At 41.8% G+C, this 72,089-nt stretch overlaps 1 protein-coding gene across 4 annotated transcripts; it reads left to right on the forward strand.

The window, feature by feature from the left end:
* Positions 1 to 4,222: 4,222 nt before the first annotated feature.
* On the forward strand, positions 4,223 to 40,262 carry kera (keratocan). 4 transcript variants are annotated; one of them, XM_059652527.1, is made up of 3 exons: positions 4,223 to 4,295; positions 33,056 to 33,936; positions 39,314 to 40,262. In XM_059652527.1, the coding sequence occupies exons 2-3, from the start codon at positions 33,069 to 33,071 to the stop codon at positions 39,484 to 39,486; spliced, it is 1,041 nt and encodes a 346-aa protein (XP_059508510.1). In that variant the 5' UTR covers positions 4,223 to 4,295; positions 33,056 to 33,068; the 3' UTR covers positions 39,487 to 40,262. The 4 variants fall into 4 exon arrangements, with proteins under 4 accessions (XP_059508510.1, XP_059508509.1, XP_048405302.1 ...); XM_059652526.1 differs by lacking the exon at positions 4,223 to 4,295 and adding an exon at positions 9,140 to 9,223; XM_048549345.2 differs by lacking the exon at positions 4,223 to 4,295 and adding an exon at positions 20,267 to 20,543.
* Positions 40,263 to 72,089: the final 31,827 nt, after the last annotated feature.

Raw genomic sequence — 72,089 nt, forward strand, 5'->3', positions numbered from 1 at the left:
TGATGAAGAAGGCTTCACCTGATGAAGGAGCAGCACTCCTAAAGCTTCTGATTCAAATAAACATGATGTGCTATAACCTGGTGTCATGTGCATTCTGACTTTGTTCTATCACTGCAGGATATTTAATTATTTTACTCTGAATCTGAATTGTGTCAATTGGAAAGTCACTTGGTTTACAGAGCTTGAGCTCTGCTCAAAAAACAGACATGGCTTTGAAACTTTAACATAGGAATGTGGAGCAGAGCTAAGCCATATAGTCCTCTGAACCTGATCTGCCATTCAATAAATCATGACTGATCTGATTGCAACATCAAATCTTCCTTAACAAGAAGCTATTTACTTCTCCCTTAAAAATACTTAAGGATTATGCTTCTACCAGCTTTTCAGGAAGAAACTTCCAAAAACTCAAGACCTTCTGTGTTCAAGGGTTTATTTTCAAAATGTGAGCTCTATTTCCAGATTTTCCCACAAAAAAGAAACATCCCTTTCCACATCCACCATGTCAAAACCCCTCACACATGTTTTCTAGATTTTATTTGTTTCAACCATGTCACCTCTTACTCTCCTAAACTCCAGCTGTCTAGTTTGTCCAACTTTACCACATTATACATAGCAGCCATTCGAGGTATTAGTCTGTTAAACCTTTCCTGAACTGTTCCCAATACATGTATTTATATCATTCCTTAAATAGAGTGACCAATACTGCATTTAGTATTGTCTAACTGAAGCATAACTTCCCTACATACTTTTGTACTCAATTCTTATTTCAATAAATGAGAACATTCTAATATTTTTCCAAATTACTTACTGTACCTGCATTCTAATCTCTTGTGCATGAGATTCTCAGATTCCACTGCGTCTTAGAATTCTGCAACTTCTCTCCATTTCGATAATATGCGGCTTCATTTCAGTCTTCCTGCTAAAATGAACAATTGCTCATTTTCCAATGTTATACTCCATTTATTGTATCTTCGCCCACTCACTTAACCAAACTATATGTTTTTGCAGCCTCCTTATGTCCTCATCACAACTTACTTTTCTTTCTATCCATGTATCATCAGCAAATTCGGCAACTATACCCCTCATCCAAGTCATTTATGTAAGCTGAAAACTGTTGAGGTCCAAACACCATATGGTACATGACTCATTTTATCTTGCCGACCAGAAAAAAGATACATTATAATCTTAAGATCTTATGATATATAAGAGCAGAATTAGGCCCTTTGGCCCATCAAGTAGGCTCTGTCATTTAATCCTGTATCTCAACCTAATTCTCGGTCTTTTCCTCATAACTCTTAATCCCGTTACCAATCAAGAACATATCTATCTTCATCTTAAATATACTCAATGATTTACAGCCTTTGGTGGCAATGATTTCCACAGATTAACCACTGTCTGGCTGAAGGAATTCCTTTTCATCTCAGTTTTAAAGCTCTGTCGAACTGAATACTAACATGTATCTGTGATAATGGGAACTGCAGATGCTGCAGAATCCAAGATAACGAAGTGTGGAGCCTCCCCCCTCTCCCTATTTATTCCAGTTCCCTCTCCCCATCCGCCTCTCTGATGAAGGGCCTAGGCCCGAAACGTCAGCTTTTGTGCTCCTGAGATGCTGCTTGGCCTGCTGTGTTCATCCAGCTCCACACTTTGTTAACTAACATGTACCTGCCTTCCTAACCGCCAACTGAACCTACATGTTGGCCTTAAGAGAATCCAAACTAGAACTCCCAAGTCCCTTTGTTCCCAATTAGAAAATAGCCTATGTCTCTATTCTTCCTAGCAAAGTGCATAACCTCACACTTTGCCACATTTTATTCAATCTGCCACTTCCTTGTCCATTCTCCTAGCCTTCTGCAGCCTCCCTGCTTCCCGAACACTAGCTGTCCCTCCACCCAACTTTGTGTCATCTGCAAACCTAGTGACAATTACCTCAGTTCCATCATCCAAATCGCTAATGTATAAAGTGAACAGCTGTGGTCCTAACATTGACCCCTATGAAACGCCACTAATTACTGGCTACCATCCTGAAAAAGATCCCTTTATTCCCACTCACTGCCTTCTGCCAGTCAGCAAATCCTCTACCCATGTCAGTACCTTGCTCCAACTTATTTAGCAGCTTCCCGTGCAGCACTTTGTCATAGGCCTTCTGGAAGTCCAAATAGATAACATCCACTAGCTTTCCTTTGTCTAACTTGCTCATTACCTCCTCAGAATTCCAAACGATTCATCAGGAATGACCTCCTCTTGACAAAGCTGTGCTGACTCAGCCTTATTTCACATCACATTTCCAAGTATTCCACAATCTCATCCTTGATAATGGACTCTATAATTTTTCCATTGATTCAGATCAGGCCAACTGGCCTATAATTTCACATCTTCTACCTCCCTCCCATTTAAAAAAACGCGATTGAATAAAGAGAGAGCTCAGAAGAGCCAGGAGGAGACATGAGAAGTTGTTGGCAGATAGGATCAGGGTAAATATAAAATAATCAGAGGGTTAGATAGGGTGGATAGGGAGAGCCTTTTTCCTAGGATGGTGACGGCGAGCACGAGGGGGCATAGCTTTAAATTGAGGGGTGAAAGATATAGGACAGATGTCAGAGGTAGTTTCTTTACTCCGAGAGTAGTAAGGGAATGGAATGCTTTGCCTGCAATGGTAGTAGATTCGCCAACTTTAGGTACATTTAAGTCGTCATTGGACAAGCATACGGACGTACATGGAATAGTGCAGCTTAGATGGGCTTGAGATCGGTATGACAGGTCGGCACAACATCGAGGGGCGAAGAGCCTGTACTGTGCTGTAATGTTCTATGTTCTATGTTCTATATTACTTTTGCCATTTTCCAGTTGTTTGGGATCCTCATTCCAGTAATTCCTGACACGTCACCACCAATGCCTCTACAACCTCCTCAGTAAAATCCTTCAGAACCTTGTAGCATAGTCCCTCCATTCAGGATGATTTAATCACTTCCAGACCTTTCAGTTTCCCCAGCACCTTCTCCTTACTAATGGCCACTGCACTCACCTCTGCTCTGTGGTTCTCTTGCAGTCCTCACATGCTGCAGGTCTCTTCCATTATGAAAACTGATACAAAGTACCTATTCAGTTCCTCCACCATTTCTTTGTTAGTTATTACTACATCTCCAGACTCATTTTCCAGTGCTCCAATATTCACTCTTGTCTCTTTCTTATCACTTATGCATCTAAAAATCTCTTGCAATCTTCTTTAATATTACTAGCTAGTTTATCTTCATTTTCATCTTCTTGCCTCTGATTGAATAAAGTACAAAAAAAGAAAAAACAGTCCAGAAGAGGAACAGGCCTTTCAACCCACCTAGCTGGGGCCAACGCATGATGCCTTACCAAGCTAAAAGGTTTATGCCTCAGTGGTCTGTGTCCCTCTATTCCTTGCTTATTCATCTATCTGTCAAGATGCCTCTTCAATGTTGCTATTGTATCTGCTTCTACCACCCTCTCTGGCAGTGCATTCTCGTTACATACCACTCTCTGCACAATGAATCTGCCCCTTACGTCTTCTTTAAGCTTACCCCCTTTTATCAGAAACTGATTTCCCCAAAGAATTAACATTTCTACCCCGGGATATAGCTCCGACTATCCATTCTGTCCTTGTCTTCCATAATTTTGTAAACTTCTTTCAGGTCCCTCCTCAACTTTGCCATTCAAGTGAAAACAAACCAAGTTTGTCCAATACTCCTCATAGCCTTTACCCTACAAACCAGGCAACATCTTGCTAAACCTCTTTGAACCTTTTCCATATCCTCCTGGGAATATGGCAACCAGAATTGTATGCAATATTCCATATGTGGCCTAACTAAAGTTCTATACAGCAGCAACATGACTTACCACTTTTTATACTCTGTGCCCTGACCAATGAAAGCAAGCAAGCTATGGCCTTCTGGACCCCATTATACACTTGTGTTGCCACTTTAAGGGAACTGTAGACCTGTATACTTAGATCCCTTTGTATATTTATGCTTTTAAGGCTTGTGTCATTTACTGTATACATCCACCCTGCATTTGGCTTTCCAAAATGCATCATCTCACATTTGTCTAAATTAAATTCTATCTGCCATTTCTTCACCCAAGTCTCGAGCTACCTATATCCTGCTGCGTCCTAGGGCAATGTTCTTCACTAAGGTTGTTGACCAGCTACTGAGCTGGCTTGTTTTCATTCAGATGTTTCATCACCATGCTAGGTGGCATCATCCGTAGAGCCTCTGATGAAGCAATATTATTCTACTCTACTTGGAATTTGTACTGTTTGGTCTGTTATGGTGAGTAGTGTCATTCTGGTTTTGATCTGTATGGGTTTATATATGGGGTCAAGTTCTATGTGTTTGTTAATTGCACTATGGGTGGTGAATTGTGCTTCTAGGAATTCCCGTGCATGTCTATGGTTGGCTTGGGTTACTATGGTTACCTTATCCCAGTTAAACTGGTGGCCTTCATTGTCAGAGTCTACTGATATTCAGGAAATTTCATCATGCCGTTTTGCTACTAGCTGATGTTTGTGTATTCTGATGGCTAGCTCCCTTCCTGTCTGTCTGATGTAATGTTTGTTGCACTCATTGTAGAGTGGCTGTGGGCTTGTGGGCCACCATGATTCCTAGTGGTCTTAGGAGTCTTGTTGTCAGTTCCAACATGTTCTTAATGTAGGACCAGTGTGTTAGGGCATACTGTGTCCTCCTGTTGTTGCCTGTTTCTATGGATGAAGTTGCAGGGATATCTGTTTATAGTGAGGTTTTCATATAGGTGTCTTCCTCTATCCTGCATTGTTACAGGATGTAATGTTCTTCACCATCTGCAACTCCACCAATCTTTGTGTCATCTGCAAACTTACTAATCAGACCACCAACATTCTCCTCCACAAACAACAGGGGTCCCTGCACTGATCCCTGCAGAACACCACTGATCATAGATCTCCAGTCAGAAAAACACTGTTCCACCGCTTCTGTCCATCTTCTGTGACAAAGCCAGTTTCTTATCCATCTTACTAGCTCATAACCAACACCATGTGACTTCACCATCTGCATCGGTCTGCCATGGGGACATTATTAAAGGCCATGCATATGTCCTTGTAGACAACATGCACCACCCTGCGCTCATGAATTATCTTTGTCACTTCTCAAAAAACCTCAAACAAGTTCACGACACCTGACCTCCTCCACTCAAAACCATTTTGCCAATTGCTAATAAGTCCATATGTTTCCAAAATGTTTTTTTTTCATTTTCCTCTGCTGATTTTTAAAGTTTTCCCAATCTTTTGGCCTGCCAGTAATCTTCACTACATTGTATGCTTTCTCTTTTGCTTTTATGCAATCCCCAATTTCTCTCATCTTCTCCTTAATGTGTTTTTTTCTTCCTTGGGATGAATTTCTGCTGTGCCTCTCACATTACCCCAGAAAGCGCTTCTGCTCTACCATCTTCCCTGCTGGGCTCCCCTTCCAATCAACTCCAGCCAGCTCCTCCCTCATGGCTTTGTAGTCGCCTTTACGCTATCATAATACTGTCACATCTAATTCCGGCTTCTCTCTCTCAAACTGCAGGGTGAATTCTATGGACTCTGCTCCCTGGGGGTTCTTTCACCTTAAGCTCCTTAACCAAGTTTGCTTCATTATGTATCACCAAATCCAGATTTGCCTATCCCCTAGCGGGATCTACCATAAGCTTCTACAAAACAACATCTCAAGTCATAGAGCTGTACAGCATGGAAACAGATCCTTTCGTCCAACTTGTCCATGCCAACAGATATCTTAAATTAATCTAATCCCATTTGCCAGCATTTGGTCCATATCCCTCTAAGCCCTTCCTATTCATATAACCATTCAGAAGCCTTTTAAATACTGCAATTGTACCAGCCTCCACCACCTCGTCTGCCAGCTCATTCCATACACACACCAATCTCTGTGTGAAAATGTTGCCTCTTTAGTCCCTTTTAAATCTTTCCCATCTCAGTTAAACCTATGCCCTCTAGTTTTGGACTCCCTTTACCCCCGGGAAAAGACCTTGGCTATTCACGCTATCCATGCCCTTCATAGTTTTATAAATCTCTATAAGATTACTCCTCAGCCTCTAAAGTGCCAGGGAAAATAGCTCCAGCCTATTCAGCCTCTCCTTATAGCTCAAACTCTCCAATCCTGGCAATATCCCTGTAAATCTTTTCTGAACCATTTCAAGTTTCATAACATCCTTCCTAGAGCAGGAAGACCAGAATTAAAAGCAGTATTCCAAAAGGGGCCTAAGCAATGTACTGTACCGACACAACGTGATCTCCCAACTCCTGTACTCAATGCACTGACCAATAAATGCAAGCATACCATATGCTTTCTTCACTATCCTATTTATTTGTGACTCCACTTCCAAGGAATTATGAACCTGCACTCCAAGGTCTCTTTGTTCAGCAACACTCCTGGGATCTAACCATTAAGTGTATACGTCCTGCCCTGATTTGCCTTTCCAAAATGCAACACTTCATATTTATCCAAATTAAACTCTATCTGCGACTCCTTGGCCCATTGGCCCATCTTATCAAGATTCCATTGTGTTCTGAGGTAGCTTTCTTTGCTGTCCACTACACCTCTAATTTTGGTGTCATCTGCAAACTTACTACCATACTTCCTATGTTCACAAACAAATCATTTATATAAATGATGAAAAGCAGAGGATCCAGCACAGATCCTTGTGGCACACCACTGGTCACAGGCCTCCAGTCTGAAAAACAACGCTCTACCAGCATCAACTCTCTTCTACCTTCAAGCCAGTTCTGTATTCAAATGGCTAGATCTCCTTGTATTCCACATGATCTAACCTTACTAACTCATAGACAAATTCTTTTTCTTGGGATCTGCTGCCACCCTGATTTTCCAATTTCAGCTGTGCATTGATGACCCCCATAGAATAATTATTGTATTTGCGTCTTTCTTGTACTCTACGCTAACTCCTGATTTATTTTCTGCCCCATATCCTGACTATTGCTAGGGGGCCTGTACATAACTCCGATCAGGATCATTTTACCTTTGTGGTTTCTCAACTCTATCCATGTAGATTTTACACCTTCCAACCCCATGACCTTTAGTGCTTACCTTCTGTTTCCTGTTAGTCACCAATCTTCTGTCTATACCAATGTGTTACCTTGCATCATGAGCTTTCCACAATAACCTCTGATGTGACACTTCATCAAATACCTTTTGGAACTCTAAGTACAGTGCATCCACTGGTTCCCCTTCATCCACAGCATATATTACCTCCTCAAAGAACTCCAACAGAATGATCAAACATGATTTCCCTTTTACAAAACCATATTGACTCAATCTGATTACCTTGAACTTATCTCAGGGTCCTGCAATTTCTTCTATCTTAATAATACCTTACAGATTCTATCAGATGTTAACTAGCTTACAGTTCCCTTCTATATCCTTTCCCTTTTCAAATAGAGGAGTTACATACTCTATGTTATAATCTAATGGGACATTCCCCAAATCAAGGGGGTTTTGGAAAATTGGAACCAATGTATCAACTATCTCACTAGCCACTTCTTTTATCACCCTAAGATGAAGTCAGTCAGGACCTGAGCAGTTTTCAGCCTACAACTCAACAATTTACTCAAGTACACTTCTCTAGTGAATATAATTTTCCTGAGATCCTCCCTCCCCTTTCATTTCCTGATTTATCATTGTGTCTGAGATGCTATTTGTATTCTCCAGAATGAAGAGTGATTTAACATTCTTGTTTAAATCATCTGCCATTTCCTTATTTTCCACTGTCTAGCCTCATTTTCATTAAGTCTTTCATTTTTCAATATTTAAAGAAATTCTTACCATATGTTTTTATATTTCTGTATAGCTGTATAATATTCTTTAATGTTTCCTTCATTAAATTTTTAAATAAGTCTTTGTCTATTTTATATTCTGTCCAGTCTTATGAAATGCCACCCATCTTTGCAGAAGTATATGATTTTTCTTTAAGTTTGTTACCATCTTTAACCCTTCAATTAGCCGTGGCCTGTTCCTTGGAAATGCTTTTATTTGTTGGAATGCATCCCTTTAATCACTGCCATTGCAGCTCAAATGACCTATCCTTAAACCTAATTTGCTAATTGAATTTAACCAGTCTTGCTTCCATGCCCTCAGTCACTTTTGGTAAATTTTTGAAAGAGAATTGAACCCGATGCTCTATCCTTCAGACTGAATGTAAAATTTAGTTATATTACCTTCACTGCTGCCCAGGGACACTTCCACCATTAATTAATCCAACTGACATTCTCTTAAAGTTTTCTTTTTGTCTTGCACTCATTATGACAGGCACAAGAATTTTTCTTTAATATATTCTTGCTCTGGAATATGGGTGCCACTGGCAAGGCCAGCATTTGTTCTTCATGCCTAATTGCCCTCGGACTGATTGGCCTGCTCAGCCATGAAGAGGACAGTTAAGAATCAAACACATTGCTATAATCTGGAGTCATGTGTTGGCCAGACCCAGTAAGGAAGGATGATTTCCTTCCCTAAAGGAAATTAGTGAACCAGACGGATTTCGTTGACAATAGTTTCGTGGTTACTATTTACTGAAGCTATTTTTCAATAATGAATTAATCTTGAATTCCACTGCATGGTGGTATTGATCCCATGTCAACAGAAAATCAGCCTGGGTTTCCAGATCACTCATCTAATTTTATAATAGCCTAGTATGATATTCAAATGAGTCAAATGCAGAGTAGATCTCAATATGGGAGGCTTATTTTTTATGTATTTTTTGTTGAGTTTTCTGAACGTATTAATAGGAACAAATAAACCCCAGGATTGGGCACTGACTGAACTGTCCAATTACTGGCGCCATTGGAGCTCTGCTGGCAGGTTGCAAAAACATTTTACTGAAAACAAAAGAAACATTGTTTCAAGGCTAAAGATTTAAATGTTTGCCTGTGTCACTTTTAAGCCACAAGAGATAGAAAAGGCTGACAGCTGCAGAATACATACAGCGATGTTTGGGAATTGATATGTAAATCCTACTTTTAAAAAAGGGTAACTATAGCCATGGTTCAGGGAGAGGTGCTCCCATCTGAGTTAGAAAGTCATGTGGCCATCATTCCACCCCTAAGGGTAACTCAGGCTGGCAATCCACAGGAGCTCTGAGGGAATGCTGCATTTGTAGGAGCTGTTAACTTTTGGATTAGGTGTTGAAACCAAGACACGATTTCTCCTCTCAGGTGGGTGTAAAAGATTTCAAGTTTATTATTTCAAATGCGCACAATGGGCCAAATGACTGCCTCTTCTGTGTTCTTTCATTCTCTGATTCTACAGCATTAAGTTAGGAGAGGGGAGTTGGTGGCACAAAGGTAGAAAAATCCAGAATCTAATACACAGCTGATGTCACAGAGCCATAAGGTCATAGAGCGTGGGAACAGACCCTTTGGTCTAACCAGTCCGCTCCAATCATGTTCCCCAACTAAACCAGTCCCACCTGCCTGCACTTGGCCCATATCCTTCCAAACCTTTACTATTCTTGCACAAAGCCAAATGTCTTTTAAACATTGTAACTGCACCTGCATCAATCACTTCCTCTGGGAGTTTGTTCTGTGTACTAACCACCCTCTGTCTAAAAAAAGTTGCCCGTTGTGCTTGTTAAATCTTTCTCCTCTCACCTTAAAAATATGCTTTTGAATTTTGAACTGCCCCCACTAAAGAAACAGACCCTTGTCGTTCACCTTATCTATACACTTCATGATATTATAAACATCAGTAAAGTCACTCATCAATCTCCCACACTTCAGTCAAAAAAGTCCCAGTCTTTAGAGATAATGGGAACTGCAGATGCTGTAGAATCCAAGATAACAAGGTGTGGAGCTGGATGAACACAGCAGGCCAAGCAGCATCTCAGGAGCACAAAAGCTGACGTTTCGGGCCTAGACCCTTCATCAGAGAGGGGGATGGGGAGAGGGAACTGGAATAAATAGGGAGAGAGGGGGAGGCGGACCGAAGATGGAGAGAAAAGAAGATAGGTAGAGAGAGTATAGGTGAGGAGGTAGGGAGGGGATAGGTCAGTCCAGAGAAGATGGACAGGTCAAGGAGGCGGGATGAGGTGGTAGGTAGGAAATGGAGGTGCAGCTTGAGGTGGGAGGAAGGGATGGGTGAGAGGAAGAACAGATTAGGGAAGCGGAGACAGGCTGGGCTGGTTTTGGGATGCAGTGGGGGGAGGGGTAGAGCTGGGCTGGTTGTATGATGCAGTGGGGGGAGGGTAGAACTGGGCTGGTTTTGGGATGCGGTGGGGGAAGGGGAGATTTTGAGGTTTGTGAAGTCCGCATTGATACCATTGGGGCTGCAGGATTCCCAAGTGGAATATGAGTTGCTGTTCTTGCAGCCTTCGGGTGGCATCATTGTGGCACTGCAGGAGGTCCATGATGGACATGTCGTCAGAGGAATGGGAGGGGGAGTTAAAATGGTTCGCGACTGGGAAGTGCAGTTGTTTATTGCGAACCGAGCAGAGGTGTTCTGCAAAGCGGTCACCAAGCCTCCGCTTGGTTTCCCCAATGTAGAGATAGCCACACCATGTACAATGGATACAATATACCACATTGGCAGATGTGCAGGTGAACATCTGCTTAATATGGAAAATCATCTTGGGGCCTGGGATAGGGGTGAGGGCGGAGGTGTGGGGGCAAATGTAGCACTTCCTGCTGTTGCAGGGGAGGCCGGGTGTGGTGGGGTTGGAGGGGAGTGTAGAGCGGACAAGGGAGTTGCGGAGAGAGTGGTCTCTCCGGAAGGCAGACAAGGGTGGGGATGGAAGAATGTCTTGGGTGGTGGGGTCAGATTGTAGATGGCGGAAGTGTCGGAGGATGATGTGTTGTATCTGGAGATCGGTGGGGTGGTATGTGAGAATGAGGGGGATCCTCTTGGGGCGGTTGCGGCGGGGGCGGGGTGTGAGAGATGTGTTGCGGGAAATACGGGAGAGGCGGTCAAGGGCGTTCTCGACCACTTCGGGGGGAAAGGTGTGGTCCTGGAAGAACATGGACATCTGGGATGTGCGGGAGTGGAATGCCTCATCCTGGGAGCAGATGCGGCAGAGGAATTGGGAATAGGGGATGGAATTTTTGCAGGAGGGGGGGTGGGAGGAGGTGTATTCTAGGTAGCTGTGAGTCGGTGGGCTTGAAATGGACATCAGTTTCTAGCTGGTTACCTGAGATGGAGACTGAGAGGTCCAGGAAGGTGAGGGATGTGTTGGAGATGTTTCCAGGTGAACTTGAGGTTGGGGTGGAAGGTGTTGGTGAAGAGGATGAACTGTTCGAGCTCCTCTGGGGAGCAAGAGGCGACGCCAATACAGTCATCAATGTAACGGAGGAAGAGGTGGGGTTTGGGACCTGTGTAGGTGCGGAAGAGGGACTGTACAACGTAACCTACAAAGAGGCAGGCATACCTTGGGCCCATGGAGGGGGATTGGTCAGGCCTGCGGGACAGGAAGAAGCGGAGGGCTTTGAGGCCATCTGCATGAGGAATACAGGTGTATAGGGACTGGACGTCCATGGTGAAAATGAGGTGTTGGGGGCCAGGAAATTGGAAGTCCTGGAGGAGGTGGAGGGCGTGGGTGGTGTCACGGACGTAGGTAGGGAGTCCTGGACCAAAGGGGAGAAAATGGAGTCCAGATAGGTGGAGATGAGTTCGGTGGGGCAGGAACAGGCTGAGACAATGGGTCGATCAGGGCAGGCAGGTTTGTGGATTTTGGGAAGGAGATAGAAACGGGCCGTGTGGGGTTGGGGAACAATGAGGTTGGAGGCTGTGGGTGGGAGGTCCCCTGAGGTGATGAGGTCATGGATGGTGTTGGAGATGATGGTTTGGTGCTCGGGGGTGGGGTCATGATCAAGGGGGCGGTAGGAGGAGGTGTCGGAGAGTTGGCATTTGGCCTCGGCGATGTAGAGGTCAGTACGCCATACTACCACTGCGCCTCCCTTGTCCTCGGGTTTGATGGTGAGGTTGGGGTTGGAGCGGAGGGCTGTCCCTACTGCGGGGGAGAGGTTGGAGTGGGTGAGAGGGGTGGAGAGGTTGAGGCGGTTGATGTCTTGACGACAGTTGGAGATGAAGAGGTCGAGGGAGGGTAGGACACCACCCAAGCCATTTTTCCATCCCCACCCTTGTCTGCCTTCTGGAGAGGCCACTCTCCCCGTGACTCCCTTGTCCGCTCCACACTCCCCTCCAACCCCACCACACCTGGCACCTTCCCCTGCAACCGCAGGAAGTGATACACTTGCCCCCACACCTCCGCCCTCACTCCTATCCCAGGCCCCAAGATGATTTTCCATATCAAGCAGATGTTCACCTGCACATCTGCCATTGTGGTATATTGTATCCATTGTACCCGGTGTGGCTTCTTCTACATTGGGGAAACCAAGCGGAGGCTTGGTGACCGCTTTGCAGAACACGTCCGCTCGGTTCGCAACAAACAACTGCACCTCCCAGTCGCGAACAATTTTAACTCCCCCTCCCGTTCCTCTGACGACATGTCCATCATGGGCCTCCTGCAGTGTCACAATGATGCCACCCGAAGGTTGCAAGAACAGCAACTCATATTCCGCTTGGGAACCCTGCAGCCCAATGGTATCAATGTGGACTTCACAAGCTTCAAAATCTCCCCTTCCCCCACTGCATCCCAAAACCAGCCCAGTTCTTCCCCTCCCCGCACTGCATCACAAAACCAGCCCCGCTCGACCCCTCCCCCCACTGCTTCCCAAAACCAGCCCAGCCTGTCTCCGCTTCCCTAACCTGTTCTTCCTCTCACTCATCCCTGCCTCCCACCTCAAGCCGCACCTCCATTTCCTACCTACCACCTCATCCTGCCTCCTTGACCTGTCTATCTTCCCTGGACTGACCTATCCCCTCCCTACCTCCCCACCTATACTCTCCTCTCTACCTATCTTCTTTTCTCTCCATCCTCGGTCCGCCTCCCCCTCTCTCCCTATTTATTCCAGAACCCTCACCCCATCCCCCCTCTCTGATGAAGGGTCTAGGCCCGAAATGTCAGCTTTTGTGCTCTTGAGATGCTGCTTGGCCTGCCGTGTTCATCCAGCTCCACATTTTGTTATCCCAGTCTTTAGAGTCTATTTTTCTATCCCAAACCCTCCATTCCTGGCAAAATCCTGGTAAATCTTTTCTGCATCTTCTTCAATTTAATAATATCTTTCCTATAGCAGGATGATCAGAACTGCACAAGTGCTCCTGAAGATGCCTCACTAATGTCCTGTACTACCTCAACATGTCAATTCAAATCTCATTTAGTCATTTGCTGGATTTTAAACTTAACTGATACGTTGTTTCCATGCTGCATGACTCTATGGTTCTATCTGGAACTAGTCTCAGTGACAGTGACTACAAACCATCAAGGATTATTGCAAAAATCCATTTGGTTCACTAATATCCTTTAGGGAAAGGAACTGCCATCCTTAGCTGGTCTGGCCTACATGTGACTCCAGATCCACAGTAATGTGGTTTACTCTCAATTGCCCTCGGAAATGGCTTGAGGTTGGGTAACAGTTATTGACCTAAGCAGGTATGTCCTTTAAAAATAAAGGAAAAAATGAAGCAGCAAAGTCAAATGTCACAATGCAGGCTGACCTAAACCAGTTAATCAGTCTTTGGAAAACCAACTTTCACATCAGCAGTGTTCTGTGACCTACCCACCCAGGACTGGCCTTGAATAACAATGAGTCAGAATACAGGAAGGAGACAGAGTGCTTGATATTGTGATGCAATGAAAACAACCTCTCTCTCAACATCGGCAAAACAAAAGAACTGATCGTTGACTTCAGGAAGAAAGGAGGAAGACACAGCCCCACCATTGGAGATGAGGTGGAGACGGTCGAGAGTGTCAAGTTCCTAGGAGTGATGATCAACAACAATCTGTCCTGGACGTCCCATGCAGATGTAACAGTCAGGCAGCTTAGAAAATTCAGCATGTCTATAAGGACCCTCACCAACCTTTACAGATGCACCAATGAAAGCGTTCTATCTGGGTGCATAAGGGCCTGGTACAGCAACTGCTCTGCCCAGGACCGTACGAAACTACAGAAAGTTGTGTGCACAGCCCAGACCATCATGGAAGCCAACCTCCCATCCACGGATTCCACCTACATTCCTCGCTGCCACGGAAAGGCTGCCAACATCATCAAAGAACTCTCTCACCCCAGTAATACTCTCTTCCAACCTCTTGTATCAGGCAGAAGATACAGAAGCTTGAACACATGCACCAACAGATTCAAGAACAGCTTCTTCCTTGCCATTATTAGACTGCTGGCTCTAACTTAAAATAATGTTGATCTTGCTAATGCTGACCTTGCTTCATGCACCTCCTGTGCAGCCATAACCTTGATCTACCTGTACTGCTTGCAAAACAAAGCTTTTCACTATACTTAGGTACATGTGACCACAATAATTGAAATCAATTCAAATCTCAAATTAAAGATTTATTATACCTTAGTGCTGCTGTGCACAATTGAAGAAAAGAGTTATAAAGGCAAATGGTGTTTGTTTTCACTTTCTATGAAAACCTTTGTTTCTTAGATTCAAAAAAAGTGGCACGAGGTTCAATTGAGTTGGAGATGTGAAGTGATGTGTTGAAGCTTCTAGAATAAATTCAACACAAAGGATTAAGCTGAACACTGGCAAAGTGATCAGCATTAGCATAAAAGCTAAAGACTTGGAACAGACACCACATCCGTGCAACAAACAAACAAGTTCATGTTTCAGATTAAAAGTCTTGATCTAAAAAAGGGACAAAGTTAAAATATCGGTAGTTTACTCCATGCAGACATTGCTAAGCTTTCTGTGTGGTTTTCCAGTTTTCCATATTTCAATTCTAAGGAGATACACAAAACTTAATGCTATTAATCTGGAGTTTAAGTTTAAAACCCCTAATCACCTGTATAGACCCAAAAGTCTCTGCAATCCCCGTCAATAATACCATCTGACTCTCTGTCTTTCTCTCCTCCTTAAAGATGGTCTTTAAAATAGACTTTCTTGACTAAGAGATAATAAGAACTGCTGATGCTGGAGTCTGAGATAACACAGTGTGGAGCTGGAGGACACAGCAGGCCAGGCAGTATCAGGGAAGCAGGAAAGTTGGCATTTTGGGTTGAGACCCTTCTTCAGAAATTCCCCAAACACCAACTTTCTTGACTAAGCTTTTTGACCCTTTCAGAATATCTCATTATCTCCCGAATTCCCTATGCAAATTACTGCCCCATCGCCACTCTGTTTGCCTTTGCCCAAGTCCTTCATGTTGTCATCGTCCAAATCTGTGTCCATCTTTCCCAGAATTCTATGTTTGAAACTGGCCAGTTAGGTTCTGCTCCTGAAACTGTCCCAAAACAGCTCTAATCAAAGTCACAAATGAGATCTATGTTTTTCTAATCATGGCTTTCTTTCTCTCCTGCAAAGTTTGGAAAGCGACAGCAAAGAGAGATTTGGGAGGCCCCAAACATAAAAACTGGGATATACATTCAACAGGTAATAGAGAAGGGAAATGGAATGTTGGCTGTGATTTCAAAGGGAATGGTGTATAAAAGTAGGGAGGTCTTTCTTAAACTATACTAGGCACTAGTCTGACCGCATCTAGAAAATCGTGAACAGTTTTGATCCCTTTATTTAACAAAATTTATACTGGCATTGGAGACATTCTAGAGAAGGTTGAGTCTAGATGTGGAGGGTTTGGAAGTTTGGCTTGAACTCATTGGGGTTTAGAAGAATGAGAGGTGACCCTATTGAAACATGCAAGATTCTTAAAAGATTTGACAGGGTGGATGTGGAGAAGTTATTTTCCCTTCTGGAAGAATCTAGGATCAGAGGGCATAGCCTTAAAGAAAGGAATCACCCAGTTAAGTCAGAGATGAGGAGAAATTTCATCTCTCAAAGGGTAGCGAATATGTGGAATTCTTAATTACAGAGGGCTATAGAGTCATCAAGTCATATAGCACAGAAACAGGCCTTTAGGCCCAACCTGTCCATGCTGATCAGGTTTCCCAAACTAAACTAATCCTGTTTGCCTGTGTTTGTAACTAGATCCATTGTTTGACAGGCATTGTGAACCATTGGTGATTCATCTTCTCACCAAGTCTTCCGTTCTGACCAAAATAAAGTTTTGCTGAGTGCAGTGACATATCTGCTTAAATGTCTGCCACTGTTCATAAATTCATAAGATAAATGTGCAGAATTAGGCCAATCGGCCCATTGAGTCTGCTCCAGCATTCGATCATGGCTAATATGTTTCTAAACCCCACTCACCTGTCTTCTCCCTGCCGACGCATTGACCTTCTCCTGACGTTTCGGGCCTAGAACCTTGAAGAAGGGTCTTGTGTTTTTACAACCCACTTTGTGGTTGTTCCATCTGAGGCCAGTGAGAAATGACCCAAAGTGCATTGATGATCATGAGCTAGGCAATCCCATCAACTTCCTCCAGAAAATTGTTAAGAATATTCAAAGCTGAAATAGGCAGACTTTTATTCCTGAGGGTTATCAGTTCAGGGGTTATGGGAAAAAGGCAGGAAAATGGAGTTGAAGATTATCACATTTGCCATGACCTCATTGAAAGGCACAGCAGTCTTCATGGGCTGAATGGCCTAATTTTGCTCCTATGTCTTATGATCTTGTGTCATAGCTGGAGGAATGTTGAACATTTTTAATAGGGTTTGGTCTTGTCAGAGCTACTTTGCCATTTTTCACCAAATAGGCAAAAGTGGTCAGGTTAACTACATTGTTTCAAAGATAGTAGGAACTGCAGATGCTGGAAAATCTGAGATAACAAGGTGTAGAGCTGGATGAACACAACAGGCCAAGCAGCATCAGAGGAGCAGGAAGGCTGACGTTTCAGGCCTAGACCCTTGAAGAAGGGCCTTCTGTTCATCCAGCCTAACACCTTGTTATCTCAGGCTAACTACATTGATCTTATTTCCTATTCCTTATGGAAAGGGCATTCAAAAGAAGTCTGAAATATCCGGTAAACAATATCCTCCCTTTGAATATCGCTCCCTATTGTGAATGTGGGGTCTATGAACGTATGCTTACATTTGTTGAGTATATTTTATTAAGTGTACATATTATTCTGATCAAAAAAACAATGCTTGCACTCATAGAGTCTTTCACGGAAGCCACAAAACTTCCCAGGGCCGATAAAGTACTTTTCCAACATAGCCACTTTGTAACGTCGGAAAATTTGGCCATTTGTGTACAGCATTTTCCCACAAAGCATCTATATGAGGGTTAAATACTAACTATGACATGGACAACTTCAACAATGGAAGAGATAACAAGGTGTGGGGCTGGATGAGCACAGCAGGCCAATAGATCAATCTGACTCAGCAGGTAGAGCCCAAGTTTAACATTGCATCTGGTAACCATTGATTCAAGGAAGACTATTGGCATTTTAAGAATTCTTGCAAAATGAGTAAAAGACTTTTTATTAATTCATAGGATGTGAGCATTACAGAGAAGACCAGCATTTATTGCCCATCCTGAATTGCCCTAGAAGTGTGCGCTTATAAATTGTTTCAGAGGGAAGTTAAGTGTCATTGCTGTGGGTCTGAAGTCATGTGCCAGGCTAGACCAGGTAAGATGTAGATTAACAATTGATTTAGGAACGGTCATTCAGCCCCTTGAGTTCCCCGCGCTATTCAATAAAATCATGTTTAATCTGATTTGTTACCTCAAATCCACGTATACACTTAGCACTGACAACCTTTCAACATTTTGAGAGGCTTACTTTCAAGCATTTACTATTATGTCACCTTGCTCCATTGCTTCCCATTTTCCCACCCATTGGATTAAAACTAGCTGGCAACAATTCACAAAGTATAAGTTAGAGCAGTTACCTTGTAACTCCAGCTTGCCATTTTGCTTCTCCATCTCCAACGCCAGTCACCAAGACACACTCCATAAGCAGTGATCGTACACACTGCTGCCACCCCCAAGCTCACCAGCACCTCCAGGACCCCGTTAGTAAAGCGAGGTGCCAGTTTCCCAGTGTCCGGCAAGTCCGGGTCAAGGCACAATGGCACGCAGCCAATGGTGGGCCTCCAACACTTCACCAGGTGTGCAGCTGGGCATCAAAGATGGTGCTGATCATGAGGAATTCTTTGAGGTGCTTGCAGCAGTCAATACTTCACCTGAGGTGAGTGGGAGAACAGTAAGAGTGGGATGATGTAAGAAAACATCATGAGGAACCTCACTAGGGCTTGTGGAGAGGAAGCTTCTTTGAAAGGCATCAAAACTGGCTCTTAAACTGATTTCTGGTAAATCAGCTCAAGGAACATAGAACATAGAACAGTAAAGCACAGTACAGACCCTTTGGCCCAAGATGTTGTGCTGAAATTTTACCCTAATCCTCAGGTCTATCTAACCTCCACCCCTACCTTATACTATCATCCATATCCCTATCTAATAGCTGCTTGAATGCCCCTTATGAGGCCGACTCCACTACCCTCTCTGGCATTGCATTCCATACCCCAACCATTCTCTGAGTAAAGAACCTACCTCTGATATCTCCCCTATATCTAGCTCCACTCACTTTAAAACTATGCCCCCTCGTAATAGCTACCTCCACCCTAGGAAAAAGTCCCTGGCTGTCCACTCTTATCTATTCCTCTCATCATTTTACACACCTCTATCAAGTCACCTCTCACCCTTTGTCGTTCTAAACAGCAAAGCCCTAGCTCTCTCATCGTTTCCTTGTAAGACCTTCCCTCCGTTCCAGGCAGCATTCTGGTAAATCTCCTCTGCACCTTTTGCAATGTTCCACATCTTTCCTGTAATAAGGACTCTGCTTTCATCTCGTTTACAGAACAAAGTTCCAAAAAATCATGAATCTCTGAGAGAAAAAAAAAGTTGCCTTGTCCCTATTTTAAATGGCCAATCCCTGATTCTTAAACAGTGATACTTGTTCTAGATTTTCGCATCAGATGAAGCATCATCTCCAGATCTACCCCAGCAAAACTCCTCAGGATTTATATGTGTCAATCAAGTTTACATTTCTAAACTCCAGCGGATGCAATTCCAGATATTAGATAACAAAGTGTAGAGCCGGATGAACACAGCAGGCCAAGCAGCATCAGAGCAGCAGAAAGGTTGATGTTTCAGGCCTAGACCCTTCTCCTGAAGAAGAATGGCTTGCTGTGTTCATCCAGCTCTACACTTTGTTATCTTAGATGCTCCACCATCTGCAGTTCCTACTATCTCATTCCAGATATTAATCTAGTTAGCCTCTTCTGTACTGGCTCGAATCCAGTTACATCATTCCTTAAATGAGATGAGCAACACTGAGCAGATTTCCTTCCCTGAAGAGCATTAGTGAATCAGATGGCTCTTTACAACAAACCAGTATAGCGTTATAATCATGAGTAATGAGGGTGTATAATTTAATTAATTCAAATATAGTGATGTTGTAGTGGTATTTGAACTCTTACTCCTGGAGACAGAGGCCCAGCTTCTGAATCACTTTCCCCGATTGAAGAATTTGATGCATTTTTGTGCTTGGTTTCTGAGGCTTGGTTAGGGCAAAAGCTCTGAGCGAGGGAGAGTGGTGCTGCTTGCTAGTATTAACTGAATTTGTTCATTTCTCTGTGGCTTGTGGCAGGAGTAAATGAGATCTGTGTTGTAAAGGTCTCCAAGGTAGGGCTGCAGGCAGCTGGCAATTTTCTGAGTCTGGGCAAAGGCGATCTTCCACATGTGGCTGAAACACATGTTTGATCTGAATTGATTTCAATGATTCAGAATGCTCATATTCAATGCATATCCTACTAAGTCTAGTTTCAGGCACTGACAGGATGAATTGGCTACCCTAAATTTTATACTTAAATATCCTTGCATCTGGTTTATATCCTGACTCCAAGAACGAACATTCAGAAAACAGCTGGGACTCCTTACCCTGATGTTCAAAAACGTGACTGCAATATGAAATGTCATTACCAAATAAAATTAGCTGACCTGAAGCTTTTTCCACCACCATTCCATGTGGTTCCATTTTAATTTGCATCCTTTTCAAGTGGTGACATTTTGAATAATTCCGTCATGTTCAGTAACATCATTTAATCTGTGGCTCATATTAGACTATTATTTGCATTTTGGGCAGTTGTTACAGATTCTTGTATCTCCCCCCAACCACTCCACCCCCAAAAACTCCTCCTCTGAGCTTGAATTGTGGAGGTGTCCGCTATTTTAGGGTTAAAATAAAAGAACTTCCATCAGTGTCTATATATTAGGCTGCCTTATTAAAGCACAGCATGCAAGCACAGCCAATCTGTAATAAGCAAGCAATGGTGTAAGAGAGATTGCTGAAAAGTGGGAAGTGTGTCTACAAAGTAAATTCTGCTGTGCATGTAAAAGTATAAGGTTAAAGATAGAGCCTGGAGAGCTTTTAGTTGCTGCTTAGTTTCAGGAACTCAAGATTGGATGCAAGCTATTTGAAATAATCCAGCATTCCCTTTAGCAGGAGTAAGTTCTCACAAAGGGAGAAGCGTTTCAAAGGGGTGAAGTGCTGAACTTCTGAGATCCAAGGTAAACTGTTCTTACACTTTTTTAAAAGTATAAATCAGATTTTTCAGATGTTTATGGGTATATTCTCAATGTGAAGCACACACACTGCAGTGTCTTACACTATTTTGCATCTGAAAAGTTAGGCAAGAGTTACTGATTTGATGCAGATTTGTGTATCTTTGCAAAAGAAACATTTCAAAGGACTGTTTAAGTGAATGCTGAAATTTAGTAGTCAGAAGTATGTAAAATTAGGCTTGGATGATTTCACTAAAAAACAATAATTATAGATTTTTCAAATTACTTTCAATTTTACAATTATGTACTTCATCATTGCATTTATTTTCATGTTTCCTTAACTCTGGAACATCTGGGACAAATAATCATCTGATTTACACAGGTGAGAGCAGATTTAATAAGCAAAGTGATGGCCTTTAGTCCTAAAATTAAACTCATGCCATCTCTTAAATACAAAACCGTCATTGTGATAGCCATCTTAAAATTCTTCTGCACTGAATCCTACACTTGCTTTCTAGAAACTCTTGGCTCGAATTTTATGATGTACACCGGTCCTGACGGAGAAGGTATCAATTTGAGAAAAATACCTGGACGTATGAAATTATTTACGTTTGCTTGTTTTTTTTTATAAATGCGTTCCAAATGCTGAGACAAGTTCTCAAGGGAGGAAAGATTTGGTTTTAACAGACAGATCAGCCCAGGTAACTGGAATGCGAAGATAGTGTTTGCGGTTATGCAATTAGAGGCAGCACATGTGGGTTTAGATGCAGTGACTCAGTTCTGATAGCATATGGTTCGACATTGTCATAGTTACCCTCGCTAATTCAGTGTGAACTTCACACTGCTGGACAGCAAGTGAGTTGTCATCACTTTGCATGCTTTCTGTAGATTCCCAGTGTGTTATCCTTCTACAGCATTCAGCTTACATTCTCTGACCTACATCCCAACATTCGCCACTGTCTTTTGCATGTTTATCCAAATGCACATTCATACCATCACATTTAAAACAAAGGGAGCACGCATTTAATGTTCGTGGTTTTAGCCAAGTGACCTCAAAAGTTATGGTATAGATTACAAAAGAACACAATGGTGTGCGTTAATGGGCTTCTTGATGTATCATTTAGAGTTGAGAATTTCATTTTTGAGGGAGGGGATAGTAGGAAGCAATTTACTACCTTCTGTCATTTACTCTCAATCTCGTTTATTTATTTTTTAATTACAAGGAATTGCTACAGTGTATGTCATGGTGATTTCATGAAGCCTTTCTCTATATTGAACTGATTATTGATTCATTCATTTAAACATTTCCTGCTTTAATTAATGCAATAACTATCCAGGCAAAGTAAGGATTGAAACAACATGGGGAGCACAGCTTTCAATTACAGGTTATTTTCATTTAATTGTTGCCTCTTTATTTATCAACTGTTTGTTCCAGTATTACTAATTGTTGAAGGATTATCCACTTCGTCTGCCTGCCCATGTTTTTGACCTGTACAATGACCCTCAGCTACTCAGCTTCCCTTTGATGTTCAGGTTTGTAATGAGGAAAATGTACTCATAAGAAAATTCAATCCAGATGATATTGCCTTAAGACATGAATAGGTCTGCTGACTGGTCTGATATGTACCCTTCAAATTTGGAATTCATCCTCATTCAAGCCCTGTTCACCAAATATCCCTGTGCTCACTGACGAATACTGCCTAAATTTTAAAATCTCATCCTTCTTTTCAAATGCCTCCAAATCTTTGTCCATGCTATCCCTGTAACCTCTTCCAGATACTACAACCCACTGAAATATCTGTGCTCTTCCAAAATGGGTATGATCTTCCTTCATTTTAATTGTTCCACCATTGGTGGCAACAATAAACATTATCACTCCATTACAGTCAACATTATGATCTGATCTCTATTTTATTTGTTTAACCTATTTTCTAAACATCCTGTTCAGAGATCCTATTACACACTTCTGAATCAGGTGTGACTTGAACCCAGGCCTCCTAGTCCAACAGTATGGACGCTACCACAGCACCACATGAGGGCCCCTGAGCTGTGCTATAACACAGAACAAGCTAAATGATGTCAACTACCTGTACCCTCCATTCATGAGTTCCCTCCCAAAATCTTTGTGTCTCTGACTTGCCTCCTTTAAGTCACTCCTTAACATCTAAATCTTTGACCAAGCATTGCAGCCCCTACTCTCATATCATCTTACTTGACTTAGACTTCTGTTTGATAATCACCCCTGTGAACAATCTTGGGTCATTTTAGCACATTAAAGTACTGTTCAAAATTATCTTATTGCACCAACATGATATACCTTGGTACCCGTGAAAAAATATACTTGGTGCTGAATTTCAGATTTCTGTTTCTTTTCTTCACAAAACAAATTGTTCATCATTGATGTGTTTCTTTCTGTGTATTAGCAAAGATGGCCAAAGCCACAGTAACTTGTTTTGATATTGTAGGATCATAGCCATAGAATCATACAGCATGGAAACAGACTCTTTGGTCCAACCAGTCCATGCCGATAATAATCCCAAACTAAACTAGTTCCACATGACTGCGCTTGACCTATACCCCTTCAAACATTTCTTATTCATGTACTTATCCAAATGCCTTTTAAATGTTATAACTGTATCTGCATCCACCACTTCCTTAGAAAGTTCATTCCATGCACGAATCACCGTCTGTGTAAAAGAATTTGCTCCTCTTGTCTTTTCTGAGGTTGGAGAGCAGACAATTTGATTTTCTCTGTTATGGGCAATGACATTTTAGTGCATTGATGGAGGTAGTTAGTATGGATTGAACAATGAGGATACTGAGTGGATAGATTGCCTGGATCTTTACATGATTTCCTTCTGAAGATCAAAAACTACTGAGACAGAAATTTCCATTGGGACATTAGGTGATGCAGGAGAGCCTTTGAATCAATCAAACTGTAATTTGTATGGTAGGTCTTAAATGGCCTCAGTATGACAAATTGCTTTCGGTCATTCCATGGCTGCTCAGGCTCTTATGTTTTGACGAAAGAAGAGAATCCCCACAGTGTGAAAGCAGGCCATTTGTCTCATTGAGTCCACGCCAATCCTGCAAAGAGCATCCCATCTGGCCCCATCCCTGTAGCTCTGCACTGCAACAGATACCATGGGTAATTTAGCATGGCCAATCCAGCTAACCTGCACATCTTTCGACTGTGAGATGAAGCCACAGCACCTGGGAGAAACCCAAACAGACACGGGGAGAATGTGCAAACTCCTCACAGATGGTTGCCCGAGGATGGTATCAAACCTTGATCCCCGGTGCTGTGAGGCAGCATTGCTAACCACTGAGCCGACCCAGAAAACTTGGGGATAATCTTAATTACCCCTTCCTCTACTCCCCCATCCCAGCAATGGTATTAAAATATCACACTCACCTCAGTTAAAAGGGGCTCATCAACACCTAGAATCCCCGCAGTGCGGAAGCAGGCCATTTTGCCCATCAAGTCTGCACTGGCCCTTCAAAAAGCATCCCACCCCAGATCCAACCCCTTACCCTATTCCAGTAACCCTGCACTTCCTGTGGCTAAATCATCAAACCTGTGCATCATTGGACTGTGAGAGGAAACCAGAGCACCTGGGCAAAACTCATGCAGACACAGGGAATATGTGCAAGTCAGCACAAGGGTGGATTCGAATCCAGGTCCCTGGCATTGTGAGGCAGCAGTGCTAACCACTGAGCCGCCGTGCCACACCTTTCTTGGCCCAAATTGGTCGATTACAAATTTTGATTGCAGGCTGCATGGATGCCTGACCCAAATCAAATGGATTCCTCTTTTAAAACTGCAGATTGAGTCTTGAAAATGTCATTGGGATCCAGCCTGCTTTGTTAATTTAAGGTTTGACTAGTGCTCCTTACTGTTGGGCCGAATCTGATGTAACCTCGCATATATCTATGATCATATAAGCAAATATGAACCTTTCCGAGAGTACATTGATGATGCCTGTGTACAGCTTGCCATGTAATATTCTTGATAATCTAGCCCTAATGGCTGCTACTGTGCTTGGTAATCCATTGGAAATCAGTAGATAATCAGTGTTTGAGCTCAGATTACACTGACATTTCTGATGGAGTTGTAACATGTATAGCTGTACCTTCTGGATCCTTTTTCTCAGTAAGAAACTCATTTCCGGGTTTATGTAACAAGAGTTAACAATACCAGAAAGCACATCAAAGCCAGCCAGAGATAGCTGCAGGATCAGGTTCCTTTCCCAATAAAGGGCGGTCCTCCAGGTCCTACCAGGACAACATGGAGTTTCCCTGCCCCAGGTTGCGCCCGCTTCCCCTTCCCTCCTCTGACTTATCCTGTCTATTCCCATTGCTTGCAGTACCTGAGCCACTCTCTCCCATATGATTATGAACAATGAAAGAAAGAAAACACCTGAATTTTTATTTTGCTTTACTCTACCTCAGGTTTACAGTGAATAATCTATGTGGGAAACATAATAACTGTTGCAACACTGGAAATGTAGTAACCGAACTTGTACACAGCAGGATCCCATTGGAATCACTGATATAATCACCAGATAATCTGCATTTAATTCTGTCAGTTAAGGGTTAATTATCAACCAGGATACTGGGCAAAACAATTTCTGCTTTTCTTTGAAACAGTGATGGGATCCTTTATGTCACCCAGAGGGCAGGTGTGGTCTGGTTGAACGTAATGAAAGATGGAACCTCTGACAGTGCAGCACTCCCTCAGTATTCCAACAGGAAACTGAGATGATGTGCTCAGATCCCTGCAGTGGGTCTTGAACCACCAACCTTCTGGCACCTGGACTCATTAAGTTGTCATTAAGAAGTAATTTCATTCGGTGTGCTAAAATCTACTGGCTGAAATTCTCACCAGATGCATTACTTTTCCCAGAAGCAGGGTAGCGGGGGAAGATTTATACCATTCAGCTCATCTGAATGTTTCAATGCAGTGTACAGAAAACCAGGTGTTGCAGATGTTCCTGTTGATGGCTTGCTCTTAGAAAAAGGGTCACAATGTGCCTCCATGTGTAGAAAAGCTTTAGTTTTGAGACATTTTTCTCTCAGAATACTTTCCATTTGATTTGGTAATAATAACTGCTCCTACGGTGCATGTAATTCGCTCGTCTCCTTTAGTTTCCGTCTTTTTCTTGTGACTGAGTCTCTGCTTTTTCTCATTAATGCCTCCAGTATAATTCCCAGCTCTTTGTGCTATTTCCTCATGTTCCTTATGGGAGGCTTCTAAAGATCAAGGCTCATTGAATCAGTGCCAAGTGAATGAACTGGTTTGGAAACTGCCTAATCAAAAGAGAACAATAGAAATAAATGATAGCAGCTCTCCCTGGGATGTAGTGCTTGCTGATCCCTCATGGTACTCCCTTCTGGCTCTCCTACTCTTCCCACCATCACTGGGAAAGAAAGAAAAATAAAGAAGTTGAGTCCTTCCAGCATTTTTCACCGACTCAGGGCAATGTTTAACTCAGCGATTGAATTGGTTAGTGTATTGTACTTTGATAACATTCCAAAGTCCTTTATAGCTGACTTACAACAAAGGCCATTCAACACACTGAGGCCATTCTATCATTTAGGGGAGGTAGTGGTGTAGTAGCATCAATTTTAAACTTGTTAAGCAGGGCCTCAGGCTAAGTCTCTGTGGGCATGTATTTCAAAGCCACAAAGACAGCTGATGGAATTTAAACTCATTTAATAAAATCTGGAATGGGGAAATAAGTGGTGACAATGAAACAATCATCGATGGTCATAAAAACCCATCTGGTTTTATAATATCATTTCGAGAACAAAATCTCCCATTCTTACCTAGTGTGGCCTGCATGTGACTCCAGATGCACAGCAGCATGGTTGACATCTAACTTCTCCTATATCCTATCACTATCTTACAAAATACCAAAAAAAAATGCAATCATTCCTTAAACTTTTAAGAAAAGATTAATGTAACCAAACTTTATAATCTAGATCTTGAAGTCCTGGTAGCAACTTGATGAATGCATTAGTTACTCTTAGCCAATGTATATTTTCCAAGGGCCAGTGTCCAGAAATGTGCACAGTACCCAGAATGTGATCTCTATAAGTACTTTAGTTCCTTTCATGTCCACAGGGTAATCCCAAGTAGTTCATCGTAGATGAAGTGAACTAATATCAGAAGCAAATTTCACACAGCAAGGTCTCATAAAGAGCAAAGTGACAGACGATTAGTTAATAGGTACATGATTTGTCTAAGATAACAAAGTGTGGAGCAGGATGAACACAGCAGGCCAAGCAGTGTCTTAGCTCCTAAGATGCTGCTTGGCCTGCTGTGTTCATCCAGCTCCACACTTTATTATCTCAGATTCTCCAGCATTGGCAGTTCCTATTATCACATGATTGGCCTATGTCAGTGTGAGGAAACAGTGGCACGGTGGCTAGCACTGCAGCCTCACAGCGCCAGGGACCTGGGCTCAATTCCTCCCTTGGGCACCTGTCTGTGTGGAATTTGCACATTCTCCCCATGTCTGTGTGGGTTTCCTCTGGGTGCTCCGGTTTCCTCCCACAGACCAAAGATGTGCAGGATAGGTGGACTGGCCATGCTATAGTGCCCAGGGGTGTTTAGGTCAGGTGGGTTAGAGACGGGAAATGTAGGGGTAGGGGTAGGTGAATGGGTCTGGGTGGGATGCTTCTTCAGAGGGGTGGTGTGGGCTTGTTGGGCCGAATGGCCTGTTTCCACACTGTAGGGATTCTATGATAATACTGATTCACTGTGAACTGGGGGACACATTTGACACATTGCTTGAGAAATAGAAAACAAAATCAAGTATGGCATACAAAAGCTGCTAATTCCATAGGAGAGCCATGTTGGAACTGAAATGCTATTGTTTCTCTATCCACAGATGGAGAAAGACCTCCAAAGTTTCTCAAGCACTTTCTGTTTTTATTGCTTTTTCACTGACTTGGCTTAGATCAATTTCGAGCCCAATCTGCTTCTTTGTGATAGAGTCCAGGATACTTTTCCAACAACAGAGAAAGAATGATGGAATTAATTCCATCGAACTAGGTGACTGGGAAAATTCTTCCTGTTCTTCATATAATACCATGAATCCTGTTTACATCCAGTTAAGCAGATATACAAGGTTTCTTCAGTCTTGAATTGAAGTTTCAGCCTAAATTACAAGTGCATCCCTCCTGGAGTGGCTTGAATTGACAGCTTTCTGACTCAAATGTCAGGGTGCATCGCCAAGTCAATGTTGACAATTTTGCTTTGGTGGTGTACTGGTAATATCACTGGACTGGTAATTTGGAGATATAGGTAAATGGTTTGTGTCAAAATCATGCCACAGCAACACAATGGAATCTAGATTCAATTGCACAAATATGGAATTGCAAGCTATTCACAGTAATAGTAATTATGAAGCTATCATGATTGTCATAGAAACCCATTTTGTTTACTAATGTTCTTCAAAGAAGGGAATCTATGTGCTTACCAGGCCTGACCTCCATGTGATTTCAGTCTCAGAGCAATGTGGGTGGCTCCTCACTGACCTCTGAAATTGCTGTATGAAAGTCATTCATTTCAAAGGGCAACTGGAGAAAACCAACAAATTCTGGGCTTTCCAGCATCACCCATATCTCATGAAGACGAAATTAGTATTGAGTTGTGCAGAAATGTATTGTTCATGAGAGATGAAATAAAGATTTTCGTATTTGTTTTTTCGTTGTCCTTAAGTATTTATTGGTCATTTTCTGATTGCCTTCTGAAGATGGTGGATGTTCTTCTTGAAGCAATTCAGCTTGAACTGAGTTTGCTTGACCATTTCAGAGATGAGCCATGTGAGATGGACCTTGAATCATGAGTAAGGCAGATAGGTAGGAGCTGACAGTTCTCTTACGCAAAGAACATTTTTGAATCTGTTGAGTTTCTTTAACCCCGGTAACTTTTATTGCCATTTATTCTGTTGGCTGCCCCTAATTATCAGACTAATTGGAAAGTTTATGAATTCAGAATGTGTGGATTGTTGGTCTAGGACAATAACCATTTTGCTGGTGAATACTGCTCAAATTAATTGCAAATCCATTTAAATGTACGTAATAACTGTCGGGAAAAACGAAGTGAACAATTGGAGAAATATATGTGGATAACATGGTATATAAGAGATTTGAGTGTGATTATTGGTCACTTATTGCCAGCATTCAATGTATGTGTGACTGCTAAAAACAAGTCAAATTAAATACTCAATATATTTTAAATGTATTCAATAGTGTCAAAATAAGCACTTACTCTTATGTGTTAGAAGATTTTGGTACAAGGCCCAGGCAAGAGACTTTTTTTTAAAATTTGGTTTATTATTGTCACATGTACAAGTTTAGTGAAAAGTTTTGTTCTGCGTGCAGTATGGACAGACCATTATATACAAAGTGCATTTGGGTTATAGAGCAGAGCGAAGAATGTAACATAACGGCTGCAGAGAAGGTGCAGAACGAGTTAGATCAACGTTCAATTTAAAATTTGAGAAGTACATTCAGAAGTCCAATAACAGTGGGGCAGAAGTTGTCCCTGAATCTGTTGATATTTGTGTGTAAGCTTTTGTATCTGCTGCCCAACAGAAGAGGTTGGAAGACATTATAACCAGGGTAAGAGGGGTCTTTGATTATGGTGGCTGCTTTTCTGAAGCAGCGAGAAGTATAAGTACAGTCAATGGATGGAAGGAAGCATCAAATCTAGGCTGAGATTTCAAGTGAGGTACTGAGGGTGCACTGCACCAATGGAGATGTGTTATTTTTGGACACAAATTTAAACATCTGCTCTCTCAGTTAGATGTGAAAAATCCCATTGCAGAATTCAAAGAAGAACTGAAGAACAATTCTCCCAAATGCCCTGCTCAGTATTGATCCCTCAGCCAAGATCACTACATCATTTCAGAGGTAGTAGGAACTGCAGATGCTGGAGAATCTGAGATAACAAGGTGTACAGCTGGATGATCGGATGTCCTCGTTTTTCAAGGACTGCAACTTCCCTCCCTCAGTGGTTGAGAACGCCCTCAACTGTGTCTCCCGCATTTCCTGCAACTCATCCCTCACACCCCCTCCCCGCAATAATAACCAAAATAGAATCCCCCTCGTCCTCACGTACATCTCCACCAACCTCTGTATCCAACGCATCATCCTCCGACACTTCCGTCTTCTGCAATCTGACCCTACCACCAAAGATATTTTTCCCTCCCAACTCTTGTCTGCTTTCTGGAGGGACCACTCTCTGTGATTCCCTTGTCCGCTCCACACTCCCCTCCAACCCCACCACACCTGGCACTTTTCCCTGCAACCCCAGGAAGTGCTACACCTGCCCCCTACACCTCCCCGCCCCCCTCACCCCCATCGCAGGCCCCAAGAAGACTATCCACATCAAGCAGATGTTCACCTGCACATCTGCTAATGTGGTATACTGCATCCGCTGTTCCCGTTGTGGCCTACTCTACATTGGGGAAACCCAACAGAGGCTTGGGGACCGCTTTGCAAAACACCTACGTTCGGTTCACAGCAAACAACTGCACCTCCCAGTCGCGAACCATTTCAATGCCCCCTCCCATTCCTTAGATGACATGTCCATCCTGGGCCTCCTGCAGTGCCACAACGATGCCACCCGAAGGTTGCAGGAACAGCAACTCATTTTCCGCTTGGGAACCCTGCAGCCCAATGGTATCAATTAGGAATTCACAAGCTTCAAATTCTCCCCTCCCCTACCACATCCCAAAACCAGCCCAGCTCATCCCCATCTCCCTAACCTGTCCTTCCTCCCACCTATCACCACCACCCATCTCAAACCCCACCCCCATCTCCTACCTACTAGCCTCATCCCGCCCCCTTGACCTGTCCGGTCTCCCTGGACTGACCTATCTCCTGCCTAACTCCCACTTACAATCACCTTTATTGGCTCCATCCCCACCTCTTTGACCTGTCTGTCTCCTCACCCTCCATCTTATCTTCTATCCACCTCCCCCTCTCTCCATATTTATTTCAGAAACCCCTTCCCCTGTCCCATTTCTGAAGAAGGGTCTAGGCCCAAAACATCGGCCTTCCTGCTCCTCTGATGCTGCTTGGCCTGCTGTGTTCATTTAGCTCTGCGCCTTGTTATCTCACTAAATCATTGTCTGGTCATTATGTCTCGCTGTGGGTTGCTATTTGCAAGGAACAGGGTCCTGTGTATTAACATGTGTAGCTTCCAGCACATATAAGTGGTGTTAGTTCATGTGTTCCTTTGTTGTTCCGTCTGAAATTTAAGGGCATTTAAATGGTCATTGGATAAGCTTATGGATGATAATGGAATAATGTAGGTCAGATGGGCTTCAGATTGGTTTTACAGGTCAGCGCAACATCGAGGGCTGAAGGGCCTGTACTGCGCTGTAATGTTCTATGTTCCATGTTCTATGTTCTATACTGCGAGCATGACTGACGATCCTAAAATGGTTGTCAGAAAAAACATGTATAGAATCATAGAATCCCTACGGTGTGGAAACAAGCCATTCAGACCAATATGTCCTCATCAATTTTTCAAAGCATCTCACCCAGACTCACCCCCTACCCTATCCCTGTGAGCCTGCATTTACCATGGCTAAACCATTTAGCCTGCACATCCCTGGACACTATGGAAAATTTAGAAGGCTAATCCACCTAACCTGAACATCTTTGGACTGTGAGAGTAAACTGGAACACCAGGAGCAAACCCACGCAAACACTGGGAGGATGTGTCTGTATTGCACCTATTTCAACTCAACAAATCAGACAACAGCTTAGGTTCACCCTCAGGGAAATGTCTTGATCAATCAGAGTAAACCTGCCTCATTTAAAATTTAATTAAAGCCAGACAATTAACTGTCAATCATCATTAACTGGTGCAACTCCAGTGCAATGCCACTATGTGCCAACCAATCAGCATCCTCCTGCCAAACGTTTTAAATGTTGGTTTTACCCTTAAATTATATTGTTGTGAACTGTTCTGATGAGTACAAGATGAAAACCCAGAACAAAATGAGCCTCTTTTCCAGCAGCATGCAAAAAGTTGAAACAGGGGAAGCCCTGTATTTAGTTATCTCAGGTACAAAACAGACTCATTTCTGGGCCCGAAACGTCAGTTTTTGTGCTCCTGAGATGCTGCTGGGCCTGCTGTGTTCATCCAGCCTCACATTTTATTATCATAGAATGTAACTTCACTGTAGAAAATACAGTTAAGTGCTGCAAGAAGTAGCAGTCATGTTTAATATAAAGGTAAACTTAGATTCTAAAAGCAGAATTAAAGAACACACAGATATAACTTTAAATGAAACTATCACTAAGTCTTCACTGTCACTGGGTCAAAATCCTGGAACTCACTTCCACAGCACAAAGGTGTACCCAACCCACATGGACTGCTTCATAGATAGTAGGAACTGCAGATGCTGGAGAATCTGAGAAAACAAGGTGTAGAGCTGGATGAACACAGCAGGCCAAGCAGCATCATACAAGCAGAAAAGCTGACGTTTCAGGCCTAGAAAGGGTCTGGGCCCAAAATGTCAGCTTTCAACCTCCTCTGATGCTGCTTGGCCTGCTGTGTTCATCCAGCTGTACACCTTGTTATCCTACATGGACCGCTATTGTTTTAGAAGGCAACTCCTCACCATCCTCTCAAGGCAAAAAAGGATAATTACTGGCCTAATCAGTAACATCCAAATCTCATGAGTGCATCCGAGAAAAACTAGACATGGGAGGTGAGCAGGGGGAATGATTTTCTGGATTAGCTTTGCCAGTAGTAGAGCTTGCCTTTTAGATAATAGAGAAATGTAGAGCTGTGCAGATGTATATATATAAAACCAATGGGCTCTCGCTGGCAAGACAAATTTGAAAAATGGGCTCATGTGAGTGCAGATCCCCTTCACAAACATGTGGAATATAGTTCCAATGCAAAGGACCCAGTAACTCGGAACAAAGAAAATGTTTGGCGCATTCATTTGGACAGAAGTACTAAACAGATTTGACCTCAGTTAGTCAGCCAGTAGTGGATGTAGTGAGTGTTGACTCTCTATCTTCCTTGAAATGGGAACTGGACCAATTATTGGGTGGGGCAGGAATCACATAGTGCGAAAGACAAGTTCTTTTGTAGCAGTCACAATCGGTTCATGTGTTCTTCTAGAATTGTTTCAGTCACCTGAAGTGGGCAGAGTGAAACTTTCTAGACTAATTGTTCACTATGGATTCAATTTATATTTTTGTTGCAAGTTCCACAATATCCCAGAAGATTACATGGTTCCCCAAGTTCTGAGGGAACAATGGAGTAAACATGTGGTTTGTGGGTGTGGGGATGGGCTAACAAGTGATGGAAGTTTTAGTCATTATGCATCAGTCATCATGAGATGTGGGCAGGCTTGATAGGCCCACTGTCCAAATTGGTAACACATCTCACATGAGATGTTCATCTGATTTGATGCCGAACTAAAAGTGTCATGGAGCAATTGGTATTTTTTTTCCACTGTGTTGTTCTTTTCCAGGGCAATTGCAAACATGAAAGGTGTGATCCAACCTGTTCTAGTGGTTTTATTCCTCAGTGGAAGCATTTGGAGCCAGGACCTATCAAACTACATAGAGCGTCTAGAATACTATTATGAATGCCCTAAAGAGTGCCGATGCCCCACTACTTATTCTAATGCCCTGTACTGTGACAGCCAAAACCTCAAAGAGATGCCCAAAGTACCATCAAGGGTCTTGTATGGGTATATTCAGAACAATCTCATTGAAGCACTCCCAGATAAGTCCTTCAAGAACAAGACTCAATTGAGATGGATAAACCTAAATAAGAATAAGATTACAAGTGGTAACATTGATAAAGGCCTGTTTCAGAAAATGGAAAACCTTCTATACCTGTACATGGATGATAATAATCTTGAAGAAGTACCTGCACCCTTGCCAAGCAGCTTAGAACATCTGCGCCTGGCCAGGAATAAGATTTCTCGCATACCAGAGGGAGCTTTCACCAATCTGGACAAACTGACATTGCTTGATCTGCAGGGGAACAACCTGAAAGATTTTGCCATTGATGCAAACACTTTTCGAGGACTGAAGGCTCTACTGCAACTCAATTTGGCCAAGAATGACCTCAAGGAAATGCCCCCACAAATCCCCACTTCAACTCTGCAACTCTTCTTGGACAATAACTCCATTAAAGCAATCCCACGGGACTACTTCAGTGGACTTCCAAAGCTGTCTTTTGTCAGGCTAAATCATAACAACATTTCCGACACCGGAATTCCTGATACTGTTTTTAACATGTCATCCATAATAGACTTGCAGTTATCACACAATCAGCTCACCGCAGTTCCACCCATCCATCTCAGTCTTGAACACTTGTACCTCGACCACAACCAAATCAAAAGTAAGTGACGGGCTATTATGAAAGCGTATTGTTTTGAGAATATATTTTTCAAATTAAATGACAGAAATTGTCAAAATCACGAGGCGGTTTAGATAGAACAGAAGGGACCGAAACTGTTGTCGCTTGTAAAAGGATCAAGAATAAGAGGGAAGAGATTTTAAAATGATTTGGAAAAGAAACAAATGTGATGTGAGAAAAAAAATATAGACAGTTAAACTAAAAATTATTCTTAAAAGTGAAGTCTTAAAGGAACTTCAAAGGGGAAGGCTGTAGGTTGTATACAAGCTAGTGGGAGACTGACAAAGGAGCTACCACAACATCGCTCATTTTCTGATGAAGGGTCTAGGCCCGAAACATCAGCTCTCCTGCTCCCAAAATGCTGCTTGGCCTGCTGTGTTCATCCAGCTCTACACCTTGTTATCACCACAACATCACTGACTGGAGAAAGAGTTTGAAATTGCCCACTGTTGACAAAGGGTGGGTTAGTGTGTTCTCACCATCACGCTGACTTGAAACATTGCCATATAGGTGAATAAAGTTAATGCAGTTAATAAGGTGATAATGGGAAATGCAGATGCTGGAGAATCCAAGATAATGAAATGTGAGGCTGGATGAACACAGCACGCCCAGCAGCATCTCAGGAGCACAAAAGCTGACGTTTCGGGCCTAGACCCTTCATCAGAGAGCTGTTCTAGGCCCGAAACGTCAGCTTTTGTGCTCCTGAGATGCTGCTGGGCCTGCTGTGTTCATCCAGCCTCACATCTCAGTTAATAAGGTCAATAGTTTCATGGGTTTTATTAATGGAGTGTAGAATACAAAAACAAGGAGGCTACTTTGAACTTGTTAAGACACTAGTTCAGTCTCAGCTGGAGTACTGCTTTGAATTCTGACACTGTACTTTCAGGAAGATGTAAAGACATTGGAGGGAGTGCGGACAAGAATCACGGGAATGATTCTAGACAGTTACAAGGTAGAATGGAAAATTGAGACCATTTCCTTGGAGAAAAGTTAGGCTGAGAGGAGTGTTGATAGAAGCATTCAAAATTATTAAGGGTCTCAACATTGTGGTTAGGGATAAAACTGCTCTCAATCCTAAAACAAGAACAACAAGGGGCAGCTTTAAAGTAATTAGCAAATGAAGCAAACATGTTTATGGATAAAAGGTGTTTCAAAGCAACAAGTGTTTAAGGTCTGGAGTTTATTGACTGGGAGAGTGTAGAGGCACATTCAATTAAAGCCTTCAAAAGACTGTTATCTGAAAAGGAAGAATGTGGAGGGTTAAAGGAGAAAGGTACTGAATAAAAAGTCCATTGAGAGAATTGGTGCAGACATGTTGGGCTGAATACACTGTAATATTTCTGTGATTCCATATTAATGGAAAATTGGGACAATAGGAAATCAGAATTTTGGGACAGGAAGCAAAAATGTTCCCGATATATTTTTAAACCAATTTCCTATGATAAAGAACCCTGTTGCTATTAAGTCTCTGAAAATCCAACAAATATTGAAAATTATCAAAGGCTCTTCCCTGCAGGGTAAGAAACATCTGTCAGGGACAATTTTATGAATTCAATCTTTGCCAACTGTTTGCATAAAGTGGAGAATTGCAGCATGGCGTCCATTGAAGTTGATGGGCAATATCCTGAAGTGCATCACTGCAGGCAAGACTGCTGACTAATCTCTTGCATATGGGAGAAAATGATCCTTCAAAGTAATAAATCTGTTGTACTCTATGTCACCAATTTAAGTTTCCTTTCATACTTTACATATTGCAAATGCACTTGGATAAACTCTTTACTGGTATATGTATATTCATGGACACATGAGTTAAGAGCAGGAATAGGTAATCAGCCCTTGATCATGCTTCACCATTCAACAAGATCATGTCTGATCTGACTGTAGTTGCAACTCCACATTCCCGACAAAACACCACGCACCCCCATTACCACCCACACCCCCCCCCCAACAACCCCAACCTCATAAACTTTGACTCAGAGTTCATATATTCATGAGGTATAGAAACAGGCCCATGATGTCGCTACTGACCAACAAATACTGAACCATATAAATTCAATTACATGCAATTTGTCCATAGTTGGTACTTTAAGTGCTCCTTCAGAAGCTTCTGAAATGTTGTGAGAGTACCTGCCTCCACCACTGTCTCAAGCACATTCACATTTCTACCACCTTCTGGATGAAAAAACATTTCTCAGATCTCCTCTAAACCAATTACTTCTATCCTTAATCTTGGCCCTTCTGGTCTTAGACACTGCTGCTATGGGAAGAAAAGATTCTCATGTTCTACAGTGTTCATGCCTCTCATAATTTTATATATCTCATTGTTGTGACTCCTTTATTGTTTGAGATGGTCTCAGAGACTAGCATCTTATTGAAATCCTTCTGCATTTTGAGAGCCTTTTTCTTGTCTCTAGTGCTTCTCTTGGTATTTCAGTGGGAGCTATGTCCTTTGAGTGGCATGCTGATTAAAGGATATATGCCTCACAGAAACGGGTACGCAGCTCACTGCAACATTGTTTGTGAAACTCCACATTATTATGGTGTTCTGCCACAGATCCAGCGTCAAGAATGCCGTGACTCAGCTGCAAAGTTATTTTGGGTTGTTTTTTGATGCATCAAATGTCCTCTTTACGTGGTGTGTTAACTAATGGATTGGATTTTTAAAATAGTTTGGGATCTGGATCAGAGCGAAAGCAGTAGTTGGGGGTAGGTGTGGTGGCATGTGGTGGGCATACATTTGATGTCACAGCCTCCATGCTGGTTTGCCAACTTGATCCTAAAACGCTCCTGTGCCCTATTCTCTTCCAAACCATTTTTAATGACATCATATTTCTGTGATCTCTTTTGTCAATATTTCAATGCCTTTTTTTTAAAAAAACTAACCTATTTTTCTAATAAATTTGTTCAGGCATATTGTTACACATCTCTGAGCAGCTAGAACTTGAACCTTGGACCTCCCTGCTGAGGGATATCCAATTCATTTTAAACAAGAGCAGAAAAACAATGAATCTGCTGCCAGCCCCAAGCAATTAAGGCCATTTTGGTTAAATACCAGATCATTAAGCCCTCGTTTCCACACTGACTGGAACATTCCATTTCACCGTGGGTTATGTTCGACATAACTTGGACTCAGGGCTTTGACTTGGAAATATATTGCTGCTTCTTCAGTGTTGCTGGGTCAAAATCCTACAACTTCTTTCCTGATAGCATTGTAGGTGTAAGTACACCCCTTTGGACTACAGCAGTTCAAGAAGGCAGCTCACCACCACTTTCTCAAGGGAATTGAGGGACAGATAATAAGTGCTGAACTAGTCAGGTCTAGTATTGAACAATAATGATCTTAATGGGATGGATGTTGCATGTTCATTGCCGTGTTGCCTTTATTTAAAGTGGCTTGGTGGAGAATGCGTGTAGGAAGAAAGTTCCAGAATTTGGGGCCAGCCTAATGCCTCCCTGTTTAGAATTGTTTATATTTCTCCAGAGAGAGAGAGAGAGACAGAATCAACAGTACGCCCATTAGTCCATTAAAATTCTGAACATCAATTCATAAAGGTCTACATTGGAAATAGTTATTATCTCGAGAATTTCATGTTTCTTCTTTATTCTTGCTCATCCAATAGGTGTAATCACAGTTCACAATGGCCCTACTCCACTTCCCCTGGTCTCAGGTAGAAGCCCTACTTCTCCAGTTACTGGTCAATCACACCATCCACCTCCTTCTTGACCTTCCCCTTTTCCTCTTCATTAATCCACTCCAAACAAGTTTCTTGTAACATGGTCTGCTGGCCTTCGTTGGATGTGCCTGTACGCTTCAGTCTCGTTTCCTAAGTTTTGTTGGACCTCAGTCACCCTGACTTTCTCCCAGAAGCGGTCATTCAATTTCATCCCGAGGTTTGGCTGATTCACTTCAACATCCTCATCTCTGCCACAATGAGCTTTTGATTTTCCACTTTCGCCAAGCACCAGGTCTCGCACCCATACAACAGTGCTGGCTGCACACACATCTTAAAGACCCATTCATTTCATAGAATTACAGAAACCCTACAGTGTGAAAACAGGCCATTTGGCCCTTTGAGTCCACACCAACAGTCCAAAGAGCAGCCCACCCAGACTCACACCCCCTACCATATTTCCCATGGTCAATCCACCTAACCTGCACGTCATGTGGGTGGAAACCGGAGCACCCAAAGCAAACCCAGGCACAAATGGGGAGAGTATGAAAATTCTACACAGATTGTCGCCTGAAGGTAGAATCAAACCTGGTTCCCTGGTGCTGTGAGGCAGCAAAGCTAACCAGCGAGACACCATGCCGCCCAGGATTTATCCAGTCTCCTTATTATCCCAAAACTAAATTATGAAAAATGTCTGTATTTTTAAGATATATCTTTGGTTCCAGTCTGACTATGACAAAACCACATTATTGATCTCACTCTTGTCCACTACCAGGCCCGAAGCGTCAGCCTTCCTGCTCCTTTGATGCTGCTTGGCCTGCTGTTTTCATCCAACTCTGCACCTTGTTATCTCATTACCAGTGCCTGTTGATTTGTTCAGCATCTATAACCATTAGATTCTTCCTGACTGCTTTCGAGTGAGGTGAAGCTAATAAATGCAGTGTCTTTGGGTTTTCATCTGCAGGGAATTTACCCGACTGTCGGAATATTCATGAGAGATAGTCCAAAGTCCTGTATGATAAAGATCCCATGTGTTGCACATGCTCAAAGTCTGACAGTCTATAACTTTACAACATCCCTGCAGGGAGATGGCAATATTCCTCCAAATACAAAACTTCACCCATCTGTCTTGATCATCTTCCGGTAAACCCTGAAGAAGGTTTGAAAGCAGATTCAGGGCACAGAATATATTTAAGGTATTCAATGTTATGCCGCCTACCATTTCTCAATGAATCACACTCAAAAACATCACTTCCTTCTTCTAATTAAGAAACTAAGCATTCAATACTTGGGCAATAGGAACAGAAAGTGAGCTACAATCATGTTGCTGGGGCTTTTTGTTCCTCTAGGACATGAAGCCCAAAGCCCAATATAACATGCACCTTGAGTGTAACTCGAAAGAAAAACCAGTAAAACTGCCCAGTGCCACTCCTCTTGTATTTCAAAATGGGGGAGTAGTACGACCAGTATGTTGATTTCTTAGTATTATTGATTTTTTTCTAGCTTTTCTCTCTGCGTACCCATTCAGGCATCGAGATATCATCTGTTTGCTCTCTTGACCCCTTGCCTTGCGTCTGCTTAAATATTTAGGTTCTCTAGATGATGGAAAATGAAAAGCTGGATTGAAAGTAAATGGAATGGTTACATCATATTTCCCCTGAAACTAATCTGTTACCTTTTACCCACAGACATTAATGGAGCTCAGGTCTGCCCCATACCCATCAACACAATTAGCCAGGTACCCTCAACAGATCTTCAGCCTCGTCTCCGTTACCTCCGACTCGACGGCAATGGAATCAAACCTCCCATTCCTCTAGAACTCTTGATGTGTTTTAGACTTCTCACTGGGATTGTCATTTAACGAAGACAAGCTTACTCTCCAATTCAGTTCAGAGAGAAAGAGAAAACAAAATGCAAGTCTTGCGGGTCTGGTACTTGCAGTTTGAGATGATTCCTAGTTGCATACCTTCTAAACCAGACAAAAAGGAACAAAAAAAATCCAGTAATGGCAGAAAAGAACCGGCAGTAATTTGTCTTAAATAAATACCGATTGGAACTGTTTGAATTCTGGCCACAAAAGAGCAATCATCTCCCAGCATTATTATCATGCAGCAGATTTTCCAAGAACAAAAACAAAGTTGCTGGAAAAGCTCAGCAGGTTTCGCAGCATCTGTGGAGGAGAAAATAGGATTAATGTTTCAGATCCAGTGATCCTTCCTCAGAACTCAGAGGTTTTCTTCTCCACAGAGACCTGCTGAGCCTTTCCAGCAATTTTGTTTTTGTTCCTGATTTACAGCATCTGCAGTTCTTTTGGTTTTTATTTAGATTTTCCAAGCCCTTACTTGCTGTTAGATCCTTGATTCTCCTGCAAGTTTGGTTTGGAAAATTGCTACTCTTCAGTAAATCTTCATGCAATAGTATTCCAAATATCTCGACCAAACTGAAGTGCTATCTGCTATTACATCAAGGCAACAAAATATGATGTTGCAATTTTACCTTGATCTTCTGTCTGTTGAATTATAGGTTCATTGTTTGAAGATTTCACAATGTATTCATTTAAGGCACCTCTTAGGTCTGACATGTGTGATCTCTAACAAATGTTTCTAGTTATAGTAAAAATTTAATTTGGAATTTTAATCCTTATTGTGCACACTCGATTCATAGCTAAAGAAAATAACTTGCTTGTCACTCCATCATCTTCTTCCTCTGAGCTATAAGACATTTTTATTCTGGAATGTGATCTGCAGAGGACCATCAAGATATAATCCCAAATGCAGAACTTGACTACGAAGACCAGAAATCTGGAAGAAGTGGAAAAATGCTATAAATTCACATCAGTGGAAACAATCTGGAAATCTCACAAAAGGCTGGATATGTTCAGGCACAATTGGAGCTTTCAAGACCATGATTGATTCATGTCAGGTAAAGTTGTCAATGGTCAAGGAGCAAAGATGTAATTTGTTATTCATTTCTGGGATGTGGGCATCACCGGCAATGCCAAGATTTTTTGCCCATCTATATTTTCCCTTAAACTCAGTGGCTTGCTCATCCATTTTAGACAGAAGTTAACAGTCAACCTCTTTTCTGTGGGTCGGAGTCACAGGCCAGGTGTAGACAGCAGATTTATTTTGCTAAAGGACATTGACACAGATATTCTAATTATCCTTGCTGTGGATTCAACCTTTACCCACTTACCACTGATGATTTTTCCATCCATGATTCCAAACCTATCCTGAAAGCCTGCATCAGAGATAACTTGAAGAAATCCACTCACTTAGTGTAGGCATGGTATTCTGGGCCAAAATACCCCCTTTTTTTTGCACACTATTTCAGAGGGTTTGAGATTTGAGGAAATTGCTCAACGCTGTCAGCTGTACATGCATCCCACATGGTGTCAGTGTGCAACTCCAGTCTGCACTGCTCCAACTCCCTGGCCATTGGATTATCCGGGCCAATACTGAATCTGATGAGTTTTTACAAAAAGTTGATACTTTCATGGTCACTAATATTGAGACTAGTTTTCAATTCCAGATTGTTTCAAAAGTTCACAGTCATGTTGACAATGACTGTGTAAGGTAAGTAAAAGTGGGTAGAATGGCAGATGGTTGGATAAAGGGGATTAAGTGTCAGGTAGATGACGTTTGTAGAATGCCAAGTAGGATGTCAGGGTGCCAGATGGTTAGGGTGTCAGGTGGGTGAGGGGATAGGTGAGTAGTTGCCAGATAAAGGGATGGCTGCTTAGTGTAGCTCAGGGATTAGGCTGGGAGTGGAGGAGGCGTTGGCTTCCAGCAGGGTTGGATTAGACCAGGGTGGCCAGGCAGGTACTAGGTGGGGTGGTGAGATCAGGGTAGAGGGTGAAAGTTGCCTCCAGCAGGATAGGGTCAGGAGGTGGGGCTAAGTCCAATATGAGGTACAGGTTTGGGATGGGTCAGAGAGGTTGTCAGATGTCAGTGCCAAGTAGTAAATAGTGAGTCAGAGGTGTAGGTTTAATAGCTACATAGACATTGGAGTAGTCTTTTAATCCTCTAACATTTCCTGGGTAATTATTAAACTTAACTGAGTTGGTACATTCTGAATTCACTAGTCATAATGGACTTGTTCAGAGGATTTGAGGTTTGACAAAATTACTCACCGGAGTCAGCTGTACATACACCCCACATGGTCTCAATGTGCAATTCCAGTTTGTACTGCTCCAACTCCCTGGCCGTTGGATTATCCGGGCCAATACTGAATCTGATGAGTTTTTACCAAAAGTTGTTAGTTTCATGGTCACTATTATTGAGACTAGCTTTCAATTCCAGATTGTTTCAAAAAAAAATCAAATCGAAATTTCACAATCTGTCCTGGTCGGATTTGGAGCCATATGCCTAGCTGATCAGCCTAGTCCACTGAGCTCTAAGTCCAGTGACATTACCACCTTCTATCCACTTCATGTGGATCAGGTTAGATTACACTGAATGATGGAGTTGCTTTGAGGGGTTGAAGAGCCTAATCCTGTTTCGAACTTAGAGAGAGAAAAACAAGCAGATTTGTGTCTTTTGAGACCTGTCCTGAGGGATGGTATTTTTGAAAATGCTAGCTTACATTTTTTCTATTCAGATGCAAATTCATTACCATGTCTTTACATCAATATTTATATGCCTGTGCATTTGTTATAGACCACATAGTCTTCCATTATCATTCCCACTGCAACCACTCAATGACTGTGTAGACAGCCTTCGAAGTGAGGAACTGCAATTTATAGGTTAATCCATACATATTATAATGATGTAAATCATGATTTTTGAAAATCAAATCAATAGGAAATTAATCCCAAGACAGAAGCATGAAATAGATTTGAAAAGCAGAAGCTATATTTTTTATTATTTTCAGTTTTTCAATTAGTTTATGCATTCCAATTCTGAAACTATTCAAACCCAAACACTAAAATACTAGAAGCACAAGGAGATCTTTTGGAAGAGAACAGCGGGTCTTTTGGCCCATTGTCCTTCTGCTGACTCTTTGAAACATCTAGGTCGAACTGCCTTGCTCTTTTCCCACTCCCTGATCGCTTTCCATTTCGCTGCTGTTTCCCGTAGTGTTGCAACCTTGCATCATGCTTAATTTTAGAAGTTATTACTACATCTGCTTCCATTGCCCCACAGACGCTGATTCTGACTTGTAACAACTCACTGCATTAACCTCGGTAGCACTGGTTATTGACCCTCCTGTCAGAGGAAGGAGTTTCGAGATTTGCAATCAGATAGATGTAATATGGTCTCAGTGAAGGATGAATGGCAGACACATTAGGTAGACTCAGATTGTACTGCATAAACAGAGCAGTGTCGCGAGTTCGTGCCACTAACTGGGAGACTTGACAGTCTGATTTCCTGCAAAGTGCATCCATGGAATAAACACAGCCTCTGCACAGAAACCGTGGACAATGTTCCCCTCCTGAAACACCAACTTGGAAGGTGAACCCTCAGTGCCCTCACTAAATGAACCAGATATCTGGGAGGAAACTAATAGCAGATTTTGATCTGGAAATCCTGTAAAATTACTACAAAAGAATGTTCTGAAATGCAATTGTTTTATATACCTGAATAGCATAGGAAAACCTACGCAATATGATAGAAGGTATGTCTGTTTTACTAGATCCTTATACATCAAATGTGCTTATTATACTATAATTTAGAGCCAAGAAGCTTAGAATACATAATAGAATAATGCTGTGTAATATGCATGTTATTATTCCAGCATAGGAACATCTTAAAACAAACATGCATGGACAAGTTTAATTTATTTCCATTTCAGATAAATAAGCTACCTAGAGTGTTTTTAGATTATTGCAAAAGTAATAAAAGTCCAAAGAAAAATAAATTTGTGTCATTTATTACAATGTGCAATGTATGTAAACCTGTGGATGATTTTACTAAAATGACAGACATATGTCTGAAGTTGTATATACATCGAAAGTTTCGTCCTTGGTGTTTTGTCAAAAACAAAACCTATGGATTTAAGTTGCTTGGATCCTGAGGCACAGGACTTTGGTTATGTTTGCACACTGGCATCTCATGGTGAAATCTGAGATTACTCTTTCAGAAGAAATCGCTTGATGCAGTGAAAATGAAGCATATGCATTCAAACCATTCAGACTGTACTGTATTTGTCTATTCTCTGCAACAGCAGCTCAACTAATCCCACCACAACCCTATCCTTCCCAAGTTTATTTCTTCTATTTTTTTGATCAGATGCTTATCTAATCCTTTTTAAAAACAATGACTGAACCTGCTATTATCTTGAGCAATGCATTCATCCGCTGTGATAGAAATTCATTTCCTTATGTCACCATTACTTCTATTTCCATCCATCTTAAATCAGTGATCTCCGGTTCTCAATTCTCCTGCATCCAGGGGGCAATGCGGTGAGGAGCAGGAGTAGACCATTCAACCCCTCAATTCTGCTCTGCAATTTGATGGGATCCTGGCTGATCTGTTTGGAGTGTGTTTGAATGCCACACTTCCTATCTACACTATGCTCAGGCCCCTCAGGATTTATGGTCAATGAATCACTGCTGAGTTGTCATCATTGCTGCAAATTTTAAGAAGGCATACAGTGTTTTAGCTTTTATTAATAGAAGGATCGAGTTCCGGAACCAAGAGGTTATGGTGAAGCTGTACAAAACTCTGGTGCGGCCGCACTTGGAGTATTGTGTACAGTTCTGGTCACCGCATTATAAGAAGGATGTGGAAGCTTTGGAAAGGGTGCAGAGGAGATTTACTAGGATGTTGCCTGGTATGGAGGGACGGTCTTATGAGGAAAGGCTGAGGGACTTGAGGCTGTTTTCATTAGAGAGAAGAAGGTTGAGAGGTGACTTAATAGAAACATATAAAATAATCAGAGGGTTAGAGAGGGTGGATAGGGAGAGCCTTTTTCCTAGGATGGTGATGGCGAGCATGAGGAGGCATAGCTTTAAATTGAGGAGTGAAAGATATAGGACAGATGTCAGAGGTAGTTTCATTACTCAGAGAGTAGTAAGGGAATGGAATGCTTTGCCTGCAACGGTAGTAGATTCGCCAACTTTAGGTATATTTAAGTCGTCATTGGACAAGCATATGGACGTACATGGAATAGTGTAGGTTAGATGGGCTTGAGATTGGTATGACGGGTCGGCACAACATCAAGGACCGAAGGGCCTGTACTGTGCTGTAATGTTCTATGTAAATTAAGAAATACAACAATCAAATTCTCACTCAGCAAGGTTCCATCAACATGATGTTGATCATCCTGTCACTGAGAAGGGCATCAGTGTGTGCTCTATGCCCCTCTTCATGCTTGGCATAAAGCAGCAGTGGCAGAGACACAGGATGTTAAGCAGCTGCTGACTGTAGCTGGCAGCCATAATAGTCAGGGGAATAGCGTGAATATAGGTGTGCCTATAATCAGAATTAATTAAAATACTGCCAAGTCACTGTGGGTTGGTGATTGGAATGTTTATAATGAAGTCAACCCCCTGGATCTCATAGAATATGAGTTCCCTGATTGGGGTTATTAATCTGGTCCAATCAGGGAGCCCTGACAGATATAAACAGGAGTGTCAGATACTGATATGCTAGTAGCTTACTCTAAATGTGGTAATACTAGAGAAATGGACTATTCATCTGTAAATAAAGGGTGACTTGGTGATGCATACTGGCCTTTGTGGAGTTATTTCAGTGATCAGCTGCTTTCACTTAATAGGTTGACAAACAATGGACCAGGACATGACAATCATCTAGGGAAACAAACTGGAACTAAATGTAGCTCATTTTTTCAAACCTACATATGAATCCTGAACTGCTTTCTGGCTTGAATTCATCTCACTACCTTAAACAACAGCTTACAGGCCATGTGTAGATTTGTAACAAATCAGGATTGAGTCTTGATTTAGAGATACTGTTTTCATAATTCCTGTATCAGTACGGTTACACAGTGATCCACATGCATTTAAGCACCATTTTGACCTTTCATAATTCAATTCCATGGATACCAGCAATAGACTGCAATGAAGTAAAGATAGATTCAACTAACAGTAGAAAATGGACCCAGCAAAATCTAATTTGTTCTTTTCTCATTCTCTTCCATCCACGTCACATTCCACCAAAAAATGTGTTGAGTGGCCATTCTAATATATTCCAGTTCATCACAGATCATGCCAGGCATTTTTAGACATTCCATCATCCTCTTTATCTGCGGAGTTTCCTTTCTACTTCCACATACAATATATTCCAGTTTCATGCTCAGCAGAAGGTTATTTTAACCCGTTGTGTATTTGTTGAGTGTTCCTGATAGAACAATCTTGCCTGTGCTATGACTTTATAGGAACTGGCCCCCAGTGAGTGCCTCATGGCACAGGGTCACATGAATACAGCAAGCCAGGAGGCACATTGGCACAGATTACAAATCTATCACATTCATCCAAAAACAATTACATGCATCATCTTGTACATTTTGAATTACCCAAGTTCCCCACAATACACATAACTGTTCCCATGTGCTAACAATTCATTATTCTCATCAGTCTCTACATTTGCATTTCACACTTAAGGCTGAATCTTACCAGAAATCAGCTAAGTGTCAATGTTGGTGGATTTCACGGAGAAATTCTCTCCATCAGCCCAAGCAAGTTTTCTGATGCTATCTTCCCAAACCTACCTCATTTACACTACACCATGCATCCATGGTGCCCCACTTGTCATATTCTCCTAATCGTCACAGGAGGAAATATTGGTCACTGCTGGAATTTTCTGGGATTCGTGACATAGGCACCTTCTTTAGGGCTCAGCTGGTCAAGCACTGGCATTCCACATCTGCTCTGTACAGTTTATTTTATTTGTGCCAGATGTTTTGACCAGTGAGTAATTGGCTGCTGAAGGAGACCTGGCTGACCTGGTGGACAGGGGATGCATGTGCTCACTGCCCTCAGAACATGCTCTGAGAACTTGGTGACTGATGGGGGTACAGAAGAACAAACAGTGAGCTGGGCACTACTCTGTCTTTTGGAATTGTCGCCATCAAGTTTCCATCTGGAAAATATGAGACTGTATATCAATGAGGTGAGATAACACAGTAATAAGAACATTAAGGCACACTGATGCATATAATTAGTCCACCCACTACTTTCTAGCCAGAATCTCATCTCACCATTCAACACTTAGTTGGAAAATGAACTTGTTTGTTCTTGACAGCAGGAAGATCCTCACTGCCAATTTCATGTGAATCTTTATCAATGCTGCTGTCATTCAGCACCTGGAAAGATTTGGTCCCGAGTCTTTAAATTATATTTGTTTCTTAACCATAGGTGTGCATGTTATAGTTAGCTGCTTGTATAGGTGATGTTACAGTGTCTTTCCAACGCCATTTGCTGCTGTGATGATACGTACTGTTAGAATTTCCATCTCGGGTTGCTATGAATCTCTGCGACCTGTAGATTGTGCAGGCAGTGCGTTCACAACTTCCTGACTGAGCTGTCTGCACTTGATGGACAGCTTCAAAACTTGCGTGCACTTGCTTTTGGTTGTGACAGGATATCTGGTTGCTCACTTCCACAGTGCATGATCAAGTTAACAACTGCTCTACGCAGGCCCCAAGTTGGCACTTGGCCAACTCTTAGAACATAGAGCATAGAACAGTACAGCACAGTACAGGCCCTTCGGCCCACAATGTTGTGCCGAACTGTTACCCGAAACCTAAGGTCTATCTAATCTCGACCGCTACCTTATACTATCATCCATATGCCTATCTAATAGCTGCTTAAATGCCCCTATTGAGGTCAACTCTACTATCTTCTCTGGCAATACATTTCATGCCCCTACCACTCTCTGAGTAAAGAACCTACCTCTGACGTCTCCCCTGATCTACCTCCACTTACTTTAAAACTACGTCCCCTCATAATAGCTACCTCCACCCATAGGAAAATGTCTCTGGCCGTCCACTCTATCTATACCTCTGATGATTTTGTACACCTCTATCCAGTCACCTCTCATCCTTCGTCGTTCGAAAGAGAAAAGTCTTGGCTCTCATAACCTTTCCTCATAAGACCTTCCTTCCATTCCAGGCAACATCCTGGTAAATCTCCTCTGCACCTTTTCTAACACTTCCACATCATTCCGGTAATGAGGTGACCAGAACTGGATGCAATACTTCAGATGTGGCCAAACCAGACTTTTGTATAGTGGGAGCATAACTTCACAGCTTTTAAACGCAGTCCCTCTATTAATGAAAGCTAACACACCATACGCCTGCTTAACAACTCTATCCACCTGGGTGGCAGCTTTCAGGGAACTGTGAACATGAACCCCAAGATCCCTCTGCTCCTCCACACTGCCAAGAATCTTTCCGTTAACCCTGTATTCTGCTTTCAAGTTTGTCCTTCCAAAAGGAATCACCTCACACTTTTCAGGGTTAAACTCCATCTGCCACTTCTCAGCCCAGCTCTGAATCCTATCAATGTCCCTTAGTAACCTAGAACAGCCCTCTGCACTGTCCACAGCTCGACTCACTTTCGTATCGTCCGTGAACTTGCTAACCCACCCTTCCACTCCCACATCCAAATCATTTACAAAAATCACAAATAGAAGAGGACCCAGAACAGATCCTTGTTGTATACCACTTGTAACTGAGCACCATGTTGAATATTTTCCATCCACTACCACCCTTTGTCTTCTAAGAGTCAGTCAATTCTGAATCCAGTCTGCCATATTTCCCCCTATCCCATGCCTCCTTACCTTCTGCATGAGCCTACCATGGAGACCCTTATCAAACGTCTTACTTAAATCCACGTCTGCCACATCCATTGCTCTACCTTCTTCCACATATATGGTCAGCTCTTCAAAGAATTCAATTAGGTTTGTGAGGTATGATCCACCCCTCACAAATCTATACTGACTATCACAAATCAAACTGTGCCTATTCAAGTGATCATAAATCCTAGCTCTCAAAGCCCTTTCCAATAATTTGCTCACCACTGAAGTAAGACTAACTGGCCTGTAATTTCCGGGGTTATCCCTGTTCCTTTTTTTGAACAAGGGAATGACGTTTGCCTCTTTCCAATCTTCTGGCACTATACCCGTGGACAGTGAGGATGAAATGATCATCACTGAAGGCCCTGCGATCTAGTCCCTCGCTTCCCATAGAATCCTTGGATAAATCCCATTAGGCCCAGGGGACTTATCTATCTTCAAGTTCCTCAAAATTCCTAGCACATCTTTCTTACGAACATCCACCTTGTCTAGCCTACTAGCTCGTTACGTACTGTCCTCCCCTACAGCTAGGTCTCTCTCAGTTGTGAATACTGAAGAAAAGTATTTATTAAGGACATCTCTTATCTCTTTAGGCTCTGTGTACAAATTCCCTTTACAATCCTCGATTGGCCCTACCCTTACTCTGGTCATTCTCTTATTCCTCATGTACGTGTAAAAAGCTTTGGAATTTTCCTTAACCCTATCTGCGAAGATTTTCTCATGCCCCCTTATAGCTCTCCTAAGCCCTTTCTTCAGCTCTTTCCTGGCTAATTTGTATCCCTCAAGAACATTTTCTGATCCTTGTTTCCTAAACCTTATATAAGCATCCTTCTTCTTCTTAACTAGTCGTTTGACCTCACTTGAGAACCAAGGTTCCCTCACTTGACCGGATATTTCCTGCCTGCTAGGGACAAACATATCAATCACATACAGTATGTATTCCTTAAACAATATACACATTTCTATAGTGCTCTTCCCTGACAGCATCTGCTCCCATTTTATGTTACCCAGTTCTTGCCTAACAGAATTATAATTACAATACCCCAATTGTAAACTTTATCCTGTTGTATGTACCTATCCTTTTCCATGACTATCGTAAAAGTAATAGAGTTATGATCGTTACCGCCAAAATGCTCTCCTACCAACAGGTCTAACACTTGGCCTGATTCATTGCCAAGCACCAAATCCAAAGTGGCCTCCCCTTGTGTTGGTCTACCAGCATACTGTGTCAGGAATCCTTCCTGAACGCACTGAACAAAATCCGTTCCATCGAACCTATTAGAACTAAAACGTTTCCAATCAACATTTGGAAAGTTGAAGTCACCCGTGACTGCAACCCTGTGACTTCTGCACCTTTCCAGTATCTGCCTCCCAATCCGCTCCTCCACTTCTCTACGAGGGGGTCCTTAAAAAACCCCTAAAGAGACTGTTCCTTTCTTGTTCCTGACCTCAACCCAAACTGAATCTGCAGACATATCATTCTCAAACTGCCTTACTAGCCCTGACTAGCATTGCCAATCTGCTGCCTCTTTTACCATCCTCCTTATTTCTTTTAAAGCATCTAAATCCCAGAACTTCCAACAACCATTACTGTCTCTGAGTTATCCAAGTTTCTGTAATGGCCACAACATTGTAGTTCCAAGTAGTGACCCATGCTAAGTTCATCAGCCTTATTTCCAGTAATACTAGCATGCAAGTATACACACTTCAAACCATCCCTGTGTTCACAATTATGCTCCGTCAAACTCATTTTTTTATTAACAACCTCACTCCCTATTGTGTCTGTTGGAAGGCTGAATAGCTCATCCTTTGAGTTACAAATCTGGTTCCCCACCCCCTGCCAATCTAGTTTAAACCATCCCGTATAGCTCCAGCAAACCACCCTCCCAGGATATTTGTGCCCTTCTGGTTCAGGTGCAACCCGTCCTTCCTGTACAGGTCCCACCTTCCCCAGAATGTGCTCCAATTATCCACATAATGGAAGCCCTCCCTGCTACACCACCCCTGTAGCCACGTGTTCAGCTGCATTCTCTCCCCATTTCTTACTTAGTTATCACGTGGTACTGGTAGAAGTCCAGAGATAACTACACTGTTTGTCCTGGACTTCAGCTTCCAACCTAACTCCCTGTACTCATTTTTCACATTCTCAGTCCTTTTTCTACCTATGTCATTGGTACTGAAGTGTACCAGGTCTGCTGGTTGCTCACCCTCCCACTTAAGAAGATCTTGAAGAGACAATCCGAGACATCATGGACCCTGGCACCCGGGAGGCAACATACATCTGTTTAACTCATTTGTGTTCACAGAACCGCCTTTCTGTGCCTCTTGCTAGTGAATCCCTGACTACAATTGCTCTCCTATTCTCCCCCGTTCCTTAACACGGTTTGTGAGGAGCTAGAGTTGGGTGCACTTCTCGCAGGTGAAGCCAGAGGGGACACCAGCAATGGCCCTTACCTCCCACATCCTGCAAGAAGAGCATGAACTGCCTGAACTTCCATTCCCTCTACTCTAGATTTCCAGAAGAATTTTTAAAAAGCCTTACCTTACCAACTCTCCACACAGTCTTTTTTATGGGTTAGAGGAGGAGGCTGGGTGGGAGGCAGTACACGTGAAGTGTTGTGTTTCAGGAATGTTGTAACAGCTGAAGTGTGCTTTCAGGCATTCTGCAATCTCAGCAGGAGTTGATGAAGGCAGCTTGCCTATCTCCTAATGGTCAGAATAGTAGTCTAGTGTCATAAGTTAATCAGTTCCTCTGAGTGTCAAGACAGCTACTCCCAGCTTGTCATGTGTCATCAGTGGCACACTAGCTTGGCTGATGTGGTCATAGATCTTGTTACTCAGTTTGGCCAGTACTGTACATCTCTTGCCTTAATTCCTCAATGGCTTACACGGATATGCTTCACTATCTCTTTGCTCATATTTTTAAGGATGATAACTCCATATCCTTTGTGCGAGCAAGATGCAGTCTCATGCTGTCAGTTAATCTCATCTGCCAACCCTGGTTATAATCTCTTCCACCCATTTCCATCAGGCAGAAGATACAAACGTTTGAAAGCACGTACTAACAGATTTAAGAACAGCTTCTTTCCTGCTGTTAGCAGACTTACAAACAGACCTCTAGAGTTGATATTTCTCTGCACTTTCTCTGTAGCTGTAACACTATATTCTGCATTCTGTTCTATTATCCTGATGTACTTACATAAGGTATGATTTGTCCGGTAGTATGCAAAACAATACCTTTCACTGTATCTTGGTACATGTGACAATAATAAATCAAATCACATCAGACCAAATCAATAGCATCCAAAAGCTACAGGTACATTCTTGAAGCTTTCAGGATATCCTTTCATCATGTCATGACCTATTTGGGAAAATGACACTGATACTCAAGCCCCACTGCTCCTGGAGTCACCACAGTAGGTGACATACTCAAAGTCCCCAATGTGCCTGTCTCATGTATTCAAGTTTACAAAAAAAAAAGACCAGGTTTCTGTACTTAACAAGAAACTACTATGTATTACAAATAAATCAATTCTACACCAACACCACACTACCAGTTGAAATTCTAACCTTCTTCTTAAACCGCTACACACATATATACAGACAAACATGGGTGTTACAGATGGTGGTAAAAATGCAGGGCCACACAATTCGATAGCCCCATCCATTGGACCTGATGAAATGTCCCTTTTGCTTCCAAAGATTTTCTGATTTCTGGTTCCTTATTTCTAGATTTGTACAGTTCTTTGTAGAAGACACTGGGCATTAATTGTGAAAAAAATTTTATGTCGTTGATTTAATCATGAACATAAACCAGCTAGCTTGGCAAGGGAGCCAACAACCTCACCCACAACCTGAGCTACAATCTTTGCCAAAACTGTAAAAACAAATTACTTATAAAGTCTTCCAGTCACTAGCTGGAGGAAAACGCTTACAGAAATTGGTAGGAGAGAATATCAAGCTATCTTCCAGATTTTGGTTACTTCACAGTGGAAAGAGAGAGAGAGAGTTTAATTTTCCTGCAATTTAGAGGCTTCTCCCTTGTATAATAAATACACAAGCTCTTCATCTGCCCAGGAGCCAATCACAGAATCATTGGCATGCTGATGATTTCCTGCAAAGACAACTGGACCGAATTGTACAAACCAACCTGAGACCTATCACCGGACAAAGCTAATGCTGATCATCTCATCCCCTGGACAACCCAATAAATCACTGCACTGTTTTTACACATTTGAGTCCTACAGCTCTCATCTTTCCAGGATCTGGTTGAAGATCTTTTACTGTCAATACGTGACCACTGTACTTGACTTTTGGTACCTTTAATTACAATTTTTTTATTGTTCCACTTGAGTTTTACCTGATGGTCTCTTTCCAGGTTCAAAGTAGATTTTGATCATGGTCACCAACAGCTTCTTCCACGTGTTTCTATATCCATAAACTAATAGATTATAGACTATAGCTTCCATTCTGGAGAAGATCATTAACAAGGGGCGGCACGGTGGCTCAGTGGTTAGCACTGCAGCCTCACAGCACCAGGGACCCGGGTTCGATTCCAGCCTCAGGCAACTGTCTGTGCGGAGTTTGCACATTCTCCCCGTGTCTGCGTGGGTTTTCTCCGGGTGCTCTAGTTTCTTCCCACAGTCCAAAGATGTGCAGGCTAGGTGGCTTGGCCATGCTAAATTGGCCATAGAGTTCAGGGGAGTGTGGGTTATAGGGGGATGGGTATGGGTGGAATGCTCCAAGAGGCGGTGTGGACTTGTTGGGCCAAAGGGCCTGTTTCCACACTGAGGGAATCTAATCTAATCTAATCTCATTTACTGTGTTGATAATCATCTTGGGACATGGAAACGTCAATTAGGACGCACAATCATCAGTAGCTCCTGAACAATATGAAGTGGAAACTATTGTTTTAATTCTGCTTCACTTGCCAGAACTACCTTTCATAATCAGGATAGTGATTAATTTTCCCTTTGCAGGATGTGACAAAATTCCTTTAACAGGTCAGTGAAATCACTTCAGAGCTTTATTTAGGTCCTTTAGGTTGATTAATACTCTCAATTTTTCAGGTTGTTTCACTAAGCCACTTCATACAGGTCTGTAAAAGCCAAGGTGGTGCATATCTATTTGATATTTTATCTTCACCTGATGAAGTCTTTCTGCAATCATTATTCTGACAATCACAAATCATTGTCACTTACAACTTGACTGAACCAACTTGCTATACGAAAGGTAAAGTTGTCATTGGCCCCGAGGACTCTAGGGCCGCTCTCTCATTAAAGACACAGAGAAAGAGACAATTGGCACAACTTTATCTGGGGATCACCACGCCTCAGGCAAGGGGAGAGGTTGAGAAGGAGAGTCCTTCACGGTAATCTCAGCTGGTGCAGGTATTGAACCCATACTGCTGACATTGCTCTGCATCACAGTCCAGTCATCCAGCCGACTGAGGTAACTCACAGCTCCCTCCCCTCTGAAAAAAAGTAACCCCTCATGTCACTGTTGCGTTTTTCATTTAGAGTTCATCAGAATTTTCAATTGCTATCTCTCCAGTGGTCCTCTGTCCTGCTTCTTATTCTGTCTTCTACCTAATACAATTGTGTGCAAAATGACTGACTTTGTTGCTGTGGGAATTCTGTATCCCCATGCTACACATGCCTTCTTCTCCTTGGTTTCAAGTCCTCCCTTATACTCGCATCTGCCCTTTGTCAGTAATTGCCTTGCTCTTTAGACCTAGAATATCTATCAACATAATGCAAGACCTAGTTTGTTCTGCCATGAATATGCTCTCAGTTGTGATATACAACCTCAGTGCTTCTGCATGTCATGAGTACTTTCTTGAGAGTAGTCGTCGCCTCGCTTACTAAATACACTCTCACTGCGTGATCACTTATGCCTGACAGGGCCATGTCTTTCATTAATTTCTTTTAATTTCACAGATTCACAGGATTCTGCAAGATCATTCAAGTGAACAAAGGCCTAAAATTGGACATTCTAAACTGACCCACAGCCACTGAAATCAAGCTCGATAAAAAATTGGCCAAACTAAATTAAACTGCAGCCAGCAGCTATCAGCTGCAGTGAACAATGGAAACCATGGTCAAAGAGGTCACAAAGGGTCAGGGGGAACCAGTTACAACCAACCTGAGGGTAGTGTTTTGTAAAGATTTCAGTCAGACTTCCTGCACCTTGGCGTCCTGCAAGTACAATAAAGGCTACTGGTGAAATCTCATTGGATGCTTGGAACCCAACTCATGACCTTATTGGCCAAATGCCATAGAACACTCTGGAAGGTCCAGGGCCAGGGGAGATAAGAACACACATCTGGAAACCACCCTCTCAGTCTCTCAGTGAAGGCTTGCAGCAAGGCTCATAGCAGAAGAACATAAGACAACCCAAAAAGACCCAAAAGATTCACTCTGAGCAGTGAGACCAATGTTCACAAAACAGAGCCAGCCCTTCTTTGACAAAGAAGTAGATTCCGACAATCCAACTCAAACAGATGGATTATTGCAGGTAATATCCTTTCTCAGACCAACAGAGCTAGATAAAGAATAAATATTGTTGTAATTTAGTAAATGCTCACATAGTATTTTTAATGAGGAGAACTTTGTTCACAAAATTGAGTTAAATCACAAACCAAATTTTGCTTCCCTTTGTCTGCCTCACTGACAAGAGTACTTCAGTAGAGTGTATTTAATACATAAACTGGTTGAAGTGTCCAAAGAAGGTTAACAAAGATCATTCAGGAACTTACATGTTGTAAAAATGGACTCTTTCCATCACTCCATCCTAATGTTGAACATATACCACATTTAACTGCGATTCAAAATATGCCTTTGTGGCTTCCAAAATTTTTGCAATCTTTTTTCTCTTCTACAGAGAGATTTAGGGTGGAATACACTTTGAAACAGATTCTTCCCAACAGTGATAAGTTTGTAACGGTCTGGCTTGTTAAATAGATCTGTCACAATTTGTCATGGCATGTGAAAAGATTGTGAATAGATACCTGGCAGGCAGTCGCCACGCCTAACCGCCCTCAAAGATGGCAAAACCTCAACAGAAGGATAGTCTTGTCTTTGATTATCTCTAAATTTATTCTTTAGCTCTGAATAAAAGTCATAGCTTTTCGTCATTAATATAAATGATTTGAATATGCATGTAGGAGGTAGGGTTAGTTGACACCAAAATTGGAGGTGTAGTGGATGGCAAAGAAGATTACCTCAGTGTACAATGAGATCTTGATCAGATGGGCCGATGGGCCGAGGAATAGCAGATAGAGTTTAATTTAGATAAATGTGAGGAGCTGCATTTTAGAAAAGAAAATCTGGCAGGATTTACACACTTAATGGTAAGGTCCTAGGGAGTGTTGCTGAACAAAGAGATCTTGTCATGCAAGTTCATAATTCCTTAAATGTGGAGAAGACATTTGGTATGCTTGCCATTATGGGTTAGTGCATTGAGTATGGAAGTTGGGAAGTCACATTGCGCTGTACAGGACATTGGTAGGCCGCTTTTGGAATACTGCATTCAATTCTGGTCTCCTTGCTATAGGAAGGATGTTGTGAAACTTGAGGGGTTCAGAAAAGATTTACGAGGATGTTGCCAGGGTTGGACGGTTTGATCTATAGGGAGAGGATGAATAGATTGGGACTTTTTTTCCCTGGAGCATCAGGGGTGACCTTTAGAAGTTTATAAAATCATGAGGGGCATGGATAGGGTGAATAGCCAAGGTCTTTTCCCCAGGGTATGGGGGGTCCAAAACTAGATGGCATAGGTTTAAGGTGAGAGGAGAAAGATTTAAAAGGGACCAAAGGGGCAACTTTTTCACACAGTGTGGTGCATGTATGGAACAAGCTGCCAGAGGAAGTGGTGGAAACTGGTACAATAACAACTTTTAAGAGGCATCTGGGTGGGTATATGAATAGGAAGGGTTTAGAGGGATATGGGCCAAATACTGGCAAATGGAACTAGATTAATTCGGGATATCTGGTTGGTATTTATAAGGTGGATTGAAGGGTCTGTTTCCATGTTGTGTGACTCTATGACTTTATGATTCCAAGTGTGAACTCTGTTAGTCTTTTCAGACATAATGGCACACTAACTGATAATTTTCTGCACCTTCTGGTTTTATTCCAGATTTTCAGCATCAACTGTTTTGCTTTTGTTTTTAGGCCCCTGCACAGGTGTTGTCCCAGATGTAAGGAGTATTAGCAACTCTCATCAAGCAAAATGGGCCCATATACCGTGAGGTTTACAAGAATAAGAGATGGTCTCTCCTAAGAACACTTGATAGCACAATACTGAGATGCTTTCATCTTAGGCCACTGACAGGGCATTTTGCTGCTCTTCCCAATCAGCTATTAGCATCTTCTAAATTTTTAGCAGCGTCCTGCACTCATACTGCAAATTGTATCTCAGAAAATACAGCCAAAATTTCTTTGAATCAGGTTCAAGTCACTTCCCATTTCTGAATAAAATGAGGAACTTTGGCAAAAGTTTGCATTGACCTCCCACTATTAAAATGTATAATACTCTAAAAGCATGTGTTTCACATTTTAACCAATGTTCTTTCTGAAAAGATGGTAAAGAATTGAACTGTACATCATTATCCATTTGAATAGTTTCTCTTTAATGCATTACTATCAGTACTGCATTTTTCTTACGTGACATTGTAACATTGAAAAAGTAAACGGCAACGGACTGCAGATACAACTTGGAACCATGGGTGCGGCAATGTTACTTGCTTTTGCCTTTTTGACACTGATATCATTGGATTGTTACGACTGAGGCTGAAGGAGTGTACCTTTCCCCTTTGGCCCAACATTCTACAGGACATAAAATAAAAAGTTTTTCCTGTTACAAAGGTGGCCAATTCAACACTGTATCCATGTCCTGTTTCAATAACAAGATCTACCAATCAGATTTCTTAAGAAACACAACTGTTTCTTCCCCAGTGATAATGGGAACTGCAGATGCTGGAGGATCCAAGGTAACAAAGTGTGGAGCTGGATGAACACAGCAGGCCAAGCAGCATCTCAGGAGCACAAAAGCTGACGTTTCGGGCCTAGGCCTTTCCCCCTTATTGTCTATGGGATGTGGGCTTCATTGGCTAGGCTAGTATTTATCACCCATCCTTAAGTGCCCAGAGACAGCTAAGAGCAAATCACATTGGTGGAGTCACATGTAGGCTATACTACTGTTATAATCCCAGTTGATGTCATCACTGATCAAAGTAAATCCCAAATTTAAATCTGGCTTGATTGGTCACTGCTTTGGTTGTAGCAAGGTTGTCTTTAACTGAAGCACAAACGCGCAAATGTTATAATTTTCAGAATAAAATGGGAACTTATGCAAAAAATGAAGAGAAAAACAATTTACTTATAATACAAGTTAAAGGATTTCAAAGCACATGGTAAAGTACAATTCCTAACTCCAACAGCATTCCTTTATAGTACATATACCAGAAACAAACCCCTTCCCTATTACATCTTTTGGGCCTAATTTAACTGTGGCTTCTATTCCTCTTGAAAATCTGAAAGACTTTTCCTTCAGCCTTCGTATAACTGATGCCAGACTTTGTCAGCTTCAAGCAGCCCCTTCAGGGTTTTACCCAAACCTTTTGGTGTGGAACTTTCAAACTAAATTCCTTACACTGAGGACATTTTTCTCAACTATTTTAAATTATCTCCTTCTTCAGTAGTAACTGTCATGTATTTTGTGTGGGGCAATAACATCTATGGAATTCATTCACTTTACATGATACCACCCCCAAAGAAGAATGACAATTTATCTTTAAGAGGCATCTTCATTGCTTATCGACAATTACCTTAATGTTGCTTAGATGGTACATTAACACCAATTGCATGTTAAATACGGCCGGACTTGCATAGCTAATTTTGGGGCACTGGGGAGTGTTGTTGAACAGAGAGAGCTAGGGGTGCAGTTTCATAGTTCCTTGTAAGTGGAGGTGCAGGTAGACAGGATGGCAAAGAAAGCATTTGGCACACTTGCCTTCATTGGTCAGAGCATTGAGTAAAGGAGTTGGTATGTCACGTTACAGCTATACAGGACATTCATGAGGCCATGTTTGGAGCACTGTGTGCAATTCTGGTCGCCCAGGATAGACATTATTAAATTGTAAAGGATGCAGATAAAATTTACAAGAACGTTACCAGGACCAGAGAGTTTGAGTTATAAGGAGAGGCTGAATGAGCTGGGACATTATTTCTCTGTAGTGTAGGAAGTTGAAGTAAGACCTCATAGGGATTTATGAAATACCAAGCGGCATAGAAAAGGTGAATGGTAAATATCTTTTCCTAAAGGTGGGGGAGTCCAAAACTAGAGGTTTAAGGTGAGAAGGGAAAGATTTAAAATGAACTAAAGGGGCCATGTTTCACAGAGAGGGTGGGACATTTGTATAATAAACTGCCAGAGCAAGTGTTATATGCAGCTACAGTTTCAACATTTAAAAGACATTCAGACAGGTACATAAATAGAAAGGTTTAGAGGGACATGAGGCAAATGCAGGCAAATTGGATTAGTTCAATTTGGGAAACCTGGTCAGTATGGGCAAGTTTGAATGAAGAGTCTGTTTCCGTATAACTCTATGACTTTACGTTGATATGAAATGCACAACAAATTATACAGCAAACTTATTTTTTAGAAGTCCATAGAATATCAACAGGTGTCCTTCCATTGTGCTCTCAACAAAGCCTCTACTTTAACATTTTCCTTTCCAAGATTAAGAATGGCTTTGAAGTTATACATTTGGAGAAGTCATTTCCAAGAAAACTTGCCCCAAAATGTGATACACAAAAATTTAAAGGCTTGTGAACAATTGAAATATCACTACCTCCCATATTGTTGGCGATGTAGATTTCAAAAAGATGTAGAGCCACCACGAGATTCAATGGGCAGAACCTTACAGGTACCTCAACAATGTGACCTATGACAGGAAATATGGAAGATCAATGAGGACTATCTCAACATTGGGAACCCGCTTCAGCTTTTAACTAAATTCTGGGCATCACAGATATATCCTAGCTAGGGAATATTGAGTTGTCTCTTGAGAATTATTGGTCACTTACGGTCTTATTAACTACACACATCGTCTCATTAAGTGGAGCTTCTTATCCTACAACAATCACATCACAATTCAATTGTTGGAAGTGGAAGGGATTCCCTTCAATTAATGTCTAAGTGATCTGTGATCACTTTTACCACTTCCTGAAGGTCTAGGTCTGCTACTAACTTGCCAGCTGCGATGACTCTTATATCCTTGAGCATTGAGGATCCAGGTGCTTTACAAGGCCTGTTACTTACCGTGACCATGGTTCATGACACCATTTGCACAAACCCTTGAATGAAGCAAAGCATGTATACAAGCTGTACAAGCTGTACATGCTTTGATCAGGGCCTGAGGGTGGAGCTGCTGAAGGTGTGGTTCTGCTGTTCTTGGAATAGATTGAGGGACTCTCCAAGATAGTCCAATTCCAGATCCTTCAAATGCACAACTGTTTACTCCATTTGCTTGTAAAACTACCCCGATGAAAATAGAAACTTATAACTTTCCAGGAAGTCTCTTTCACTCTTATTGTGAATTAAAATAAATCACCATGGTATAAGAAATATTCTTGAGTTAATCATTAAATATCTTCAGACATGCCCATAAAACCCACACACTCAAAATCCAAAAAAATTGATACTAAAATTTATAAAAGTTCACACACCTTACATCGCACCAATTAAAGATGACAGGTTTCCTTTCCTAAAATACATTAGTGAACCAGATGGGTTTTTATGCTGATGGCTGGTGATTAGATGTTTGCCTTTAACCTAACATTTTATTCTGGCTATTTTATTGCATTCAAATTTTACCATTTACTGTATTTGGATTTAAACACATGCCCACAGAACAGTAACCTGTGGTCCTTGATTACTTGTCCAGCAACATTACCATTATGCCACCTAATTATCAAAAGTAATTTTATTCAATAAAAACTGTGATAATTGGTTAGCGCGCACACATACACACACACACACACACACGGCTGTCTTTTTCTCATTGAAAAGAAAAAAGACAAATGTATCTTTTAAAAGAAAAACTAGAGTTCACCCTGAACTCAACAAAAGGCTTTTGATTCAGAAATGAGAGCAATCAGCTGGGTAGCTTGTTCTTAACAAGTTTCTACCAACTCAGCTTATTCTTAACAGGCTTTGCTCCATCTGAACCAAATAAAACAAACCTCTTCAAGCTAGTCACTGTTTGAAACAGCTCCAACTGGGGTCTACAGCAAAACAAACAGTTGTTACCAATCATTTAACTTACAGGAAACCTTGTTAAAAAAAATTACAACATCCACAGTGAACTTCATTTTATGTAAAGAAATCACTCCAGGTGATTTCACAAAAGTTAAAATAAAACCATTTTCCACAATCTTTGTAAATATAAATAATCCAAGAAATATTAAATATGAGGCTTCTTTATAACAGCATACACTCAAAACTGAACAGTGACAAATGAAAGCTGCTCAGCAATGACTGGAGGATGGGACTGGAGAAATACAGGATGGCCTTTAAAAAGATATCGTTCTTTGATAAGCTTGAGGAAGGGGGAGGGGTTGGGATTCATGTAAAATATTTATTAACAAATTGAATAATGAATTCAGGAGAAACCTCTTTATCTACTGTGATTAGAATGCAGAACTTGCTATTACAGTGTGGCTCAGTGGAATAGCATAGATGTGTTTAATGGAAGCCAGGTGGACACTCGAGGAAGAAAGGAAGGGAAGGCATGCTGATAAAGTCAGACTAAGTAGAATTGGAGGAGCATAAGTCAGTTTCACTGACTGGCTTGGTAATTGCTGTAAATACTATTTTGTATAAAACAGCTCCAGAAAATGAAGCCACCTGTGCCAAGTCATCTTGATGAACACAGAGGCCTGATCCAGGTGTTAAAGACAACTGGAACATTTTATGAATTAACAAAATTGGGCTAGATTTCTAACTATATTCTCCTAACACTAAGGCTTGTTTTCCAGCTTGTTTTGCACATTCAAACTGAGCTATGTCCTATTGCGATGCTAGGCTGAAAATGCCTAACGGTTTCTTTAAGGTCTAATCAAAATGAATTCAAGAATACATGGCGCTTTAACATGTAGCGAGGGAGTTTGGCGATGGTGTCACTTGGAGTTCTATCTCAGCTTCCATGGATCCGGTCTTGTGAACCCCAGCTCGATGGTGAAAAGACTGAGTGGGACAAAGTCTCTGATATTAAAACTACGATGAATCTAAGGTTACCCGCTAAATCGCTATTTCAGAATATTTTTAGTACTCTTCCAGGTATCTCATTCTGCAGAAAACACATTGGAAGATTTGCGGGTAGCTTCATATCAACTACATAAAAGAATGGTTGCCACAGACAATCAAGGTTAGGTAGTTACCTCGCAGCCAAAACAGGCATGTTTTTTACACCAGGCCAATTTTCATGTATTTTCCACTTTGCTTTAATTGTTTATTGCCATGAGAAATTAACCCTTAATGATTAGCTTAATGGTCTGTTTTGATTATATCATTTCTAAGACCAACACAGCACCTAACTAACTAAATTAAAGCCATAATTTCTGAATTATATATTGCGAAGCCAAGACTGCTTATGGGACTTCAAAGCCACAAAAGTGTATTTATCATCAGTGCCTACTGTCTTGTGACAGAAAGTCATGGGAGCTCATTGACCATCATGCCTGGATTCCCACTGTAATGTCGAGAATAGTTTTGTTTGGAGGTTGTTAATTTGTAAAAACTAATTGTGCAGTTCAAAACTGCACCCCACTGAGCAGTTCATCATCAATGAGAAAGAGAAAACTACATTTATTTCTGTTTATTCTTTCATGGGATGTAATTTTTTTTTACACCCTCAGGTCAAATGCAATGATACAATGATGATATCAGGAGCATGTCTCTTACAGTTCTGTGACAACAAACCAGCTCGGCGAGCCAACCAACCTCAACACCCACAACCCGAGCTACAGATCTACTCCAAAACCTTAGATGTGTTGACGTACTGACTGTGGAACATATCAAAGCACCACAGAACCTTTTACATCTGCATATAAAGTCCCATAAGGGATCAATACAGTATCCTATCTAAAGGACAGCATATCCAAAAAAGCAGTATTGCATTAGAGTGTCATCCCTAATGCTTATGCTGCAGTGTCTCTGTAAGGAGAAATGGCAATTCGCAACTTCCAAATCAGAGATGAGAGAACTACAAACTGAAACATAGCAGAGAAAGAAGATCAACTTAAGCATTTCAATAAATCTAAATTCCTGTTAAAATATAAGACGGAAGATTTCCTGCTTCGAGCACCCCAGTTACACATCTGGAAATTCCCCATCCACAGCCCTGAGTTTCCATCCAATTAATTTTAGTGGAAATTCTTGCCTAGAAAAGGTGCTTGTGAATGATGAATGTGCTCATAAAATGAAACAGCAACATCAAAATAAAATAAAATCTGTAAAGAAATGTAATTGCAAAGTATAGAAGTGAAATTCCACAGTGCAGTTTTAACCTATATTGCTAGATATGGATGATATTCCTTAAAAAGCAGATTGATGTTGGAATTGCAGAACAAGGGATTCCAAATGAAAATACTCATGTATGTTAATGCTGTTAATTGTATTTCATTAATATTTAATCCAAAAAATCAGTAATGCCCCAAATGCTCAAAATTATGACCAGCTGTTAATTAAAAGTAGAATGTTAAATTATTTGTTGATTATTATGCTGTTTTCTGGCTTTTAAGCACATGCCTTAGTGTTTCTTTTGGCATTTCATAGTTTCTGGCTTTTCTTAGTGCAATTCATGCTGATATACTCATTAAAACTAAAGGCTTGCTGTTTGCCTCCCCTGTTTCTTGGCTTGCAATCAACATTCAGCTTAGCCCCCAGGAACCACAAGCCAAATAAACCTGGCTTTTGTCAAAAGCAGCTGGCCCAGGTCCAACTTAAACTACATAACCATCCTCAACTAGCACAAGAAGCAAGCTGGACTTTTAGCTGTACAGATAGGTTTAAATTGAGATTAAGTTTCTCTGAATAATGGTAGGATGTGTTTTGTTTTTAGTTCTTTCACTAGATGTTCATTTAGGGTTCAGCAGCTGCAAGCACAAGAGCAATCGGACCTGCTGATCCCTATGAACGTGAGTTTATCTTATCCCATCCAATGTCCAGGCAGGAATATATCCTGGACCTCCCTAATAACTCTCTGGACATACCAACACTCCAAGGACTGCAGCAATTCAAGAAGGCAGCTCTCCGCAACAATTTGGGATGGCCAATAAATGCAGACCCAACCAGCAACATGCACAGTCCATGAACCAATAATATTGAGTCACAGAAATCACTGCGCGCCACCGGTTTACTGAATACTTCACATGGAGTGATGGTGAATAAATGCACTCCCTATTAGTTATTGGCTAAGATCAAACTACTACAAGTGCCAGTATTATCACTATTACTACCTAATATCCCCATAACTGAGACTGTCACTGCCATTGGTATTGCTATTACTATTACAGCAAGTGCTTCCACTTTCATCATTACTACCACCACTATTGCCACTGTTGCTATCCCTTACCATTATTGGGTGGGCATTTTAAATGTAGGCAATGACCTAGTGGCATTATTAATGCAGAGACCCATGTCATGTTCTGGGCACTATTACTCAAATACTGCCATGGCAGGTGATGGAATTTTAAATTTAATTTTTTTTAAGTCAAGAATTAACAGCCTAACGATGATCATGAAACTATTACCAATTGGCAGAAAAACCTAACTTCTTCACTACTGTCCTTTACATAAGGAAACTGTCATCCTTACCTGGTCTGGCCTGCATGCGACTCCTGACCACACAGCACTATGATTGACTCTTAACTGCCCTGTAGGTAATTAGTGGTGGGCAATAAAATGCTGGCCGAGCCAGTGATGCCAACATCTTGTGAATGAATTTAAAAAATGTTATGTACAAGTTCTTCACAGAGATATTAACAATTGGAAAATTCTACTGAACTAAACAGGAATATGAGCAATAAGCTCAGGGCTGATGCTGAGGTTTGGACAGGATAGAAAGAGCTTTGAATGACTGGACTCGAAATATTAACACTGTTTTCCTCTGTACACATGTTGCCAGGCCTGCTGAGTTTCTCCAGCACTTCCTGTTTTTGTTTCTGGCCTACATTTGATTGAAGATGCACAATAATGCAGTTCATTTTAAAGTATTTGAGAGGTTTTGTAGCTCAGCTTGTGGATGGAGTTGTAGACTTGCTCGATGACCTGCATGACTGTGCTTTGTTTCAAATGTTTCGCCACCCTGCTAGGTAACATTGTCAGTGTGCCTCCAGTGAAGTGTTGGTGTTCTGTCCCGCTTGCTATTTATATGCCTCAGTTTGTTGGGGTGATTGGTATTACCTTTTGTTCTGTTTCTCAGTGGTTTGTATATCGGGTCCAGTTCATTGGAACTCCATCAACAGCACACTGAACTGGACCCATATATAGCAAGTCTACAATGCAGTTTACTCTTAACTGGCCTCTGAATTGCCTAAACAACCAATCATTTCATGAGCAATTAGAGATGGGTAACAAATACTAGACTTGCCAAAATTCAATGAAAAAAAAGTTACTATTCTAATCGATTGATGAGTTGATTTATTGTTATTTGTACCAAAGTATAGTGAAAAACTTTGTAAGTAACACAGGCAGATCATAGCTAGGTTTTCTTGTCCCTCATGGTCCTGGGGAAATTGTATTCCCGTTCAGTTCTCATTTAAACACAATATCAAAATCCCTTCCACCATTAATACATTATCCAAGGCCCAACTTCAGACAATAATGACTGAGGAGATGGAAAATTCCACAAAACTAATATCTTTGGTGCTACTTGTAAAGGATGAAGCAAAGAAATTTCTACATCCCAAGATATTCAGTATCATGCAATTTACTTCCTCCCACAGTCCAAAGGTGTGCAGGCTAGGTGGATTGGCCATGCTAAATTGCCTGCAGTGTTCAGGAATGTGTAGATTCGGTGGGTTATGGGGGATGGGTCTGGGTGGGATGCTCTGAGGGTCAGTGTGGACTTGTTGGGCCAAAGGGCCTGTTTCCACACTGTCGGGATTCTGTGATTCTATTCCTGTCTGCTAGCATTGGCTGCTGCCTAGGAAATGTTTCAAAACTTTACTTCTTTATTTTGGAAGGTAATGAATTTCACTGCACATTCATCTCTGTAGAAAACATCAATTAGCTCCTGCATACAGCTTCTTATTTATCCTTACATGGGGAGCTGGTGGGATATAAATGTAAATAATTAAACCTGGAATTGAAAGCTTAATCTCAGTAACAGAGACCATGATAACGACCACCAGCTATGAAAAACTAGCTCTGAAGAAGGGTCACAGGAATCAAAATGTGAACTTTACTTTCTTCCATAGAATGCTCCCAGACCTGCTAAGTTTCTCCAGCAATTTCTGTTTTTGTTTTAAATCTCCAACATCCACAGTTCTTTATTTTACCATCAACTTTCATCTAATTCACTAATGTCCTTTAGAGAAGGAAATCTTCCATCCATACCCAGTCTGAATGCGTGTGACTCCAGGCCCATAGCAAATACTCATCTGCAACGGCTGGGCAAGACACTCTCTTCAGGGTAATTAGGGGTGAGCAACAAAGACTGGTTTTGCCAGCAATATCCACATACTATTAAAGAATAAAAGAAAAAAAATCATGAAAATAGTGGGAATTTTTGGAGCTAACATATTCAATAGTGACTGGAAAATCAAGGACTGTCTGATCGTAAAGTCATTCTGGAAAAAACTGCAAGACAGAAATGTAAACATTTGATGGTTCACTTTATAACTGTTGATGTACTGACCTCTACTGGTATTTCTCAAATATAATTCATTTCGAAACTTTTCTTACATTTCCTTTTCAGTAAGTTAGAAAAAGGATACTGTTGAGAAAACTGAATCGAAAAATAGTTTGTGCTTGTATTGAATTGAATTTTCAAAGACTGAAATCCCAACAAGTGTCCTAGGTTGCTTTATTTCATCAGTATGGTATTATTGATGGTAGAAAATGCTCACAATGTTGACACTCTCATGCAAGATGGTTTAAGCTCAACTGTTCCTTTTATTATGCTGCCTAAGAAAATACTTGTTGCTAAATATTTGTGCACACTAAGGACAGTGATAACAGTAGTAAAAGGCAATCACTGCCATACTGGATAAGATGCAGAAACAAGCATTTTTACCCAGACCCAACAAAGGGGTACATTCAGTTTGTGGATCTTGTGTGAGAGAACTTTGAATACGGCAACTGCATATTGGAAACACACGTACACTCCTGTCCCCATGACACCTCGAGACTTTCCATACTCGTGTGCCTTTGCTTAACCTCAATACTGAGTGAAAACAAACACACAAATGCACCAGTATCCATTTTTCCATTTGCCATGCTAACCACTCGCTCCAATGTTGCCAATCTAACATAACTTGTGCACAAATTGTGACCACTCCTGTATGGCTGCCCAGTTTCAACTGGGTGAAGACAGCCCAGACTTCTTTCAAACAAAACGAGCGCAGCCAGCAGAAAGGGAAGCATTGACTATATTAGTCTGGCCAGCATTCAAATCCAGGTTCGAGGAGTGAAAAGTTGGTGTGCACGTAGAGCTCAGTTAAAGCAAAAATGTTTCGGATGGATTATGAATCACTCTGTAATGACTAATGTCAATTAATGACAAGGAAGTCCTGAGTAAAGCAGTAAAATTTACTTTGGGATTAAGAACATACGAACAACAGTAGGCCATTCAGCCCATCAAGCCTACTGTACTGTTCAATATGATCACTGGCGATCATCCCACTTCAATTTTTTCCCACATGATCTCAATATCCTGTATACCATTGATATTTAAAAATCTGTCAACCTGTGCTGTAAACATTCTCCACATCTGATTCTTAGCCTCTGATAGACAGTTTCGAAGATTCACAACACACTGCATAAAAATCTTCTCCCTCATCTCAGTCCGAAGTGGCTTTCCCCTTATTTTTAAAATGTGATCCCTAGTTCTAGACTCTCCAGTCAGGGGAAATATTTAACTTGCATCTACCCTTTTCATCCCTCTAAGTAATTTGTGGGTTTCAATAAGATCACCACTGGCTCTTTGAAACTCTGGAGAATACAGGCCAAATTTTACCAGTTTCTCCAAATAGAGCAGACCTTCCATTTCAGGAATAAACCTGGTAAACTTTCATCACACTCCCTGCTTGGCAACAAGATCTTTCTTGAGGTAATGGGATCAAAACTGCACATAATACTTTTGCTGGTGTCTAACCGTAGTTCAACACAATTGATGCAAGACTTTGTTACTCTTGTATTCAAATCATCTGTGATAAAGACTAACAATAACATTAGCTTTTGTAAGAGTTTGCTGCTTTATAGCCTTTAGTGACTTTTTGACAAAGCAAACAAGTACTTTGTTACATCTACACTTTCTCACCTCTTTTCATTTAAAAAAAGTACTCTAGCCATCTGTCTCTCCTCCTAAAGTGGATAACCTCACATTTTCCACATTGTATTACATCTGCCTTGTTCTTGCCCACTCATTAAACCTGTCCAAATCTTCTTGAAGCAACTTTGCACCATCCTTACAGCACACATTCCCACCAGCTTTGTGTCATATAATACTTGATCCGCACATTCAAATAATTGGTATATAATGGCGATAAATGTGACCAAACAGCCTGCGTGGAATCTTTGAAGGGCCTGAATGTGTGAGCTATCACAGGAAATCCTGCAGAATTACATGAGTATCAGAGATAATGGGAACTGCAGATGCTGGAGATTCCAAGATAATAAAATGTGAGGCTGGATGAACACAGCAGGCCAAGCAGCATCTCAGGAGCACAAAAGCTGACGTTTCGGGCCTAGACCCTTCATCAGAGATTCTAGGCCCGAAACGTCAGCTTTTGTGCTCCTGAGATGCCGAATTACATGAGTAGTTGAGCAAGGCCTTCTTGAAGACAGGAGCAACAAGTTGTATTATTGAACAGAGTTCCGAATACATATACCGATTTCCATTCTACCACCTGCTGAATAGTAACCAGATGCTGAGAATTCCTGGCCTGAGAGCCTGAGTGGTACCTGCTGATTTTAGCTTGTCAATTGCTCCTCTGGAACCTACACCTAGGAAACTGGCACTAACATCTCAGAGTATGCTCAATGGGCAGTAGCCACATGCATGCCATGTCTAGGGACAATGGCATTTGACACTTGCCAGCCTCTCTGCACCATCATGGCACATCCCCTATCCATTTATGCCTTTGCACTGTCATTCCGTTACTGCACTTTAGGGCACACCATCAATTTCATTGGAACTTCATTGCTGTAAGGGCAGCCTGCACACTGCAACAGTTACACAGTTTATGGATTGGACTGGGCAGCATCTCAGGGCTGCTCATCTGCTCCCTTCATGCTCACTAACCTAGAACCTACTTGACTGCACATGGCATCCCTGCTTTGCCTTGGTCCCTCACCCAGGCCTGAATAACCCACTGTTCCTCTGTCTTACCTTGCTGCTGGATGCAGACACAAAGCCAGGCCATAAAGGGAGGCCATGTCGCTGCACCGATTTCACAGCTATAACATGTATCAGCATCTATGCAACAAATGCACAGCATGTGCATCAACCAAATGGCCATATCTAAAAGTTGAGAATGAGTAGTTCTCAGTCAGGACAGGGGTGGCTGCTGTCAGTCAAGGGATCCCTGGGGTAATCAGTCTATTCCCACTCCACGGCCTTGGGCACAGACAGTCATCCACTTGAGTCAGTCAGGGCAAGGGGGTCCATCTCAGTACAGTCTGGGGAGTGAACCAAGGTTAATCTTCATTGACCATGGAATGAGTATTGGGGGCATGTCATGGGGCACATTAGGGTTAGGGAGGCTAAGGGAATCAATGATAAGGATTGTAGACTGACACCTGGGATGCACAGGGGACAAGGATCATGAAGGGAGTAACCTCACTATATAATAGGGGAACAGATAGTTCATGGGAAGATATGGAAGGATGTGGGAAGGGGGCTGTTAGATGGGAAAACTATGTGCTACAATGGTGGGTGCCATCAAAATGCAGTGACAGAGAACAAGAGGTAAAGAAAAGAATTGGAGTCTCAATTCAAGGAGATGGATAGGAATATTTGAGGTTTGGTAAAGGTGAGCTGTTCATGGAATGCCAAGTAGACAAGGAAGTGGAGACTTTGGGTGGAGGGCATGGGCCTGATGCTAGGTACTCATGGTATCCAGCACAACCCTGAATTTTTCCATGATCTGTTGATAGCTAAAAATGACCAAGTTCCTAGGAATAAATATCAACAATGATCTATCCTGGTCTATCCACGTTGACGCTACAGTCAAGAAAGCATACCAATGTGTCTACTTCCTCAGAAGAGTAATGCATTTCAGCACATTCACAATGATTCTTACCAATTTTTATAGATGTACCACAGAAAGAATCCTAACTGAATGCATCACAGCTTGGCATGGCAAAGGTTCCGCACAAGACTGCAAGAAATTACAGAAAGTTGTGAATGCAGCCCAATCCATTACGTAAATCAGCCTTTCTTTCAGTGACTCTGTCTAGATTTCCTGCTGGCTCAGGAAAACTGCCAATATAATCAAAGACCCCTCCCACCCGGGTTATACTCTCTTCCATCAGGTAGAACATGTACCAACAGATTTAAGAACAGCTTCTTCCCTGCTGTTAGCAGGCTTATAAATGGACCTTTCATATATTAGAATTGATCTTTCTCTGCACCTTGTCTGTAGCTGTAACATCATATTCTGCATTCTGTGCTATTACCCTGATGTACTTACATAAGGTATGATTTGCCTGGTGGGCACCCAAAACAATACTTTTTAACTATCTCAGTAAATCTGACAATAAGAATTAATAAGTCAAATCAAACATGTAGAGTGCAAATGCTGTCACAAATTGTATTGACCATGTCATGGGTTCTTGCAAGTTTAGATAGACATCTTGATAAAGCAGAAATAATCACAAGTGACTTTAAAAGTGGCACCTGCAGGCACACAACACACATAAATAATGCAGAACACCCCACAGTGCAAAGAGGTGGGGAACTGATTCTCTCTCCACCTGAACTGTAAGTACAGTGAAAGATTCTTGTATATGCAACAGTACCGAATGTAAGTGATGTAGGGTTGGGAGGAACAGGCTTCATTGCACATGCAGCATTTTGACTGTACTACTATGTATTTGCAACACAAATGGTGGAACACTAAGCTAAATAAAGTCCTCTTGTCAAAGTGCCAGTATGAGTCAATAGCAAGCCCTCCTTCCATCTTTTACTCTACCAAGAAATATGTTAAACTGCCATTTGTGAGGGATACAACTCGTGACTGTTCTCATTGCTACAAATCTGTCCTATTCCTAAAGTTCCCAAAACAGATCATTGGTGACTGATAGATTCAGCTGTGGCAGATGTGCTCATTATCACTGCTGTGATGGAACAAACACGTAAGGCAATGGAAGTAGAACAGATGCATTGACAAACCCTGGACCAACAGAAACCTGTCATTGAAGCTGGACAGCCTTCAGCATACAAGGAAATTGCAACTGGAGGTCTGTTCAGGAGTTGCACAAGTACAGAGGGTCAGACTCTTTGATGCCATTTTCTCCACATGAATGAGATTTTGTGTTAATGCTGGCCCGTGTAGTTACGGGAGTGAGATCTGAGGCCTGAGGACTGAGTGGCCATTCTATCCCAGTGGCTCTCAAGCTGACAGCTACTTTGAATTTTTCTTTGCAGCTGGGTCATTCCAGAGAGCCATGGGAGACCACAGCGGGATCTATTAATTGTCGACCCACAAATATATCAAGACTATGACAGATACCATTTGTCCCAGGTCATATCAAGGTCATATTCAACCGGCATCAAGGAGCCCTAGCATTGGGTATTGGGGGCAAACTCTCTGCTGGTTGGAGTCATATCTGGCACTTTGGAAGATGGTAAATAAAAACTGAAAGAACTGTGAATGCTGTAAATCAGGAACAAAAACAAAGTTGCTGGAAAATTTCAGTTGGTCTGTCAGCATCTGTGAAGGGAAAAACAGAGTTAACATTTTTGGTCCAGTGATCCTTCCCCAGAACAGTGTTCTGAGGAAGGGTCACTGGAACTGAAGAATTAAGTTTGTTTTGTTGTTGACATTAGAAGATGGTTTTGGTTGTTGGAGGTCGGTCATCTGAACTCCAGGACATTTCTGCAAGAGTTCCTCAGGGGAGTATTCTAGGTCCAGCCATCTATAGCTGCTTCAGCAATGACATTCCCTCCATCATAAGGTCAGATGCGGGGATATTTGCCAATGATTGCACAATGTTCACCACGATTCATGACACCCCAGATACTGAAGCAGTCCATGTTCAAAAACAACAAAATCAAGACAATGGCAAATAACATTCATGTTAGACAAATGCCAAGCAATGACCATCACTAGTCAGGGATAACCTAACCAACGTCCCTTGACATTCAATGGTATTACCATCACTGAATTCTTGCTGTCAACATCTTTGGGGTTACTATTGTCCAGAAACTCACCACAATGGATACAAGAGCAGGTCAGAGGCTAGGAATACT

The sequence above is a fragment of the Stegostoma tigrinum genome, chromosome 18 (genome assembly GCF_030684315.1).
Source record: "Stegostoma tigrinum isolate sSteTig4 chromosome 18, sSteTig4.hap1, whole genome shotgun sequence".
Classification (NCBI taxonomy): Eukaryota; Metazoa; Chordata; class Chondrichthyes; order Orectolobiformes; family Stegostomatidae; genus Stegostoma; species Stegostoma tigrinum.

Bases quoted from the DNA above. Each gene is read 5' to 3' on its own strand.
- kera (XM_059652527.1), top strand. From the start codon at position 33,069: ATGAAAGGTGTGATCCAACCTGTTCTAGTGGTTTTATTCCTCAGTGGA. The intron at 33,937-39,313 runs GTAAGTGACGGG...TTTTACCCACAG, and splicing joins CGACCACAACCAAATCAAAA to ACATTAATGGAGCTCAGGTC.